General features: G+C 45.4%; 1 protein-coding gene across 1 annotated transcript; it reads right to left on the minus strand.

Moving 5' to 3' along the window:
• Positions 1-21,895: 21,895 nt before the first annotated feature.
• Positions 21,896-51,729, minus strand: LOC101486692 (outer dynein arm-docking complex subunit 3). The gene is made up of 13 exons (XM_024800471.2): positions 51,532-51,729; positions 50,225-50,346; positions 49,894-49,971; positions 46,567-46,752; positions 46,336-46,437; positions 27,816-27,941; positions 27,543-27,665; positions 26,877-27,026; positions 26,635-26,795; positions 26,327-26,483; positions 25,563-25,715; positions 25,210-25,288; positions 21,896-25,124 (listed from the first exon to the last, which is right to left on the minus strand). Exons 1-13 carry the CDS (start codon positions 51,578-51,580, stop codon positions 25,000-25,002), a joined length of 1,611 nt encoding a protein of 536 aa, XP_024656239.2. The 5' UTR covers positions 51,581-51,729; the 3' UTR covers positions 21,896-24,999.
• Positions 51,730-72,089: the final 20,360 nt, after the last annotated feature.

The raw sequence follows: 72,089 nt of genomic DNA on the forward strand, positions 1-72,089 counted from the left end.
TTGTCTGGTCCTGTGGTTGCCACACCGTCATCAGTTCCAGCTCGTCCTGTTCCACCTCGTCTCTGCCGGCCGCTTTCCTGGCTGCTGGTCGGGCGTCATCGCCGTCGTGGGCGGCCCCCAGACCCCATCCATCCATCCATTCGCTTCCGCTTATCCTTTTCAGGGTCGCGGGGGGCGCTGGAGCCTATCCCAGCTGTCATAGGGCGAAAGTCGGGGTACACCCTGGACAGGTCGCCAGTCTGTCACAGGGTTAACACATAGGGAAAGACAACCATTCACACTCACATTTACACCTAGTGGCAATTTGGATTATCCAATTAACCTATCCCCACAAGCTGCATGTCTTTGGACGGTGGGAGGAAGCCGGAGTACCCGGAGAGAACCCACGCAAACACGGGGAGAACATGCAAACTCCACACAGGAAGACCCCGGCCTGATGGTGGAATTGAACTCAGGACCTTCTTGCTGTGCGGCAACAGTGCTAACCACCGTGCCACCATGTTTCTGTTCATTCAAATTCAAAGAGCATCATAACTCTGTCAGACGCTGTGTGATGTCTTACTTGTCTTTCTTGTCCTCAGAGGTAGCACCTGGAGTGGAGATCTTGTCTCCCTCACTCCCGCCTTCCTGGACCTGGGCCGCCTGCTGCTAACACGACGTGGCCTGCCGGCCCACCACTCACTTGCCTGCCTCCCCACGCTTCGACCGCTTCCGGGCTTCCGCCCCACCTGTCACCTCCACCTGAAACCAATGCCCCGGCCCCTGCCTAGTCCTGTTTCTACCTCCCCGCTGCCTCTGCTGTTCAGCCGTCTCCTAGAGGTGTCTAGGTCGCCCTCTTTATCGTAAATAATCCTACGCGCCACGAGTGTGGTGGCGCCGCTTTGCTTTTGCTTTTGTTTGCCTGTGGGCGGAAATAAATCATTTGTTCCCTACCGTCTCGCTTCCGGGTTGGTTTCTGCACCTGTGTCCATCTTTGTTCCCTCGTGCCGCTGGGCCGTGACACAATGTCCAGAATGTCCAGTGTGTGTAAGAACTGTATGTGTGGGTCAGTACTGTGTGGTGGTGTGATTGAGAGACCGTATCGCCTGCGGGAAGAAGCTCCTCCTCAGTCTCTCTGTGTTGGTCTTCAGGGAGCGGAATCGCTTTCCTGACCTCAGCAGAGAGAACAGTCTGTTGTTGGGATGGCTGAGGTCCTTCACGATCTTCCTGGCCTTGGTCCAGCACCGCCTGCTGTAGATTGAGTGCAGGTCAGGGAGCTCGGAGCGGATGGTGCGCTCAGCTGACCGCACAACCCTCTGTAGAGCTCGTCTGTCCTGCATGGTGCTGTTCCCGAACCAGGTTAAGATGTTTCCCGCCAGGATGCTCTCTATGGTGCACGAGTAAAAGTTCCTGAGCACCTTGGAGGGCAGTTGGAAGTCTCTCAAGCGTCTGAGGTGGTAGAGACGCTGACGGGCCTTTTTCACCACGGTGTTGTGACAGGACCATGACAGGTCCTGCGTGATGTGAACTCCGAGGTATTTGAAGCTGTCCACTTTCTCCACTGGGCACTCGTTGATGACAGGGGTCTTACTGACGTTTAGAAGGAGGTTGTTCCTCTGGCACCAGTTCTCCAGATTCCTAATCTCCTTCAGGTAGGCCGTCTCGTTGTTATCAGAGATCAGGCCCACCACGACGGTGTCGTCAGCAAACTTGATGATGGTGGTGGAGCTGGTAGTGGCCACACAGTCATATGTGTACAAAGAGTACAGCAGGGGGCTCAGAACACACCCCTGGGGGGCTCCAGTGCTGAGAGTGGTGTCCGCTTGTGGTGGAATATAAACGGCACTTATAATGACCGATGTAAATTCCCGAGGTAGATAAAAAGGACGACATGTAACGGAGGCGGAAGGCTGGTTTTACTTCCACAGTGGGTTTTGTGCGAAGGAAGAAAATCTTCCTCCAACCGGATTGAGCAGTGGAGCCGCCAAGGGAAAGCACACGATTGAAAAAACTGTATAATTAAAATATAATTTATTATATTTAAATAGTTAAAAATGTAAAATGAATTAAAACAACCCTGGCCAAGGGGTAACACAATAAAAATCAATAAAACACAACATTAAAAGTCCAGTGGCATCCGCCACGGTATAAAAGTCACAAAGAACTAAGAAATCCAGCGAAATGGTGTAAAAGGGAAACCCAGCGGAGTCCTCGCCTTCCTCCCCGCATTCCGTGTCCCGGTATGCCCGGGTGGGCAGAGCTCTCAACTCCGCCCGCCGCTTCTTTAAAACTGCAAATCGGCACAGCCGTCTCGTGCCTTCCGCTGGTGCTGTCTCCGCTCTCCCCGCTGGTGTTGTCAATCCCCGCTGGCGATCTGTGCGCTGGTCCTCTGTGCACTGGTGCCCTTCGCGCTGGTGCTCTCTGCAGTCTCATCCGTCTCGAGCCTCCAGCCCTCAGCCGAGGCCCTCAGCCTCCAGCCTTCAAGCGCAGCCGTCCGTCACAGCTCTATAGCCCAAGCCTTCTCTCCATATCTCTGGCTCAGCTTCTCAGTCACTCCGGTCAATCTCTTTCGTCTCTTCCGCTTCGAGCCTCCAGCCTGAAGCCGAGGCGCTCAGCCTCTAGCCTTCGAGCGCAACTCCTCAAAGCAAAGCTTTCCTTCCTCACTCGTCCTCAAAAAGCGCTCCTTTCTGTCGTCTACCCAGCCCTCTTATTGGCCTCTCTGGTACCTCTCAGGTGAAATCAAGTTAGTAATCAGATAGGGGTGGAGTCTTTACAGGACAGGTGTTCAATTAAATAAGATAAAAACATGCAATAGAATTCATACAAACAAACCCAATATACAAAAATAAAATATTAAACAGATAAAACATCGCAAAACATGCACAGTAAAAACTCTAAGTAACTTGTCCCGTTTCACCCCGTGACAGACACATGATGGACAGTAGTTCCAGATTTGGTGTGCAGGAGCATGTGAGAGCAACAACGTTCGCACTGTTGCACCAGTTTTTGTTCACCATTAAACACACGCCGCCTCCCCTTGACTTCCCCGAGTCCCGTGTCCTGTCCATGCGGTGAACCGAGAAGAACTCGGCCGGCTGGATGGCGTGGTCCGGCACCGCTGGGTTTAGCCATGTCTCGGTGAAGCAGAGGAGATTGCAGTCCCGAATGTCTCTCTGGAACTTTATCCTGGCCCTGAGGTCATCAAGCTTGTTCTCCAGTGACTGGACGTTGGCGAGCAGGATGCTAGGCAGAGGTGTGCGGTGTGCACGAGCTCTCAGCCTGTTCCTGACGCCGGCTCGCTTCCCTCTAGGCCGCCGCCGCTTCCTTTTGTTCTCCCTCAAGATCTCACTCGGCCAGCTCGGATCCGGAGTTAAAAACTTCGAATTGGGAGTACATTTTATACCAATAGAAACAAGAGTGTCACTGTCATACCTAATGTACCCAATGGTGATAGTTTTGCCGATTTAGAAACGCTGAAAACTAACTTAAAAAACAAAGACAAAGAAAAAGTGGTCGGAGCAGTCGTGACAGCAGCCGACTTCACCGGCGCCATCTTCCTTCCATCTTTTCCATTCTTTGTCAGGTTGTCTGTTGTTCACATCAAGTTTCATGCCCAGGTTTTTCATGTTGTTTGTTTTGTTCACCAAGTTTACAGGGAGTGCAGAATTATTAGGCAAATGAGTATTTTGTCCACATCATCCTCTTCATGCATGTTGTCTTACTCCAAGCTGTATAGGCTCGAAAGCCTACTACCAATTAAGCATATTAGGTAATGTGCATCTCTGTAATGAGAAGGGGTGTGGTCTAATGACATCAACACCCTATATCAGGTGTGCATAATTATTAGGCAACGTCCTTTCCGTTGGCAAAATGGGTCAAAAGAAGGACTTGACAGGCTCAGAAAAGTCAAAAATAGTGAGATATCTTGCAGAGGGATGCAGCAGTCTCAAAATTGCAAAGCTTCTGAAGCGTGATCATCGAACAATCAAGCGTTTCATTCAAAATAGTCAACAGGGTCGCAAGAAGCGTGTGGAAAAACCAAGGCGCAAAATAACTGCCCATGAACTAAGAAAAGTCAAGCGTGCAGCTGCCAAGATGCCACTTGCCACCAGTTTGGCCATATTTCAGAGCTGCAACATCACTGGAGTGCCCAAAAGCACAAGGTGTGCAATACTCAGAGACATGGCCAAGGTAAGAAAGGCTGAAAGACGACCACCACTGAACAAGACACACAAGCTGAAACGTCAAGACTGGGCCAAGAAATATCTCAGGACTGGTTTTTCTAAGGTTTTATGGACTGATGAAATGAGAGTGAGTCTTGATGGGCCAGATGGATGGGCCCGTGGCTGGATTGGTAAAGGGCAGAGAGCTCCAGTCCGACTCAGACGCCAGCAAGGTGGAGGTGGAGTACTGGTTTGGGCTGGTATCATCAAAGATGAGCTTGTGGGGCCTTTTCGGGTTGAGGATGGAGTCAAGCTCAACTCCCAGTCCTACTGCCAGTTTCTGGAAGACACCTTCTTCAAGCAGTGGTACAGGAAGAAGTCTGCATCCTTCAAGAAAAACATGATTTTCATGCAGGACAATGCTCCATCACACGCGTCCAAGTACTCCACAGCGTGGCGGGCAAGAAAGGGTATAAAAGAAGAAAAACTAATGACATGGCCTCCTTGTTCACCTGATCTGAACCCCATTGAGAACCTGTGGTCCATCATCAAATGTGAGATTTACAAGGAGGGAAAACAGTACACCTCTCTGAACAGTGTCTGGAAGGCTGTGGTTGCTGCTGCACGCAATGTTGATGGTGAACAGATCAAAACACTGACAGAATCCATGGATGGCAGGCTTTTGAGTGTCCTTGCAAAGAAAGGTGGCTATATTGGTCGCTGATTTGTTTTTGTTTTGTTTTTGAATGTCAGAAATGTATATTTGTGAATGTGGAGATGTTATATTGGTGTCACTGGTAAAAATAAATAATTGAAACCTGGCGGGTCGCGGAGTGTGGGAGTGCCTACTGGGGTCAGCGGGGGAGCTGGCCCCAGGGAGGGGTCACCTGCCCCTCCCTTCCTTCCCTCCCCATCTCCAGCTGCCTCCCTCCTCCTGCTCCACCACAACCACCCACACATGCAGGGCCTTGGAGTAGGGGTATGTCACCAGGATGCAGAGGAGGCTACCCCCCCCCTCTGTCCCCTTCTGGCTGCCTCTGCCTCAATTTTATCCCACAACTTAGACATTCACATTACTCACACCCTCATTACACATACATATAGGATCTTGGGGGTGGGCACGATACACGGAGTCCAAGTTACCATCAGGGTGTACGCCTCACCCCTGGCGTCGTTGCCCACCTCTCAATTTTAAATACACGTAGACATTGAGGGCTAGCAGGAGGGACTATGCGCTTACCTGCTGCTCTCTGGCAGGTAGCTCTATGCCCTCCTGGGTTTTAATTGCACCTTAGAACACACATGCATCAACACTACAATGAGCGGGTGGAGGGAGGTTTGGAGTCTTCTCTCACCCCCATTCTCTGCGGCCTACTGGAGCGGGGGGGCTAGGAGGAGTGGGCCATCCGACTGCGGTCTGGGGCCTCCCTGCTGCTGCGGAGTCGGGGCGGTCTGCCTCTCCCCGCCGCAGGGAAAAGGGTAACACCACCTGGGTCTGGGTGCAGTTCCCCCCTCCAGGGGCAAGGGTACCTAGACCCGGTTAGTAGAGTACGCTTGGGGAGTGTGATCGTGTATACAGCGTCCCTTTATGTCTGTCTCCACGTCGGTTGAGTGTGAAGTACATATGAGAGTATGAGGGTGGGAATGGATGTTTGTGTCTGTGTGTGCCTGTATGTCTGTGTCTATATGTCAGGTTGGGTATCAGACGCCACCTCTCTGGGGACATCTCGGGCCCTCCAAGGTTTGGAGGCCTATTTCCACCCACCACCACTTCCCCTGCCGGTGGCGGACTCCCTCAGGTATCGGTGCGTTGGTGGTTCTTTGTATCTGGGGGTGGGTGTCCGGGTACACACCGGCTCACTCCTTGGCGGCCGCTTATTGGGCCTCGCTCGCTCGGGCCACTTTGGAGGTGGGGTGCCCCCGGCCTCTCGGCCTGGGGCTCGGTCACTCAGGCACAGCTGGCTGCCGGCGGAGCTCACGGGCGCGTCACTGCAACTCCCCCTGGCTTCTGCTCCGCGGCTGCTGAATGAGCTCTCATCTGGGACTCTCCTTAGCTCTTACTGGGACAGTGGCGCGGCTGCCCCTCTGTGGGTCTTCCTTGGTCTCTTGTGTTCTGGGTGCCTCTGGATGTCTGGAGTTTTGATCTCCTCCATACCTGCTTGATACCATAGAGGACAGGGCTGTGGCTCCCCACACTCTCTAGCAGATCATTACATGGAGAAACCTTTGGAATGCAAGCATGCTGATCCACACAGGTATGCACACAGGTGTACACACGGGTATTCACAGATGCGGACTACAGCTTTCTTGGCTGCTGCCTCAAAGCACACTGTGCGCTGTCTATCTTGCGTGCTGCACAATATCGTTTATTATTTAGTAACTATTGATATCTATGACTAGCTAGTTTATTGTGATGGTTCTTTTTTTTTTTTATTATTATTATGTTGCTCTTTGTTGTTTGCTGTCTCCCCTGTTTTTTTTGTTTTTCTTTCTCTCCATACAGGTGACCCAGGAGGTTTGTTTTTTTTTTTTTTTTTTTTTTTCTCTCTTCCCCCCCTTCTCACCGTCTCTTCTCCCCTTTGGTTTTCTTTCTTCCTCTCCCCCTCTTTCTTTCATTCTTTCCCCCTGTCCTATTTAAAAAAAAAAAAAAAAAAAAAAAAAAAAAGGATGAACTGAAGCTCCGCCATCACGTGATGTCACATGCTGCTGTTTCTGATGTCACTTCCAAAAAAAGAAAAAGAAAAGAAAAAAAAAGAAAAAAAAAGAAAAAAAGAAATGGGTATATATTTGTTTTTTGTTAAGTTGCCTAATAATTATGCACAGTAATAGTCACCTGCACACACAGATATCCCCCTAAAATAGCTAAAACTAAAAACAAACTAAAAACTACTTCCAAAAACATTCAGCTTTGATATTAATGAGTTTTTTGGGTTCATTGAGAACATGGTTGTTGTTCAATAATAAAATTATTCCTCAAAAATACAACTTGCCTAATAATTCTGCACTCCCTGTAGGTTAATGTTTTTGTTAATATTCACGTTTTCTTCCACATTCTTTGTCTGCATTTTGGGTGCTCTTTGCAAATTCATACAGTGTGCTGTGATATAACGACCTGACCACATGCAGCAGACACGTGCTGCATTTTCCTTGCTGCAACCGGTGGCTGCTTCCAGCGCCACATTCACCTTAACCATAGCGGCTCCAGCCTCCACAACCAGGTGGAAGTGGGTGCAGGGGCTTTGTTGCCAGTACAACAGCAAAACTGCTTAGAGAGATTGGGATCAGAGGACAGGCGCAATGGCAGGCTCTAAGAGAACTAGCTAACACTGCTGAGAGGACCAGTCACTGGCTATGGCTAAAAAGGGCTGACATCACTTGGGCAGCTAAGGCAGTAAGCTAACCGTGAGAGAAAAGAAAATATTCTGCTCTTCTTCCGTTTTCTGGGAGGCAGTAGGGAGCTAGCATACCATACAGATCTCTAATCCCTAAACCTAACCAAGAAAAAAAAATGGCAGATTAGCTTGTGATAAAAGACCGAAAGTTGAGGCACACAACGAGGCGCCTTGAGGCGCTCTTCAAGAGAGTGGTCACAGTGGAGTGCTGCTTTTTTTAGATCTCAGTCACTCCATGAGTCTTTTACACTCCCTGGAATATTTCTTATATATTTTTAGTTTGAATCTCTTTCCATTTCTAGCCAGAATGTTTATCTTTCCAAATTTAACCAGAAATTTCACAGGGAAACAAACCATTTGGTATACCTGATCTCTATGATTAGGTTTATTGTCCTCTTCTAAAGGTCTGGGGCCTGTGCTTCGTACCGCGCTAAGTGAGTTAGCTGGATTAGATTGTTGACGATTTCGCGTGATCCTGGATCGTTCGGTTCCCCGAAGCCCATCCGGGACTTGCTGTCATAGCAACAGAGCCGTAAGCGTAAACCTGCTGGGGAGCAGGTTTACTTTATGTAAACAGGATTAGATCGCGGCCACGCAGGTATGCCCGCGTCATTCATACGAAAGCAACAGCGATATTCCACCACTGTTTCACCATAAATAAATAACATCACTGTAACCAAAGATAATGCAGCACTTGATCCTTTTATTGATTTCACACAGATACATACAGGTCATTCCCTAAAAAAGGGAAATGTACTATTAACATTCTATTACATGTATGTGATTATTACAGATGTAATTCATATTTCAGAGTAGTAATTGCAAATTACTTCGTGTAATCAAGATGAGAGACCACGGCTATAAAAGCGAAGGTGGATTTGGGAAGTCTGTCGCAGTCATATCCTGTCCGTTTACGCGAGCAACCCATTGCGGAAGGTGCAAGATTGATAAGGAGAGTCCTCAGAATTCAGCGTATATTGCGGGACAGACAGGATCCTTTAGCTCAGCGCGACAGTGTGCTCATAGAGAGCTATCGATTTTCCCGTGAGGGTATTATTCACTTAACCAACTTGTTGACGAGGGGGTGCAGGACCACCACCTGTCTTTTTTTGCTCTGCCCTTTTCTTGGTTGCTGTTATGAACAAACAAACAGAGTATTCCAGGGTCTCTTTCCAAGAGACGACAAGCAATATAAGTGATAAATATTACCATTCTGTAGAATATTCTTATATTTCACTTTTACTTGTTCCCATGTTCTAGTGGGTCCTGTTGTGGCTCTAATGTGAAAGGGGATATAATATAACATATTATAATATAATATAATGTAATATAATATTGGATAATATGGTGTGATATGATAAATCTACCCTACCGCCTACTGGTGTTGGCCAGAGGGGCCGATGGCGCAATATGGCAGCCTGGCTTCTGTCAGTCTGCCCCAGGGCAGCTGTGGCTACAACCGTAGCTGCCTCCACCAGTGTGTGAATGTGAGAGTGAATGAATAGTGGCATTGTAAAGCGCTTTGGGTGCCTTGAAAAGCGCTATATAAATCCACTCCATTATTATTGTTATTATTGAATTACTTACGAGTTTGATTTGTCAGCAACTTTCTGCCAGCCCTCTCTCCTTGCTTTTGCAGCCTTTGCAGTGTTCCCTTGCGTTTTAATTAAACTCTGAAACTCCTGAAATCCCTCACTCAAGAGTTCTTGCTCTGCTGCCGAAAAATACCGAGCGCGCTCCTTCGACATTTTCGCCGACCAATCAAAGGGTTGCCGATCAATGTTTCTACTATCGATGCGCAGCCCCTGTTGGGCCACCCAGTGATCTCACATTACTTCATCCAGCTATACTAATCGTCAACAACAGGTGTGTTCGGGGAACCGGAATAGCGAGCTCAGAGTTAGCGCGATGATTTGGTCTTGGATGTTTCATTTGATCTTGGATGTAGTAAGCGACGTACGAAGCACAGGGCCCTGAAGTGTACACAAGTCTGAAGGCAAATAGTAAATTTTTCTGCACGCATTTCAAATGTCCTTCCATGTTATTCCACTTATCCGGGGTCAGGTCGCAGGGGCAGCAGCCTAAGCAGAGAAGTCCAGACCTCCCTCTCCCCGGCAACCCCCTCCAGTTTGTCCAGGAAACACCAAGGCGTTCCCAGGACACGCTGGAGAGATCTAATCTCTCCAGCGTGTCCTGGGTCTGCCCCAGTGGGACAAACCCAGAATACCTACCCAGAAGGCATCCCTGTTATGGCATCCCTGAACCACCTCAACTGGCTCCTTTCGATATGAAAAAGCAGCGGCTCTAATCTGAGCCCCTCCTGGATGGCTGATGTTATGTCCCTTGGCTATAGAAGGGGCTAACATAAAGTTAAAATAGTGAAGGAGTCAAGATGGTAGCTTTTAAAAGGTTTATCTTCAGCTGTAAAGGTTGAGTTCAGACTGACAATCAGCTTCAGGGAGAGCCAAGGCCAACATAACAAGCAAAACATCCCTAATACGAAAATAAAAGGAACTTGCCTAACTCCAAAGAAAACAAAATATACAACAAATAACCATAACCTACCTAACAATACATAAACAGGAGAAAACAGGATCACAAAACAAAAAGCAGTTTCTCAACAGCTCAATTACTTCTTAAAACAGAATAACTGCTATGATGCCTTCCAGTCAGGTTTTAGACAGAACCACAGCACTGAAACCGCTCTGACCAAAGTGTTCAATGACATATGTCTGAATACAGACAGTGGAAAAATGTCAGTCTTAGTTTTACTGGATCTCAGTGCAGCATTTGATACAGTTGACCACAACATATTACTCAAATGACTGGAGAACTGGGCAGGTCTTTCAGGAACTGTACTAAACTGGTTCAAAACATACTTAGAAAACAGGAAATACTTTGTATCAATAGGTAACTTCACATCTGAGCAGACAAGTATCACATGTGGAGTTCCCCAAGGTTCCATCTTGGGATCCCTTCTGTTTAACATTTACATGCTCCCACTGGCACAGATTATAAAGAACAACAAAATAAACTACCACAGCTATGCAGATGACACACAAATATATATCACAATGTCACCAGGAGACCGAGGCCCTGTACAGGCTCTTGGTAAATGCATTGAGGAAATTAATGACTGGTTGTGCCACAATTTTCTCCAGCTAAACAAAAACAAAACTGAGGTAATAGTCTTTGGTGCCAAAGAAAAACGATTACAGGTCACCAGAGAACTTCAATCTATACACCTAAAAACCACAAACCAGGAGAGAAATTTGGGTGTAGTGATGGATGCAGACCTAAACTTAGAAAAACACATTAAGATATAACAAAATCAGCTTACTATCACCTCAAGAATATATCAATTCAATTTTACTTATATAGCGCCAAATCACAACATAAGTCGCCTCAAGGCGCTTCATAGATACAGAGAAAAACCCAACAATCATATGACCCCCTATGAGCAAGCACTTTGGCAACAGTGGGAAGGAAAAACTCCCTTTTAACAGGAAGAAACCTCCGGCAGAACCAGGCTCAGGGAGGGGCGGCCATCTGCTGCGACCGGTTGGGGTGAGAGAAGGAAGACAGGATAAAAGACATGCTGTGGAAGAGAGACAGAGGTTAATAACAGATATGATTCAATGCAGAGAGGTCTGTTAATACATAGTGAGTGAGAAAGGTGACTGGAAGGAAAAACTCAATGCATCATGGGAATCCCCCGGCAGCCTATGTCTATTGCAGCATAACTAAGGGAGGATTCAGGGTCACCTGATCCAGCCCTAACTATATGCTTTAGCAAAAAGGAAAGTTTTAAGCCTAATCTTAAAAGTAGAGATAGTGTTTGTCTCCTGAATCCAAACTGGAAGCTGGTTCCACAGAAGAGGGGCCTGAAAACTGAAGGCTCTGCCTCCCATTCTACTTTTAAATACTCTAGGAACAACAAGTAGGCCTGCAGAGCGAGAGCGAAGTGCTCTAATAGGGTGATATGGTACTACAAGGTCATTAAGATAAGAAGGGGCCTGATTATTTAAGACCTTGTATGTGAGGAGCAGGATTTTGAATCCTGGATTTAACAGGAAGCCAAAACAGGAGAAATCTGCTCTCTTTCTAGTCCCTGTCAGGACTCTTGCTGCAGCATTTTGGATTAGCTGAAGGCTTTTCAGGGAGTTTTTAGGACTTCCTGATAATAATGAATTACAGTAGTCCAGCCTGGAAGTAATAAATGCATGAACTAGTTTTTCAGCGTCACTCTGAGACAGGATATTTCTAATTTTAGAGATGTTGCGCAAATGGAAGAACGCAGTCTTACATATTTGTTTAATATGTGCATTGAAGGACATGTCCTGGTCAAAAATGACTCCAAGGTTCCTCAAAGTGTTACTGGAGGCCAAGGTAATGCCATCCAGAGTAAGAATCTGCTTAGATACCATATTTCTAAGCTTTTCAGGGCCGAGTACAATAACCTCAGTTTTATCTGAATGAAGAAGCAGAAAGTTAGCGGCCATCCAGGTCTTTATGTCTTTAAGACATTCCTGCAGTTTAACTAATTGGTGTGTGTTATCTGGCTTCATGGACAGATAGAGCTGGGTGTCATCTGCATAGCAGTGAAAATGTATGCTATGTCTTCTAATGATATTGCCTAAGGGAAGCATGTATAATGTAAACAGAATTGGTCCTAGCACTGAACCCTGTGCAACTCCATAATTAACCTCAGTGTGTGAAGAGGACTCTCCATTTACATGCACAAACTGGAGTCTATTAGATAGATATGATACAAACCACTGCAGTGCAGTACCTGTAATACCTACAGCATGTTCTAATCGCTCTAATAGGATATTATGGTCGACAGTATCGAATGCTGCACTAAGGTCTAGCAGGACAAGCACAGAGATGAGTCCACTGTCAGAGGCCATAAGAAGATCATTTGTAACATTCACTAAAGCTGTTTCTGTGTTGTGATGAGCTCTGAAACCTGACTGAAACTCTTCAAATAAACCATTCCTCTGCAGATGATCTGTTAGCTGTTTGACAACTACTCTTTCAAGGATTTTTGATGTGAAAGGAAGGTTGGAGATTGGCCTATAATTAGCTAAGACTGCTGGGTCTAGAGATGGCTTTTTGAGTAAAGGTTTAACTACAGCTAGCTTGAAGGCCTGAGGTACATAGCCGATCATTAGAGATAGGTTGATCATATTTAAGATCGAAGAATTAATTAATGGCAGGACTTCTTTGAGCAGTTTTGTAGGAATGGGGTCTAAAAGACACGTTGATGGCTTGGAGGAAGTAATTATTGAAGTTAACTCAGAAAGATCAATTAGAGAAAAAGAGTCTAACTTAACATCAATGGTACTAAGAGTAGCTGTAGATAATATTACATCTGTGGGATGATTACTGGTAATTTTTTCTCTAATGATAAAAATTTTATTTGTGAAGAAGTTCATGAAGTCATTACTAGTTAACGTTAAAGGGATTGTTGGCTCACAAGAGCTCTGACTTTTTGTCAGCCTGGCTACAGTGCTGAAGAGAAACCTGGGGTTGTTCTTATTTTCTTCAATCAGTGATGAATAGTAAGATGTTCTGGCTTTGCGGAGGGGTTTCTTATAAAGCAGCAAACTATTTCTTCAGGCTAAATGATGATCCTCTAAATTTGTGACAGACCATTTCCTCTCCAGATTACGAGTCATCTGCTTTAGGCTACGTGTTTGAGAATTATACCACGGAGTCAGGTACTTCTGATTAGAGACCTTAGTTTTCACTGGAGCTACAGTATCCAGAGTCGTACGTAGTGAGGAGGTGAAATTATTAACAAGATGATCGACCTCTGTTGGGGTAGCGTTCAGATAGCTGCTCTGCTCTGTGTTGGTACAGGGCATTGGAGATGATAACAGTGGGTGGATTATATTCTTAAACTTAGTTACAGCGCTTTCAGAAAGACATCTACTGTGATAAAGTCTACTCTCCACCGCTGTGTAATCAATTATTGTAAATGTAAATGTTATCAGGAAATGATCAGACAGGAGAGGGTTTTCAGGAAACACTGTTCAAAATGTTCAGTTTCTATGCCATATGTTAAAACAAGATCTAGAGTGTGATTAAAGTGGTGGGTGGGTTCTTTTACATTTTGAGAGAAACCAATTGAGTCTAATAACAGATTAAATGCCATGTTGAGGCTGTCATTTTTAGCATCTACGTGGATGTTAAAATCACCCACAATAATTATTTTATCTGAGCTCAGAACTAAATTAGATATAAAGTCTGAGAAATCAGACAGAAACTCTGTGTAAAGCCCAGGTGGACGATAGATGATAACAAGTAAGACTGGTTTCTGAGTTTCACAGCTGGGGTGGACAATGTTAAGCATCAGGCTTTCAAATGAATTAAAAGTCTGTCTGGGTCTTTGGTTGATTAATAGGTTGGTGTGAAAAATTGCTACCACACCGCCCCCCCGGCCTGTGCTTCGAGGTTTCTGGTAGTTAGAATGACTCGGGGGTGTTGATTCATTTAAACTAACATAATCATCCTGCTGCAACCAGGTTTCTGTAAGGCAGAGTAAATCAATTTGTTGATCAATTATTAAGTCATGTACTAACAGAGACTTGGAGGAGAGAGACCTAATATTTTGGGGGGTTTAATAAATTTGTCCATGTTTCTAGAAATGAGAGCTGCTCCATCCAAAGTGGGATGGATGCCGTCTCTCCTAACAAGACCAGGTTTCCTCCAGAAGGTTTGCCAATGATCTGATCTGATTGGGGAGGGGACCAGAGAAAACTACAGAGTCCGACATTGTTTTGGCAAAGTTGCACACCGATTCAATATTGATTTTAGTGACCTCTGATTGGCGTAACCGGGTGTCATTACTGCCGACGTGAATTATGATCTTACTGAATTTACGTTTACCCTTAGCCAGCAGTTTTAAATTTCCTTCAATGTCGCCTGCTCTGGCCCCTGGAAGACAACTGACTATGGTTGCCGGTGTCTCTAGCTTCACATGTCTGAGAACAGAATCACCAATTACCAGAGTTTGATCCCCGGCGGGTGTGTCGCCGAGTGGGGAAAAACGGTTAGACACATGAATGGGTTGGTGGTGTACCTGGGGCTTCTGTTTAGGACTATGCTTCCTCCTCACCGTCACCCAGCCGCCCTCTTTCCCCAGCTGCTTGGGGTCTGCCAGGGAACAGCTAGTGGGGCCTACGCTATCTTCGGCTGCACCAGCTACAGGGGGCTGGCTAGCTATGGGTGAATGAAGGGTGCGAAGCCGAGTCTCCAATTCAGTAATCCTGGCCTCCAGAGCTGCAAATATGCTACATTTGTTACAGATATCATTACTGCTAAAGGAGGCCGAGGAGTAACTAAACATCTGACACAATGAGCAAGAAAGTGCAGGAGGGACAGGTGAAGTAGCCGTGGTGCTAACGAGTCGGCTACGAGCTAAGCTAAGCTAGCGAAACAGTACAGAGACAGTGAGTGAATACTTTGGCTCTAAATTAGGTAGTGAGTACACAGAAAGTGTGCTTCGGATGAAGCACGTGAAGATTATACTATGAAAGAGAATGTATTTAAAACCTAGAAACTACAATATTCTCTTTAGATGCAGAAAAAGCATTTGACAGAGTTAACTGGAAATTTCTATTTGCAACTTTACACAAATTTGGTTTTGGATCCTCTTTCATAAACTGGTTAAAAATATTATATAATTCCCCAACAGCTTGTGTCAGAACAAATGACCAGACATCCTCCAGCTTCTGTCTCTTGAGGGGCACCAGGCAAGGATGCCCACTCTCCCCTTCACTGTTTGCAATTTTTATTGAACCACTAGCAGCAGCAATTAGACAGAATTCAGTAATTAAGGGCATAAAATGCAAGAACGTGGAACATAAAATCAGCCTTTATGCGGATGATGTGTTACTCTTTCTCCAAAATTCACAAACCAATATCTCTGGGGTGATTGAATTGATAAACTCTTTTGCAAGAATATCAGATTACTCAATTAACTGGTCAAAATCTACAGTTCTACCGATTAATTGCTCCTTCCATAATTCCTCTTCTACACCACTGCAATCGGGGAAATATAAAATATTTAGGTATTAATGTTTGTCCCAAGCTTGCAGATCTAACTAAATTAAACCATATCCCACTTTTAAAGACAGTAGGCGGCGATCTGGCTAGATGGAAATGTCTACCCTTATCACTCATGGGAAGGGTTGCCGCTATAAAAATGATGGTCTTACCAAAAATAAATTATTTATTCTCAATGATCCCAACTAAACCGCCACAAGATTGGTTCAGATCTCTAGATTCATGTATGTCCAAATTCCTTTGGAAAAATAAACCCCCACGTATAAGCTTAAAAACACTACAAAAGACCAAGGATAAAGGAGGACTAGAACTGCCTAACTTTCAGCACTACTTCTTAACCAACAGGCTTCAGTTTATCTCAGGATGGCTAAAACATACCCTCTTAGATGAACCTTGGCTAGATGTAGAACAAGCACTTTGCAATAATCTAGAGATCTCAGACCTACCATTTATCAGCTCAAACATCCAACGACATGAATGCTTTAAAAGCATCAACATCAGCTCTTCTCTGACAGCATGGTGGGAGTTTCTAAAATTGACGGAGTCTTCATTGATCCCATGCAAACGTACACCTATCTGGAACAACCCTGACATATTACAAAACAATAATATGATAAACTTTTCAGATTGGAGTGGTAAAGGAATCAAATATTTAGAACATATACTAGAAGGAACAGAATTTATTTCATTTGACGGACTAGTTACACAATATGGGATCAACAAGAAAAGATTTTTAGAATATCAACAAATTAAATCCATAGTAAAAAAGAAATTTAAACCGGGTCAAGTTGAACTACAAACACCACCAAGTGTGGTTCAATTTCTTACTCTTAAAACCCCCAAATTACTATCCAAAATATACAGAATGCTTTCTAAAACAGATGAATCAATATCACTTCCTATTGCAAAATGGGAAGCGGATTTATCAGTTAACTTAGACCTAAACTTCTGGTCTCAGATTTGCTTAAAAACCTTTCATCTAATTAGAAATCCCAGTCTTCAATTAATTCAATGCAAAATATTACATAGAGTGCACTATACAGGTCATCGGATGTTCAAGATGGGCTTTACGTCTACCAACAACTGCTCACACTGCCAAACCAATTCACCGGACAATTACATCCACGCTCTTTGGTTCTGTCCACCAGTTCAGAAGTTTTGGCGCGAGATATGTGAAGACTTATCAAAGTGTCTGAAATGTAACATTCCAACTTCCCCCTTAGTGTGTTTGTTGGGCAGCTTAGATAATGTCACTTCAGAAAAGAATATCGCCCATATGGTTTTCACTGCCCTATGCATAGCCAAGAAAACAGTCCTCATGAACTGGAAAAATAAAAATAATCTTAATTCTAACCAATATAGAAATTATCTATTAGATTACATTAGTCTTGATACAGCCTCTGCCACCACATCAGATCAATTGCTCTGGGCTCCTTTGATCAGCTCCATCACCTAGTGGGGGTGGGGGGTCATAGTTTGGTCCCGCCTTCACTGTTGTGATTGGTGTGGGGGTAGGGACAGGCTTAGGGCGTCGGGGGGTTCCCCGGAGGCATCTTCCTTGGGGGGCTCAACCCGGGGTAGCGGTCATGTCCGGTTAGGGGCTCTGTTGGCTCTCCGGTGACTGTTTCCTCGCGGCTGCGTGCAGCGGGGCTAGGGGAGGGTCTGTGCTGACGGACGTGGGTTACTGACCTGGTAGCCTGGCTGCCCCTGGGTGGGTCCGGGATGGGCGTGAGGTTCTGGGGGCGCTCCGTCTCTGGGCTGGGGCCCGGGCCGGGCCTCGGGGGCTCGGGTCCTGGTTGGTGTGTTGCCGGGGTTGTGGGCGGGTGGGTGCATGGGGGCCCAGCCCTGGAGCAGGGTGCCACCGGTGCATCGAGCCACCTGGGGGGCTCTTCAACTGGTGGGGGAGATTGTCACATCTTGCAGGAGCTTTCCTCTCCTCAGGAGCTGCCTCTGCAGGAGGGGGAGATACAGGAGAGGTGGAGGAAGATCTCAGCCTGGGTGTTTATTGTCTTATGTAGTCTGGAAGAAGAGTGGATGGTGGGGTGGGTGCAGTTTTCTCCGTGGTGGGGTTGGGTGGACTGTCCCGGGCTCTGTGGGGCCGGGAGGCGCTGCTGCGCTGGGCCCCGGTCTGGATGGGCCTGGGCCCCCTTTCCCTGGCGGGTCGCGGAGTATGGGGGTGCCTACTGGGGTCAGCGGGGGAGCTGGCCCCAGGGAGGGGTCACTTGCCCCTCCCTTCCTTCCCTCCCCATCTCCAGCTGCCTCCCTCTTCCCGCTCCACCACAACCACCCACACATGTCACCAGGGTGCAGAGGAGGCCACCCCCCCCGTCCCCTTCTGGCTGCCTCTGCCTCAATTTTATCCCACAACTTAGACATTCACATTACTCACACTCTCATTACACATACATATAGGATCTTGGGGGTGGGCACGATACACGGAATCCAAAGTACCATCAGGGTGTACACCCCACCCCTGGCGTCGTTGCCCACCTCTCAATGTTAAATACACGTAGACATTGAGGGCTAGCAGGAGGGACCATGCGCTTACCTGCTGCTCTCTGGCAGGTAGCTCCATGCCCTCCTGGGTTTTAAATGCACCTTAGAACACACATGCATCAACACTAAAATGAGCGGGTGGAGGGAGGTTTGGAGTCTTCTCTCACCCCCATTCTCTGCGACCTGCTGGAGCGGGGGGGCTAGGAGGAGTTGGCCGTCAGACTGCGGTCTGGAGTGTGGAGCCTTCCTGCTGCTGCGGAGTCGGGGCGGTCTGCCTCCCCCCACCGCAGGGAAAAGGGTAACACCACCTGGGTCTGGGTGCAGTTCCCCCCTCCAGGGGCAAGGGTACCTAGACCCGGGGCTTAGAGTACGCTTGGGGAGTGTGATCGTGTGTACAGCGTCTCTTTATGTCTGTCTCCACGTTGGTTGAGTGTGGAGTAAGTGTATATGAGAGCATGAGGGTGGGAATGGATGTTTGTGTCTGTGTGTGCCTGTATGTCTGTGTCTATATGTCAGGTTGGGTGTCAGACACCACCTCTCTGGGGACATCTTAGGCCCTCCAAGGTTTGGAGGCCTATCTCCCCCTACCACCACTTCCCCTGCCAGTGGCGGACTCCCTCAGACATCGGTGCGTTGGTGGTTCTTTGTGTCCGGGGATGGGCGTCCAGGTACACACCGGCTCACTCCTTGGCGGCCGCATATCGGGGCCTGGAGCCTGGGGCTCACTCGGGCCACTTCGGAGGTGGGGTGCCCCCGGCCTCTCGGCCTGGGGCTCGGTCACTCAGGCACAGCTGGCTGCCGGCAGAGCTCACGGGCGCGTCACTGCAACTCCCCCTGGCTTCTGCTCCGCGGCTGCTGAGTGAGCCCTCATCTGGGACTCTCCTCAGCTCTTTCTGGGACAGTGGCGCGGCTGCCCCTCTGTTGGTCTTCCTTGGTCTCTTGTGTTCTGGGGGCCTCTGGATGTCTGGAGTTTTGATCTCCTCCATACCTGCTTCATGCCCTGGAGGACGGGGCTGTGGCCAATCCCACACCCTCTAGCAGATCATTACATGAAGGAACCTTTTAAAAAAAAAAAACCAAGCGTGTCCATGCTCACAGGTGTACACACGGGTGATCACACCCACAAACTACACCCTTTTTGGCTCCTACCTCAAAGCACACTGTGTTCTGTTGATCTTATGTGCTGCACAATAATGTTTAATATTTAGTATTTACTGTCATATTCCCATATATCATTGTGATGTTGTTTATTCTATTACTCTTGTTCTCTTCTGCTTGTTTTCTTTTTTCTTTCTCAGCAGGTGATCCAGGTGATTGATGGATGCATTTTTTTTTCTTCTTTTTTTTTTCTGCTCATTCTGTTGGTTTTTGTCTTTTGCCCTTCTCCCCCGTCCCTCTTCTCAGCTGTTTCTCTTTCCCTCTTTCTTTCTCCCCTTCTTTCCCCCAGTCAAGTCTGTCCCGTATTCAGTAAGTGAAAATAAAATGAACAATAAAAGGTGAATCAAATGGACCATTACGGCAAGGCTGGGATGGTCAATTTGGTAAAGTAAATCCGTTGGGCATCTTTCTTTGCCTTTAGACAACAATTCTGATGCAAAAGAACCAAACGGGACAGGCAAAGAAAAAAAGAAAAAAAAAAAGAAAAAAAGAATGTATTTAAAAGTTGTTAATTAAATTGCTAAGCAAATAAGCTACTCAGAAACACCACTGTGATCAAAGATCTGATGTCTCAACAGGACCTGGAAAAACTAGTCCATGCATTCATCTTTAGTAGGCTTGATTACTGTAACAGCATCTTTACAGGTCTGCCTAAAAAATCAGTCAGACAACTACAGCTCATTCAGAACTCTGCTGCTCGAGTCCTCACTAAGAACAAAAAAGTGGACCACATCAGTCCAGCTCTGAGGTCTTTACACTGGATGCCTGTCCGTCAGAAGATAGACTTTAAAGTCCTGATGCTGGTCTATAAAGCTCTGAATGGTTTAGGACCAAAATACATCAGTGACCTCCTGACCCAGTATGAACCTTCCAGATCCCTCAGGTCATCTGGATCCGGTCTTTTATCAGTTCCCAGAGTCAGAACCAGAGACGGAGAAGCTGCATTCAGCTTTTATGCTCCTTATATCTGGAACAAACTCCCAGAAAGCCTCAGATCAGCTGAAACACTCAGTTTATTTAAATCCAGGTTGAAGACTCACCTGTTCTCAGCTGCATTTGAATAAAGCACCAAATCCACACTTAAGCTTAAATTTCAAAACTTACATTTAACTACTGATTTTATCGGTTTTGATTTTTATTTTATATACGGTTTTGTTTGTTTGTTTGTTAGTTTGTTAATTAGTTTGTTTGTTTGCTTGTTTTAATCAATTTTAAATCATGCTTTTTATTTGTTTTTGTTTCTAATGTCTCTGTAAAGCACTTTGAATCACCTTTTTGTTGAATTGTGCTATACAAATATATTTGCCTTGCCTTATGTTTTAAGGTAAATTCCATATGATAATATAAAGAAAACAAAGAAAAAAAACAACAGATTTGAAGCCTAGGAGCGAGCGCTTTGGCTACTGTGGGAAGGAAAACCTTTTCAACAGAAAGAAACCTTCAGCCGGACCAAGCTCAGAGAGGGGCGGCCATCTGCCATGACCAGTTGTGGGCAAGAAAAAGCGTTCGACAGAGTTAACTGGAAATTTTTATTTGCAACTTTACACAAATTTGGTTTTGGATCCTCTTTCATTAACTGGTTAAAAATATTATATAATTCCCCAACAGCTTGTGTCAGAACAAATGACCAAACATCCTCCAGCTTCTGTCTCCTGAGGGGCACCAGGCAGGGATGCCCACTCTCCCCTTCACTGTTTGCAATTTTTATTGAACCACTAGCAGCAGCATTTAGACAGAATTCAGTAATTAAGGGCATAAAATGCAAGAATGTAGAATATAAAATCAGCCTTTATCCGGATGACGTGTAACTTTTTCTCCAAATTCACAAACCAATATCTCTGTGATTGAATTGATAAACTCTTTCTCAAGAGTCTAAGATTATTCAATTAACTGGTCAAAATCTACAGCTCTTCCAATTAATTGCTCCTTCCATAATTCTTCATCTACCTGACTGCAATCTGGAAATATAAAATATTTAGGTATCAATATTTTTCCTAAGCTTGCAGATTTAACTACATTAAACCATATCCCACTTTTAAAGACAGTAGGCGGCGATCTGGCTAGATGGAAATGTCTACCCATATCACTCATGGGACGGATTTCCGCTATAAAAATGATGGTCTTACCAAAGATAAACTATTTATTTTCAATGATCCCAAGTAAGTCATCATAAGATTGGTTTAGATCTCTAGACTCGTATATTTCTAAATTCCTTTGGAAAGATAAACCCCTACGTATAAGCTTAAAAACATTACAAAGGACCAAAGATAAAGGAGGACTAGATCTGCCAAACTTTAATCACTACTTTTCATCCAACAGGCTTCAGTTTATCTCTAGATGGTTAAAACATACCTTCTTAGATGAACCTTGGCTAGATGTAGAACAGGCACTGTGTAATAATCTAGAAATTTCGGACCATTTATCAGCTCAAACATCCAACGACATGAATGCTTTAAAAGCATCAACATCAGCTCTTCTCTGACAGCATGGTGGGAGTTTCTAAAAATAACAGAGTCTTCATTAATCCCATGCAAACGTAAACCTATCTTGAACAATTCGGACATCTTACAAAACAATAATATGATCAACTTGCCAGATTGGAGTTATAAAGGAATTAAATACTTGGAACATATATCAGAAGGAACAGACTTTATTTCGTTTGACAGACTAATTACACAATATGGGATCAACAAGAAAAGATTTTTAGAATATCAAAAGATTAAATCCATAGTAAAAAATAAATTTAAGCCCAGTCAAGCTGAATTACAAACACCACCAAGTGTGGTACAATTCTTTACTCTAAAACCCCCAAATTATTGTCTAAAACATACAGAACACTTTCTAAAATAGATGAATCAATATCCCTTCCTATTGCAAAATGGGAAGCGGATTTATGGATCAGCTTAGACCAAAACTTTTGGTATCAGATATGCTTGCAAACCTTTCAATGTATCAGAAATCCCAGTTTGCGATTAATACAATACAAAATATTACATAGAGCCCACTATACAGGTAATAGGATGTTCCAGATGGGCTGTTTTCTAACAACTGCTCACACTGTCAAGCAAATACACCGGACAATTACATCCACGCTCTTTGGTTCTGTCCACCAGTTCAGAGGTTTTGGGGCGAGATATGTGAAGACTTATCAAAGTGTCTGAAATGTAACATTCCAGCCTCCCCTTTAGTGTGCTTGCTGGGCAGCTTGGATGAGGTCACTGCAGAAATAAACACAGCCCACGTTGTTTTTACGGCCCTATGCATTGCCAAGAAAATGGTCCTCATTAACTGGAAAAATAAAAAATAATCTTAATTCTAACCAATATAAAAACCACCTAATAGATCACATTAGTCTTGATACAGCATCTGCCACCACATTTGATCAATCCCTCTGGGCTCCCTCCGGGCGCCCCCCGGAAGGGGGGATTTTTCTTTCTTCCCCCTTTCTCACTATCTCTTCTCCCCTGTGTTTTTCTTTCTCTCCCTCTTTCTTTCATTCTTTCTTTCTCCCTGTCCTATCCCCTAGTCCAGGGGTGTCAAACTCAAATACACAGTGGGCCAAAATTCAAAACTGGAACAAAGTCGTGGGCTAACGTTAATATTTATTGAAATATATTTATTCCTTCAGATATAAGAATGAATCTTTTCTTGCTAATATATATTGTAATATATCTATATCACTAAAGCACTTCTGGATGGATGCAAACTGCATTTCGTTGCCCTGTACCTGTGCATGTGCAATGACAATAAAGTTGAATTCTATTCTATTCTATTCTATTCTTATGGACTCAAATACGTTTTGCTGAAAAACTGAATATGGAACAAGCAAAGCTTAATACTAAACAATATATATATATTAGCTGTATAATACCAGTAGGCCAGCTCTAAAAGTAATTTGGTATGGCGGGCCAAATGTAATTAGTCTGCAGGCCAAATTTGGCCCGCGGGCCAGAGTTTGACACCTATGCACTAGTCTATCCCGTCTGTAACAACCAAAAATAAAATAAAATAAATACATAATAATAATAAAGGTCAATCAAATGGACCAATATGGCAAGGCCATGATGATCCACTTGGTGAAGTAAACTGTAAACTGTTTGGCATCTTTCTTGGCCTTCAGACAACAATTCTGATGGCTGAAGATCCAAACGGGACACACAAAAAAAAAGAAATCCTCTGCCAAAACCTCTGCACAGGCACACAACACCATATAGCATGCATGTAGTGCTCAACAAAATTGCCTGTACAGTGGATGCATATATTTGAGTCTGCAAGACCTATTTAGAGCACCCTCTTTCCTGTATAGTGTATTCTGTGGAGACAGGCAGAGAGTGAAATATGAGTAAAACAACCAAAAATGATGTGGAGTAAAGTGTTGACAGCTGACTGTTGCCGAGGGCGACCGTGGCTCAGGGGGTTGGGAAGCGTATCTGTAACCGGAAGGTTGCCGGTTCGATCCCCGGGCTCTCTGTCCTGGTCGTTGTGTCCTTGGGCAAGACACTTCACCCTACTGGTGTTGGCCAGAGGGGCCGATGGCGCGATATGGCAGCCTCGCTTCTGTCAGTCTGCCCCAGGGCAGCTGTGGCTACAACCGTAGCTGCCTCCACCAGTGTGTGAATGTGAGAGTGAATGAATAGTGGCATTGTAAAGCGCTTTGGGTGCCTTGAAAAGCACTGTATAAATCCAATCCATTATTATTATTATTAAATGAAACCTACTTACACAACAAGTACAGACATAAGGTATCAATTCATGACAGTCATGTAAGACTGTTAAAACTTAAATCTTCATTTGTTGTTTACTACATATCCTTATAGCAGCAGCTAAGAGGAGAAACTTGATAGCAATGGTGTCTTGGTCCGGGTGAGTACGGGGTTTTTCCACTCCGCTGGGCTCCACCTTCAGGCAGAGACTCCAATCAGCTTCCACACCTGGTTCCAATCAAGTCACCAGCATATAAGACCAGCATTCACAACAGACCTCTGCCAGATCTTCTGCTAACTCATGTTAGTGCTAGGCTGCCAAGCCCTTAACTACTGCTTTTCTCCTCACCGTGTTTTCTTTGTCATAAGACCCACCTGGCAGTCGCGTTTTCCAACCTAAACTACTCACATCTCTGCCTGGACGCTGGTTCTGTCATCTGGTTGCTTCCTTTCCATCATCGGACAACACCTGCCTGCCTCCCTGCCAAGCCCCTCACTCCAAGCATATTCTGGATCCTCTCTGGACACTCCTCACCCGGAACCCCTTGGACACCTCCTCCTCGCATGACACTTTAACCTGCAACGTGTAAGCCCTAACCACCATAGTCTAATTGTTCAGCTGTGATTCACTAGATTGCCACTGACTACTTGTCTCCTCTTATTATAGTGACTGCGTACCTCCATCCAAGCCGCTGCCCCTTTTTTCCATTCCCAGGATCCATCCGTGAAATCTAGCACCTAGTCATAGCACTCAGAGTTTCATGTTCACAGTTTGGCCTCACAGTTCACAGTTCATAGCATTCTCCGTTCATAGCATTCATAGTTTCCTGCTTTGTAAGTTCACTAGGCACTGTAAATAAAGCACTGTGTTCACGCCCGTTTTGCCTCCCTCTGTGTCTGCATTTGAGTCCACACCCACAGCCTGGCCCTCTCGGCCCTAACAAATGGCAAATCACAGTCTGTTCACTCGGCTTAAAATCATCCCGTTTTACACATCACTGCTTTATTGTGGGAGAGTTTGGAGATGCCGTCGGATTAAAACTTGCCCTTCCTCTTCTTCTGGGCCTTTCTTTTTGAGTTGGAGTCGACGATTAGCTGAGATTGACGCTTCAGTGCCTCACGAGAGATGACGTGAGCCCAGTCCTTGTCACTCTTGTCCTCTGGAACACAATTAAGTAATCAGCAATTTCAATGTAATTTAGTCTTTAGTCGTAGCTGGTAGTGTGTAGAAGAACACCAAATTACCATCACTGTAGGGATCTTCTGCTTGATCCTCAGGTGGCTTGACTTGGGTGCTGTGTTTCCCCTCAATCCTGACGTAGAACTCATAGCAGAAAAAACAGGAAGGGTTAGGCTTAGTGTTAATCAGTGTCATTGGCAGACTGTGTGTTTGTATGCTCTGTGTTATATTCTCAAACAGAGAAGGTGTTGCTGAGTGTTAATGATCATCTACACACATGTTTTACTGCCTTTCTCTTAATGGGGAGCCCATGGACAAACTTAAACAAAAGCCTTGACTGAATTTCCAAATGTCAAACATGTTGTTTCAGACTCAGATGATCCATTTCAAGTTTTGAGTTTGTAGGCTTTTGTCTTACCTCCTTTTCTTCCATCTCCTTCATTATAGCTGCCACATCCATCCCCTCAAGCTCTTTCTGCAGGGACTCCAATTTCTGCTCACACTGGGCCATCAGCTTCAGCACCACAAAGTCCTCTGAGTCTGGATGCATGTTGGGAACTGTGTGCTCATCCTGGGAGATGATGCGTGAAAAAAGGAACAAAAGCACATGAAGACTGTGGAGCTCCAGCAGGGCAGTTCTCTCTCTGGGGGGCATTTCCTTTGAAGGTAACACTCTTAAAAAACGTACCTTGAGATGGAGGTTTACCTTGATTACACACGCATTATATAGGGAGCAGGTAATGATGATACAAACTGATTTGTAAATAAGGGGACATGAATGACTTGAGCTTAGTATTTAATAATATACTACGGTATACTTCGAACTAACTCGGCAGCTCACTCTCCTGACAACACATCCTTTAAAGATATTTCAACATGAGAGACAGGCTAATGTGAAAGGTAAAAGTGAGGTCACAGGTCAAATGCAAACTATAATGTGATATCCCTATATATCATTGTTGTCAATACAATCAGTGGCCATAGCATTAGTATCACTTTATCTCTTGACCTTCAAGGACAGGTCAGATGTGACATTTTTACCTTCTCTATATGGTGACAACACACAGCACACCTGTAAGAATCCGTTTCTATGTTCAATCAATGTTGCCCCAGTAAATGGAGAAGTTTACGTTGAAGACCTCATCAACATCAGGAATCCTAATAGACTATGGTTGTTTGTACCAGTGAGATGTGCTGAAGATGGTCTGCCAGGTGCTCAACTCCGTGACGGACGGGACCGAGGGTTTTCACAAGCCGATCCAGTCGCTCTTCGGCTTCATCGCACCTCTGCTGCTCAGCCTGCAGCTGCTGCTCACGCTCCTGCAGCATCTGCTGGTGGCTAGAAAAAGCACACAGAAAGAGCAGAGGCTTCAGAATAAGAATTAGACACTCGTGTGATCCTCTGAGTCCCATTCACACCAACAGAGAGTCCATGTGATTCACAAACACTGTGACAGCTGCTGCATGACAGAGTTAAATATGTGTCTGACCTGGAGAGTTTAGCCTCCCCAGAATATTTAATCTCTTCAGACTGTTGCTCCAGAAGCTCCTTCTGCTCCTTCAGCTGCAGCAGGACCTCCTCGTTCTCCTCCCGCCGCCTCTCCAGATGTCGACGTGTCTCCTTCTGAGAAGTAAAGTGCTCCTCTAATTCCTACAAACACAAAATGCATGAAAGGAAAACGCATATCAGGAAGCACGCTGTGTGTAGCAGAATGAGCGGAAACCTTTGCACCTGTATATCGGTGATCCCTGTGGCCTCTTTGATGCGTCTGAAGGCCTCCTCAGCAGTCGAAATGTCTTTCTCCTCTTCAGCCAGCATCCTGGTGGTGCTGTGCTGGACCTCACTGCTTAGTTCATCCAGCTGCACAGCTGCTCGCTGTACCTGCACGATGCAACAGCAACCACTGCACATGTCAGGGACCTGGTTTCACTTTACTCCTCCACTTGGGGCAGGAACTCGTCCCTGACCCAGAGCGGGCATTCCACGTTTTTCCGTTCAGCACTGTAGCAATCACAATTATTACCAAGAAAAATGCCCGACACATTTATTTTCCCAAGTGGATCATTACGGCTTTGCCATGCTGGTCCACTTGATTGATCTTTGTTATTTGTTTATTTTTATTACTTTTTTTACTCTTAAGTTATTACAATCGGTACAGACATGACTGGGGGACAGGAAAGACAAAGATGTGGACAAGAGAAGTCTGTCTTTGCCCTCACCTCACATCGTTCTACCATTGGAGAGACTGATGATGTCACCAAACATCTGTGTCACTAACATCAATGTGATTGGCCTGCTGTGCTGGAGTGAGCAGGAAGGTACTTCTTTATATCTTTGCTCTTTTATTTGTTACTCAACATTCATCTACAAAAACTGAGTACATTAAATGTCTCTCACCCTTCTCTCAACTTTTGCAGCCTGGGCCTTGTGCTCATCAACCTTTTTCCTGTAGCTTGCTATCACTTGGTCCCTCTCCTTACACTCCTTGTGAAGCAGCTCCTCCTGCTGCTGCAACTCAGCCTGGGAAGCAGAAGAAGATGTAGGCTGATGGTGGCGAGTTGTGAGATACAGTGACTCCTTCATTTATGACTCTGGCAAATCAGCTGGATAATGTGAGCGATGCTGAGTGTTTCTTAATCTGAAGTCACAGCAAAGGAAATTACAGGTCACCTTAGCAGCTTCTTTGGAGAGCTGGCTGTCAGTATTCACGACCTGCAGACTGCGAAGCTCCTCTCTGTGCTTCAGGATTTCTGCTTGCAGAGTGTCGAGCTGGCTCTGATACGCCAGACTCTCATCCTGAAGGTGGTAAAGTGAGAGAAATGCAGGCAGAAGCACAAATAATGCAAAGCGATCAACAAATTAACATCACATCAATGCATATGTTGCGCTCTAAAAGTACTTATAAAACTTCAATTTTTCTGAATTGTGGGGAAAATCTTTAAAGACCATTCTTATTTAATTGTGTTTTGTTTTTGGACACATTTCTAGTTAATTTTTGTAGTTTACTGGCTCCAGGAGGTCAGAGTTCAGATGTGTGATGTCATCAGTAAGCGCAGAAAAAAAAAAAACAGTGTCTGAGACGTGAGGGAGCGATGTTTTGCTGATGATACGCTATTCTGCCTGTAAACTCCAAACCTGAACTGAGGAGAATAAAGTTGCAAGAAAAAGGAGAACGGAGTCATGTCTCTCTGAGGGTGCAACATAATCTTGGTGTTTCCGCCCGGTTTGGAGTTTATACCGCAAAGAAGGACGAGCTACATGTGACTAGCCTCGCTCACTACCCCCCCACCTGAACTCATACGGCAGTGCCATCCCTCCAAGAAAAGGCAGTGAAGGTAAAAGTTTTTCGTCATGTCTAAAGTACAGCAGATGTCTCCTGATTGGGAGCAACTTCTTGAGGAGACAGAGGAAAAGTTACTTACACTGCTAGCACCGGATTTGAATGAGATTTGTGCTGCCCTCAGTTTAGCCGTGGATGAAAGTGAAAAAGACTTACCTCGTAAACTGAGGCGGCGTATTCTCCAGTACTTAGAGGGAGAGGATGTTACTGCACGAGAAGATGAAGGAATGTCTCTGTTGTTGGAATTAGATGACAAAATTTATGAAGTGAAGCAAAAGAGATGCGAAAGTAATGCCCCGTTGCCTCAACAAGTGGTACAAGAGCACCACCCTGTGGCTGAAAATGTGATAGCACCCAGTAATTCAGACGAGCAGAGAGAAAGTGTTTCTCATCTGAATGCTACACGAGTCACCCCTGTCGCCACTCAAAGTGTCCCTTTTGAACACCCACTGTACCGACGGGATCTGAAAATAATGGGACAAATTGGAGAACCAAACCAAAAGGACAAATTAACATGCACTAGCTTGGAAAGACAAATCCAGAGGGCATTGAAGAGGGGATATGATGAAGGAGACATTGTTGAAGCCATCATTCAAGCTATAGCCCCAGGAACAAAACTGAAAAGCTACCTTGAGAGTAGAGTAGATTTGACTTTGCAAGCTCTCAGGCAAATATTACGGACTCATTACATTGAGAAAGATGCCACAGAGTTGTATCACTCGCTCACACGTGCTGTACAGGAGCCAAAAGAAACTCCAATCCAGTTTTTGATGCGAGCAATGGATTTGAGACAACAACTTGTTCTTGCTTCAGAGAGAGTTAAGTCTGGTTTAAAGTACAGTTCGGAGCTCATCCAAAATCAGTTTCTCCAGACAGTACTCACTGGCCTCCATGATGACACCATCCGAGCTGATGTGAAGCTATACCTGCAAAATCCTAAAATCACAGATGAGGTTCTTCTGGAAAAAATGACTGCGGCATACAGTCTGGAAATGGAAAGAAAGAATAAGCTGTCAGCTGCATCAAGAGCAAAGATGATCAAAGTTGCAGCAGTAAGTGGGGAAGATCAAGAGGTGGAAAAAGAAAGCAGTATGCACACATCAGACAGTAAGAACAAGCAAGGTGGAGCGGTCAAACGAGACACATTAATGGATAAAGTTGATCAAAGCAACAAGGCTATATGTGAGGCTCTGCAGAACCTCACCACTCACATTGCCAGCCTCCAGCAGACCGTTAAGCCTCAGCACATGAGAATGGTCGAACCACCTGACCGGAAATACCAGTCACAGCCTAGGAGCACAAACGTTAGACAGTGCCAGCAGTGTCAATCATCTAATACAGGAAACAAATGTGACCACTGTTACAAATGTGGCAGTACGGAACACTGGGCAGCAGGTTGTCGTAGGAAAAAGTGCTCAGCTAATTCAAGTAAGATCGAAATCATACTTAACCCTGAAGGGGAGAAGCACCAAACCGACCCATTCAGCCTCAAAGCACCCCTCACTGGTAAACAACAACAAATGGCGAAGCTGGTAGGCAAAAGATGCCAGGTCCGTGGCTTCTTAGGAGGTGTGGACACCACAATATTGTGGGACACCGGCTCACAAGTATCGATAGTGGGGACGAACTGGAGAAAGAAACACCTGCCTGATGCTGAAATGAGGTCAGTGGAAGAGCTGCTCGAAGAGGGAGCTTTAGAGCTCTCAGCTGCTAATGGGACCAGTATTCCATATGAAGGATGGATAGAGACTGAGTTCAGCCTGTCCAAAAATGCTGTTGCTGGGATGAGCAACAGGCCCGTCCAAGTTCCAATCCTAGTCGCCAGCGGTGACATTGAATGCCCCATCATCGGCTTTAATGTGATAGAAGAATTAGCTTTGAGAAATGACACCAGCAAAGACTGTATCCCCCCAGGGCATATGCTGGACAGATTGTGCTCAGCATTCGAGGTGGGGCGCAAAACTGCAAGAGCTGTCCTGTCTGTCCTAAAGAAACAAACGCCTGACAGCCATCCCCACATAGCCCGAGTAGGAAGGCGACCTGTGACCATCCCGAAGCGTAACATGATGACAGTGCAATGTGGTTGGCTAAATAAGAGTGTGTTGAGTGGGTCACATGCAGTGTTGGAGCCGAACTGTGAGACACCATGGCCAGCAGGCCTAGTTGTTGCAGTGACTGTGGAAAACATGACTGACCATGATATCACCCTCTGTAGTCGCACTACACTGGGGTGGCTGCACAATGTTGATGCTATCTACATGCCACATGTAAAATGTATGGAGGGTGAGCTTTCTAAGACATCAGACGGAAGTACTTCCTTACCCACAGTGCAGTCCAGTCAGACAACAAAAACTGAGCCCTGGGACCCACCAGTGGATTTGAGCCATCTGACAAGTGACCAACAGCAGCAGGTAAAACAGATGCTGAGGGAGGAATGCAATGTTTTTGCAAAAGATGACTGGGACACGGGATGCATTAAAGATCTAGAGCTGGAGATACAGCTAAAAGACAAAGTGCCTGTGCAAAAGACATATACCGTATTTTCACGACCATAAGACGCACTGTACTAAAAGGCGCAGTCTCAGTTATGTGTGCCATTACTGTATTTAACACACACATAAGGCGCACTGGATTATAGGGCGCATACAAGTACCGTATGCGTATTTAAAAATAAAGCGGGAGCAAACCCGAGTTCGGTACCTTACTCACATTTCTATTACCGGTAATCGTCATCATCAACAACACACAAGCATACAAGTGTGCGTATTTAAAAATGAAGCAGGAGCAAAACAAAGTTTGGTACTCACATTTTTATCATCAATCAAACCCATGGAAGTCCTCATCCTCTGTGTCTGAATTGAACAGCTGCGCTAAATCTCCATCAAACATGCCAAGTTCACTTTCTTCACTGTCAGAGTCACTTTCCGTGCCGTGCGGCTCCTCGGAAATGATGCCGGCTTTTGCGAAAGCTCGAACAACAGTGCCAGCAGACATGTTAGCCCAAGCATCTACAATCCATTGGCAAATTGTGGCGTAACTCGCCCGGCGCTGCCTTCCACTCTTGGTGAAACTGTGGTCTCCACCGGTCATCCATCGCTCCCACGCCGCTCGCAGCCTTACTTTGAACGGGCGGTTCACACCGATGTCCAGCGGTTGGAGTTCCTTTGTCAGGCCTCCCGGAATGACAGCAAGCTCACAGTTCATTTGTTTCACTAGTTTTTTCACATCAGCTGTGAGATGGGCACGCATAGAGTCACAGATCAACAGCGATGGTGATGCGTGGAAAAAACCACCTGGTCTCCTTACATACACCTCCCTCAGCCACTCTTTCATCATTTCCTCATCCATCCAGCCCTTTTCATTTGCCTTAATGATGATTTCTGCTGGAAACTTCTCTTTAGGCAAAGTCTTTCGCTTAAAAATCACCATAGGCGGCAGTTTCTGTCCATTAGCATGGCAGCCAAGCACAACAGTAAAAGAAGACTTTTCATACCCCGTTGTGCGTATCGCTACCGTGCTGGTCCCCTTCTTCTCCACAGTGTGACTCACCGGGATGTCAAAAGTGAGCGGGACCTCGTCCATGTTTGTGATGTGGCTGGGCTGGATGTTTTTGTCGCCGATGTGTTTGCTGCAGTAGGAGCGGAAGATGGCCAGCTTTTCCTTATAATCTGCTGGAAGTTGCTGCGCTACCGTAGTCCTGGTCCGGATGGAAAAATGGCACCGTTTCATAAAATGAAAGCACCAAGACGGACCTCCTTGGAAATGTTCAATGTTCATCTCTTCAGCTAGTGAAACTGCTTTTAGCCGAATGGTGACCGTCGAAACGCTTCTCCCGCTCCTTCTTTGCTCGATGATCCACCGCTCGAGTCTCGGGCCACCTCGCCTTATGTCCGCGGAAACTCAGCTGCGTTTTCTTGACCTGCCGGAGCTTGTTTTCTAGCTTCCTCCATTTGCGAACCATCGATTCATTAATCTTAAATTCTCTCACCACTGCTCGATTTCCATGTTCCTCCGCATAGCTGATGGCCTTCAGTTTAAACTGTGCTTCATAAGCGTGTCTCTTTGCCATTTTCAGGGTTGTTAAAACAACGATGTTCCACATAATGCACATACCTGTCCTTTTAGACAGGTATGTGCGATTGTCCGGTATATACGATCAACGCCCACACTTCACCCTTTAGCGTTCTCATGGTGTTCTCTACTACTTTACTTCTCTACTACTTTTGTGATTATCTGTTTCATGCGCCTCATTTTACTGTGTACAGTGACAATAACCCGCTGACATACGTCATGAAGTCAGCGAAACTTAATGCAGCTGGACACCGCTGGGTGGCGGAGTTGGCAGATTATCGGTTCACTCTTAAGTACAGGCCAGGGGCAGCGAATCGAGATGCAGATTTCTTATCAAGAAGAGGAAAGCCCATTGAAGACATCATGCACGAATGCACAGAGGAATGTCAGCAAGATGACATTGAATGTATTGGGAAAGCCCTAGAGAGAGAGAAAACAGGAGAAATGAACTGGATCTCAGCTGTCACCTGTAATGTCAACGCGCTGCCAGAGGGATGCATCGTCTCAGAACCAATTCAGCCGTTTGCAGTTGACAACATCAGAGACACCCAGGATGCAGACATAGCCATCCCTGAAAAGAACACACACCTACCTGAAGCATAAAGAAAAGATGGCGGAGAGTGAGGCAGTTAGGTACCTTCTTCGGCAGTGGCCCCATTTGCAGATTGATGGAGATGGCATTCTGAGGCGTGAGACCACCAGGAGAAAACAGTTTGTTGTTCCTGATTCATTAAAGCCCATGGTCTATAAACATCTACATGAGGAGATGGGACATTTAGGAGCAGACAGGATGGTTGCTCTCGCCAGGCAGCGCTTCTTCTGGCCTAAAATGAGGCAGGAAATGGAGCACTATGTCACTCAGGTGTGTCGCTGTATAAAGAAGAAGAAGCCTAACAGAATAACCAGAACACCAATTCAGAGCATTGAAACCTCTGCGCCGTTTGAGATGATATCCATTGACTATCTGCATTTGGACAAGTGCACAGGAGGTGAAGAATACATACTCGTAGTTGTGGATCATTTCACCAAATATGCCCAGGCATATGCGACAAGGGACAAGTCTGGGAAGACTGCGGCAAGAAAGCTCTTTGATGACTTTATCATGCGCTTTGGTTTCCCATCCAAAATACACCGTGACCAGGGGAAAGAATTTGAGAACAATCTTTTCCGCAAGCTTCAAGGCTACTGCGTATCAACCATTCTCGTACCTCCCCGTACCACCCACAGACCAATCCTGCAGAGCGCTTCAATAGGACCCTCCTAGGTATGCTCCGGGCACTTGATGAATCTCAGAAGTCAAGATGGAAAGACCATTTGAACAAAGTAGTTCATGCCTACAACCCGACTGTGCACGAAGCAACAGGATTTTCTCCATTCTTCCTTCTCTTTGGCGTGAACCAACCTTGCCTATCGACCTGCTCTTCCCAAAAAGAGAAGAAGAGAAGAGTCAGTCACGCAGTGGCTATGCAGAGAAATGGAGAGGAGTTATGCAAGAGGCCTATGCAATTGCAAGGCAGAACATGAGAAAGAGTGCAAGAAGGGGACAGAAAAACTACAATAAACGTGCATGGAGCTCTGTGCTTCAGCCAGGTGACCATGTCTTGGTGAGAAATCTCACACCCAGAGGAGGTCCTGGGAAACTGCGCAGCTATTGGGAGGATATGATTCATGTCATCACCGAGAGGAAAGGTCCTGATAGTCCAGTGTATGTGGTTGAGCCATTGCAGGGGACAGGAAGAAGACGAGTGTTACACCGTAACCTACTGTTGCCGTGTCCTTACCTGGTTGACGAGTCTGTGGTGTGTGAAAGCAGCCTGAAAGAGAAAAGCCGTGGAAACAAACAGAGACAGTCAGCAAGAAGACATCATCAGACCAAGCCCGATACTGACCAAACAGACACAGGCAGTTCTAGTGAAGATGACTGTCACATGTGGACAGCACTCAGATATGCTGATCCACCCCTCGACCCAGAAACAGAGGATTTCTGCCCCCAGAGTGACGCACTCGGAGAGAAGTCTGAGCCTGCTTTCAGAGCACAGGGGCATCCTGAAGAGGAACAGGTGGAGGAGAGACGCAGTTTGGAGGAGGAGGTTGAAGCTCCAGCTGTTGGACCCGAGGGTGAGCAGAGCGATGCTGAGACATGGAGGCACAAGCCAAAGAGAATGAGACAGCCCCGGCGTGTCTACACATATGAAAAACTAGGCCAGCCAACAGTCCAGCAATGGAGCACATGCCCTGTCAGTGTGAACAGCCCTTCAAGTGCCATCCATCATTCCTCTGTCCCACCATCATTCATGTATCCTTTACAGTATCAATAGATATAACAGAAAAACACAGTCAACTTCACAAGAGAGTTTAATCTAAGCGTAACATTACAGTTGCAGTTCATGTTGATGTAGTATTGACACATGTTACAGTTAAAAGAGAAACAGGTACTCTGAGCATTATTACTATAATAAATAGAGGGAAGGTTTATCATTCTAGCGTCAAAGAGTTAAGACAGTAGTGAGTACAATATGGGTTTACTGAACTCATGGTTTTGAAGTGTGTAATCACATGATGTTGGGGTGTAAATGGTATTTTCCTTGTCCCACTGCGAAGATTTGGCAGGCCCACCAATACTTCGAGGGATAACCCACCCTTCAGTACAAAAGGACTATGAACATTTAGTTTTGTATCGTGACCATGAGAGACTTGTCCTGAGATACCAAGAGATGGTATAGCCTCTCACCCAGTAACGTGTAATATGTGTGGAAATACTTGTTTGCTCACTCATCTTTGGTTAAATGTTCTATTTTTGGTAAATTGTCAAAGATTAGAAAGAAAATGTGTGGCAACATTTTTCTTTTGTGGGGGAGGGTGTTGCGCTCTAAAAGTACTTATAAAACTTCAATTTTTCTGAATTGTGGGGAAAATCTTTAAAGACTATTCTTATTTAATTGCGTTTTGTTTTTGGACACATTTCTAGTTAATTTTTGTAGTTTACTGGCTCCAGGAGGTCAGAGTTCAGATGTGTGATGTCATCAGTAAGTGCAGAAAAAAAAAACAGTGTCTGAGACGTGAGGGAGTGATGTTTTGCTGATGATACGCTATTCTGCCTGTAAACTCCAAACCTGAACTGAGGAGAATAAAGTTGCAAGAAAAAGGAGAACGGAGTCATGTCTCTCTGAGGGTGCAACACATAAAATATACAATATTCTGATTTCACTAATACAACATTTATAAAAAATAAACTTTTAATTATACTACCCTCAGACTTCCTATAATCAGACCCCATCTGGTCTTTAAGTGATGATGTGATGAATCCTTCCGGGTCCAAACTATGCGTTATTAAGGCTGTTGTGTTTTTAACATGTTTTGTATCTCTATCCCATAAAAACAGTCGGTGATCACTGTCGGCCTCTCTCGGTTTTTATTACCGTTGTTCATTTTGTGTGTGAATGGGTGGATGACTGGATATGTAAAGCGCTTTGGGGTCCTTAGGGACTAGTAAAAGCGCTATATAAATACAGGCCATTTACCATTTTAAAGCACAGTTATCAAAACCTTACGGTGTAACTACAGCCCAGCCCATGCAGCAGTATATTAATGACTAACCTCGTATTGTGGATGGATTATCTCAGTTGTTCTCCTGACTGAAGTTTGGTCCGTTTACAGCATCCTGCCATGCGACTGCATTTGTCTCTAACCATCAAGAACCTTCACATTAACGTTTATCGAGTGGAAAAAAGTTAGCGTTCATCCTCCAGCTTCACTGTGTTTATGTTATGCAAACATAGCTGTGTAGCTAGCGATTACGTAGCACATCATTATATACCAGCTAGCCCAACTTCAGTAACCTTACAAACGTCACTGCTGTTTAGTTTCCTGTCTTCATTTATGTTGGAAGTGATAGCAGTGTTAACTTGTTATTTTCTGTTATATCGCGAGAGTACTATTGCCCGCGGTGAGTTGTTACAGAGATTGAAAATGTGACGTCATTCAGGGGTAAAACCGCAAAGAATTCTGGGAACTCGTGGCAAGAGGTACTAGCGCACGCAGGCTTTCAATTGAAATCAGTTACACAGCGATAAAAAGAAACAAAAAATGGCAAGAAGCTGTTTTATTATTAACTGCACAAGCCGGGTGAGCGACAGCCGCGTGAAGCCGACGGGTAAAGCGAATGGTTTTTATTGGATTCCGGCGTGGAAGAGAAATTGTCCAAGCCATGTTTCCAAAGTCAAGTCAAGTCAAGTTTATTTATAAAGCACATTTAAAAACAACCAAGGCTGACCAAAGTGCTGTACAATAAAATACAAATATAAAATACAATAAAACGCAAGTACATAAAACACCTCACTGATAAAAAAAATAAGTTAAAAAAGTAAGTTAAACCTTGCTAAAAGCCAATGAGAAGAGGTGAGTTTTAAGAGCAGTTTTAAAAGTTCCTAGGCTTGTGGAGAATCTGATGTGAGGAGGTAAACTGTTCCACAGTCTGGGTGCAGCCACAGCAAAAGCCCTCTCTCCCCTAGTCTTTAGTCTGTACCTGGGAACATCTAAAAGCATCAGGTCTGCTGACCTCAAAGATCTCCTGGGGCGGTAAATGCTAAGAAGCTCTGCCAGGTAAGGAGGTGCAGTACCGTTAAGAACCTTAAAAACCAGCAGTAAAATTTTAAAATCAATCCTAAAAGCAACTGGGAGCCAGTGGAGAGAGCAGAGGACCGGAGCTATGTGGTCTCTCTTTTTGGAACCGGTCAGCATGCAAGCAGTAGCGTTCTGCACCAGTTGGAGGCGATGCAGACAGGAACGATCTAAACCAGCATAAAGGAAGTTACAGTAGTCCAGCCGTGATGTAATAAAAGCATGGACCACCCTTTCTAGATCGTTCCTGCACAGGTAGGACTTGACTTTAGCTAAAATCTGTAGATTGATAAAAAGATCCCTTGACTACGGAGCTGATTTGTTTATCAAATTTAAAAGCACTGTCAAAAGTAACACCGAGGCTCTTAATGGAGGAAGTACATTTGGAAGTTAGGGGTCCCTAAGTCAAGAAGAGGTGATGGATGGCCTAATATAACGTTCGAAAACACTCCACCTCACATGTTAGTCTGCTCCAAGCATTTCCACAAAGGTAAGTGTTTTGTAGTAGTTAATACGTCTTATATGGCGCTGAACAGAAATCATCGCGCTATGCTCCTTTGTTTATTGTGGCTGTGTGTAATGTTTGCTGTGTTTTGTAGGCAAACCAGCCTACAAAATGCTGGAATGCGATCCAGACTGGGCACCCTCTCTCAAACAGTGAGATTTGATCAGTTAAGACAGAGATCGAAATCAAAACAGCCACGAAAAGGCCCGCGTTCCTGTGGGGCAGAGACAGCTCATCCAGGCGAAATCCATGCAGGTAACATTGTTAATGTACATAAATAAATTCCACTTTTTCCACATTAAGTACTGTGTCTTGTTTTTGCACATAAAATGAACTTGTCTTTGTCTGTATGCATGTGTATCTTTCAGCACCAGTCACTACGAAAACTACAGCTGAGATCCAACCACAGCAGATAGCTTAAACATCTGGCTTTCTACAGAAGCTTTCACCTGGGGACATAGTGCTCGCTGACCGGGGTATTGATATCAAGGAAAGTGTTGCCTTAATGGGTGTCACTTTAAAAATTCCAGCATTTACACGGGGTCGTAGTCAGCTACAAGCAAAAGATGTGGAGGACACACGAAAACTGGCACATGTCTGGATCCACGTAGAACGCGTTATAGGCTGTCTACGGTCCAAGTACACTGTCCTAAATGACACCATCCATTTAGGTTTTGTGGTGCCATGTGAAGGTGAGAACATGACTTTGCTGGATAAGATAGTCGCTGTATCATGTGCGCTCACAAATATGTGCCCAAGTGTTGTTGTGAAGCAAGCAAGTGATGAATAACTGTTTTCCAATTTGTTGTATCAATTTTTTGTGGTTGTTGTTTTTGTTTTGTTGTGCAGCTGTGTTTTTATACAAATCAACTAATAATGCACAACGGTATACTATTTTGCCTTTGTCCTGTAAGCTTCAATAGTAACATGTAACACTGTTGTCAGTTATAAATAAAGACAGTCCTGATGAAAGACTTGTGCAACACTTACTTTATTTGTATCTAGTACAAACTGAAAAGAAAAATAGATTGCGTTGGCCCATTCTGGACAAAGAGATAATTTACAGCACAGCTGTAAAGTGCAGTAGTGCAAATCGGCAAATATTTACAACAAAGTATAACTGTTGTGACAGACATTTATAGCAATTTAAACACGTTCTAATAATTCACTGTGAGTGACAGAACAACAGGTAACACAAGCCATAAAGTGCAGAGTACAGGAAGATGGGTCCACCCAAATGTGACACTAAACATGAAATCACAATAAAGTCCTTCAATATAAGAGTTGTCTGCAAGCTTTTTCCTTCCTTTTTTTTTTGTCACGGTAACATCCATGGAATGTGGCCCTTGTGAAACACTGGTTTCTGGATCAGTGTAGTGATTGGCCAAGAGCTCTGGCATCACGACTGCTGCTTGTGGGGTCTCGATTTAAGGCTTCGTAGGTATTGTTGTCACAAGCCGGCTTCGGCATCCTCAGCGTCGCCTGGTCCAGCCTCTGCTTCTGCCCCGTCTGGTCCAGCCTCCTCCTCGCCTGGTGCTGCGGGGGCCACGCCACCTTCAGGTCCCAAACTGCCGCCTCGACATCGGCGGTCATCTGCCAGGCCGCTCGTTGGGCGTCATCGTCGATATGGACGACCTCCCAAATGCCGCCGCTACCTTCCGTGCGGCCGGCCTCCGGACTTGTGTCGCCGCCGCCGTTGCTGTCCGCACGGTCGGCCCCCTGAACTGTTTCCCCGTCGCCGCCGCTGCCGTGTGCACGGTCGGCACCTTGAACTGTTTCCACTTCGCCACCGCTGCCTTCCGCGCGGTTGGCTTTTGGATCTGTGTCGCCAACGTGGCCGGCCTCAGAAGATGAATTGTCCTGGACTTCTGAGTTGTCAGCCTCCGGGCCGGCCTCCTGAACTGTGTTTTGTTCTTGAACTCCAGCATGTGTGTTTGTTTTGGACAATTCACTTGGTTCGCTGGAGCTTGTTTTTGTTCGGTGTTGGTCCCTCCGTCCTGGACCCAAACTGGACACAAACTTGTAAACCTCTTCTAGGATTGGAGGGTAGAAGGGTTTCCAGTTCCTGCAGAGTCTGGCTAATCTTGCTCTAGAGGGCATCTATAGTGAAATAGACCTGTCTTATCTTTTCACCTAGAAGCTGATTTTGTGCTCCCTGTAGAATCAAGTCTGCTCTGTATCCCCTGACAGTGGATTTAAGGCGCAAGCTCTTAGGAACAACTCTGCTTTCTCTGCATCTCAGGTTGAAACGGAGATGGTTCCTATAAGCCGCTAGTTTTCTTGATTCCCTTTCATACTCCCACACCAGTTGAAGGGTGCTCCTCCCAAAATGTACGGCAATATGTCTGTGAAGGTTCTCAGTCATCCAGGTCATCATAGACCTGGGTGACTGAAAACCCTCACAGACATTAGAGATGAAAATACTACAGAAAGCTGCAATGAAAATGAAGTTCTCATTGTAACTGCTGAAATGTCTACAAAAGAGAAACAAAGTTCTTGTGAAGCTTCATAAACAGTTTGGCCATGCATCTGCAGAGAGGTTATTGAGACTCATCTAAAGCTCTGTCAATACAGACCAACAATGTGCATTTATTCTGCAAGAGGTAGATCATGACTGTGACATTTATCAGAGATATTGCAAAACCAAGCCGAGAGCTGCTGTTGGTCTACCTCTGGTTTCTGAGTATAATGAGACAGTAGCGATGGCTCTACATGAGCTGGAGCCTTCACATCATCGACCACTTCACACGCTTCAGTGACGGCAGCATCGTAAAGACAAAGAAAGCTGCAGAGATCGTCAACTCCTTCATTCACACCTGGATAAGCATTCACGGTGCCCCCAGACAGCTCTACACAGATAACGGCGGAGAGTTCAACAACACGGAGCTTCGGGACATGGCTGAAAACTTCAACATTGAGGTAAAGATAACGGCGGGGTATAGTCCCTGGAGCAACGGACTACTGGAAAGACATAACGTGACACTTACAGAAATCCTCCTGAAGGTAAAAAAGGAACAAGGATGTGACTGGCACACTGCGTTAGACTGGGCCCTCATGGCCAAAAACAGTATGCTGTACATGGTTATAGTCCACATCAACTTGTGTTTGGCCAAAACCCCAACCTTCCTTCTGTGTTGATGGATAAGCCACCTGCCTTAGAAAGCACAACTGTAAGCGCAAGAGTAGCTGAACACACATCAGCATTACATGCTTCCAGGAAAGCATTTACTGAGGCAGAGTGTTCAGAAGGGATCATGAGAGCACTACACAAGCAACTTGGGCCTACAGATGACAAATATGAGGCAGGAGATAAAGTATACTACAAACGAGTCGACTGTACAGAGTGTAAGGGTCGAGGTGTAGTTATTGGGCAAGATGGAGCTGTTGTATTTGTAAGACATGGGGGGACTCTTGTAAGAGTACAGCAGTCAAGGTTGAGTAAAGTGGATGCACAGAGTGGAGATAAACAAATACCACAGAGTACTACTGATGATGACACTGACAACAAAGACACAGTTGAAAATGATGAGACAGAAGCACCCGATGGTGAACAGAGTATTAGTGAGGAAGAAGAGATCACTAGTGACAGGGAAACTAACACTACAGTAACATGTCTATGACACAGTCTTCTACATACACTGATCCTGTCTCCTCTGCAGATGTAAAGTTAAGGGCAGGACAGCTGATCACTTTTACGAACAGAGACAACGGTGTTCAACATACAGCCAGAGTGCTAGGCAGACCGGGAAAAGCAAAAGGGCAATACAAAAACTGGTACAATGTGCAATATCTTAAGCCTGATGGTAGTGAAGGTGAAAAGAAAGCTTTAGACATGTCACTTGTTGATGGTCTTTGCACTGAAGCTGAAAACAGAGATGTAGATGTACTAATAACAAAAGATATCTCCTTTGATGCTGCCAAAAAGGAGATTGAGAACTGGCAAAGTAATGGCGTGTTTGATGAAGTGAAAGACCTGGGTCAAAAATGTGTGTCTACTAGACGGTTCTGTACACTCAAAGAAACTAATAATGGTATCGTCCCAAAGGCCCGACTTGTTGCGGGTTTGAAAGACTCTCCAACATGTGCATCTGAGTCCCTCAGACTGGTGCTAGCTGTGATATATCAAAACAAGTGGAAAATGAATTAAATGGACATTACATCTGCCTTTTTGCAGGGAATGGAACTGTCAAGAGACATTATCTTCATCCCCCACCTGAAGCTGGCAAGGACAATGTTCTATGGAAACTAAAAAAGTGTGTGTATGGACTTGCAGATGCTTCACTTTATTGGTACAATAAGGTCAAAGACATTATGGTCAAAACTGGTGGTAAAATATCACAGGTTGATCGCGCAGAATGAACTGGGACTCAACAGCCGTCTGTGTGCATGGGTGTTGGACTTCCTCACTGGCAGAACTCAGGTGGTGAGGATGGGTAGATGCGTCTCTAGAAGCATCACCATCAACACAGGAGCACCACAGGGGTGTGTCCTCTCGCCACTGCTCTACTCCCTCTACACTTCAGACTGTGTGGCCACCCATGGCTCCAACACCATTGTGAAGTTCGCTGACGACACAGTGGTGTTGAGCGCCATCTCCAACAACGATGAGGCGGCCTACATGGCTGAAGTGAAGAATCTGGCATCACGGTGCCATGATAACCACCTCCAGCTGAACGTTGGCGAGACCAAGGAGCTGGTGGTGGACTTCAGAAGGAGTCAGCACAAAGACTACAAGCCCATTATCATCAATGGAGCAAAAGGCTAGGCAGCGCCTGTACCACCTACGACAACTGAGGAAGTTCAGGGTCTCTCCTGAGATCCTCAGGACTTTCTAGCAGGCGCTGTGGAGAGAATCCTTACACAGAACATCACATCCTGGTTTGGGAACAGCTGTGTTGAGGACCAAAAAGCTCTCCAGAGAGTGATCCATACAGCAGAACACTGCTGCAGGATTGCTCTCCCCCTGCTTCAGGACACCTACACCAGGAGATGCCGGACAAGAGCAGCGCAGATATTGAAGCACCCGTCCCATCCTGTAAACAAACTGTTCCAACTTCTGCAATCGGGTAGAAGGTTCCGCATCATCCGGGCAAGGACAGAGAGGCTCAAGAGGGTATGGACATTTGTACAGTTAATGATGTAATAGAGGCACATCAACAACTTTACATTGATAACCTACAGCCGGTTCAGTTACAAGCAGCATGGGCTGTACAGAGGGATGCTTCCTTAAGTGAAACAGAACGGGAGCAACTCAGGTCAAAAATAGGACAGATTTTGTGGGTTGCCAAACAAACGAGGCCAGATGTGATGTTTGACACATGCAGCCTTGGATCTAATATCAAAGGTGCAACTGTGCAGTCCATTCATGAAGTGAACAAAGTTATCTGTAAACTTAAGGCAGAGAAAGTGACTCTTAAGTTTCAGAGCTTGGCTAACAGTGAGGATTTGGCACTGGTTGTTTTCAGTGACGCTTCTTTTGGTAACCTTCCTGATGGTGGTACTCAAGGAGGGACATTAATCGTCCTTATGGGTAAAGGAGGAAAGTTTTGTCCTCTCTTTTGGCAGCCTAAGAAAATCAGGCGTGTGGTCAGAAGTACACTGGCAGGAGAAACTCTTGCCATGTCAGATGGAATAGACACTGCGGTATTCCTGGCAACACTTTTTTCAGAGCTTACAACTGGTAACACTGGTCTGAACGCTCTTCCTTTGATCTGTGTGACTGACAATCATTCCTTGTTTGATGCACTCAAGTCCGCTAAGCAGGTTACAGAGAAGAGACTGAGGCTAGAAATGAGTAGCATTAAAAAGCTCATACAAGCCAAGAAAATCAGACAGGTTTGTTGGTCAGATTCCAAATCCCAACTTGCTGATTGTCTGACAAAAAAGGGAGTTTCACCTTTAACCCTTCTAAAAGCATGAGATGAAGGACTCTGGATACTGTGAAGTTTTCTTTGCATTAAAATGCACTATTGTTTATTGTGTGCAGTGATAGTATGCTTTAAGCAAAGCAAAGCACATTGAAGTGTTTCTGTCACGGCTGGCAGGGTGAGCCGTGTAGTGTTGGAGGAAAAGGAGGACCCAAAATGCAGGCAGCCGACTGATGATATGAGTGAGGGTTTATTTACAGGTGACAGTGGCAGAACAGACAACGAATCATGAGAAAACAACTGAAGAAACCTAAACTAGGAGAACTAAATGACAAACCTGAGAGCATACAAAAGGGGTGTGGGGCAGAGAGATGCAGAGACAGGAACGGAACACCATAGAACGCAGATGAGCCGACAACGAACACAGACTGACACCCACTATACACACACACACACACACACACACACACACACACACACACACACACACACACGGTAATCGGGTAATCGCACACAGGAGGGAAGAACAGCTGATCTGGATACACATGATGACTGGAGGACACAAGCTGAACACAATGACAAAAGACACAGACCTTCAGAATAGAACAGGAAATCCAGAACACGAGCCTTCAAAGTAAAGCAGGAAACACACAGACTGATTTACAACACAACACGGGGACATGAACAGAGCACCAAGGACAGACACAGGTAGGGCTGAATATACACCAAACTTCAGGTTGAACCCTAAACTAGTACAAAATCAGAATAAACACAAGGCACAAAAATGAACTTCAAGGAAACACAAAACGCTGGGTCAAAATGACCCAGGACCCTGACAGTTTCCTGGATGTTCAACAAAGTTGACAAGTTTTTTTTTTGTTTTGTTTACTCACACATATATGTATACAAATGTTTAAAAGGGGTGTTTATATTTTTATTTTTAAAAAAAGAAAGAGGGAGATTGTTAACTTGTTATTTTCTGTTATATCACGGCCCACGGTGAGTTGTTGTTATTGTGTGTGAGCAGTAAAACATGGAGTAACGAATAAAGCGCTTGGAGTGAGACCACGACGTCATGTCTTTTGACTTAACAAGCAGAGCTGTACGTTTGAATTTTTTTTAGAAATCTCTCAGTCAGAACATGCTATATCATGTTTAGGTGGAAACTACCGAGCTAACTTCCTGCTAACGTCTAACTCCGTTAAATGTAATAAATCCTGTTTTCATGGATGCCTGGATGTTAAACTTAATTTAAACCTTATAAAGCAGCAACGCTGATCATTGTATTATGCAGGTGTCTGCTAACGCCTAAAACAGAATTAATGCTGAGAGCAAAGACCAAAATAACCATTTTCAGAGACCAGCTTTGCAGTGAGTGTTTCAAAAGTACACTGAACAAAAATATAAACGCAACACTTTTGTTTTTGCTCCCATTCCCCATGGGATGGACGTAGAGACCTAAAATTCATTCCAGATACACAATATAACCATCCCTCCCAAACAGTGGTCACAAATCAGTCCAAATGTGTGGTAGTGGGCACATCTGCTATATTGAGATAATCCATCCCACCTCACAGGTGTGCCACATCAGGATGCTGATCTGACATCATGAGTAGTGCACAGGTGTACCTCAGACTGCCCACAACAAAAGGCCACCCTGGAATGTGCAGTTTTTTGCGCTATTGGGGGTCTGGGGACCCAGAACCGGTCAGTATCTGGTGTGACCACCATTTGCCTCATGCAGTGCAACACATCGTCGCATGGAGTCTATCAGATTGTCACTCCACTTCAATGGCTGTGCGAGGTTGTTGGATATTCGTGGGAACTGGTACACGCTGTCGTATACGCCGGTCAAGCACATCCCGAACATGCTCAATGGGTGACATGTCCGGTGAGTATGCTGGCCATGCAAGAACTGGGACATTCTCAGCTGCCATCTGCCCTGAACAATGTGAACCATGATTCATCCGTGAAGCGCACACCTCTCCAACGTGCCAGACGCCATCGAATGTGAGCATTTGCCCACACAAGTCTGTTACGGCGACGAGCTGGAGTCAGGTCAAGACCCCGATGAGGACGACGGGCATGCAGTTGAGCGTCCCTGAGACGGTTTCTGACAGTTTGTGCAGAAATTGTTTGGTTGTGCAAACCAATTGTTCCAGCAGCTGTCTGGGTGGCTGGTCTCAGACGATCTTGGAGGTGAACCTGCTGGATGTGGAGGTCCTGGGCTGGTGTGGTTACACGAGGTCTGCGGTTGTGAGGCCGGTTGGATGTGCTGCCATATTCTCGGAAACGCCTGTGGAGACGGCTTATGGTTGAGAAATGAACATTCAATGCACGGGCGACAGATCTGGTTGACATTCCTGCTGTCAGCATGCCAATTGCACGCTCCCTCATTGCTTGTGGCATCTGTGGCATTTTGCTGTGAGACAAAACTGCACATTCCAGGGTGGCCTTTTGTTGTGGGCAGTCTGAGGTACACCTGTGCACTACTCATGATGTCAGATCAGCATCCTGATGTGGCACACCTGTGAGGTGGGATGGATTATCTCAATATAGCAGATGTGCCCACTACCACACATTTGGACTGATTTGTGACCACTGTTTGGGAGGGATGGTTATATTGTGTATCTGGAATGAATTTTAGGTCTCTACGTCCATCCCATGGGGAATGGGAGCAAAAACAAAAGTGTTGCGTTTATATTTTTGTTCAGTGTATATAACACAAACCGTTACAGGAGACGGTGCCGACAAAGTCTTGCGTTTTACGAGGAACGCTGGACTGACCTGTAAGTGACTCTTTAATTTCAGGTAGTCAATCATGATGTTCTCGGCCTCCTTGCACTTAAACTGGCTTTTTTCCAGACTGTTCTCCAGGACCCGCAAGTTCTGAAGACAAACACGAATCATTGCTCATTGTGACCTTTGACCTGCACATCTTATAACAAATGAGAACCATATAAAAAGAAACTCAGAGGCAATGACACTTTTTTGTTTTTGAATCAGAGAGGTAACTACCATGGCATTCTCCTCTTTTTTCAAAGTGCGAACACCAGGGGGCGCTACACTGTGCTCTGGTTTCATTCTCCGGTACTCCATCTTCAGCTCTTCACGGCGCCTCTCATAGATCTCAGTGCCATGTTTTAGGGCATTAAGACGCTTCCTGTTGGATAGCACGCAGTCGTCTAGTGTTCCAATGATCTCCTGTGAGACATGCAGAGGAGGAATGCAGTGCAGTCATGCATGCGGACCATGACAACAGATTTAGTGTGCAGTCCCATGAAGAACTAAGAACACCCTTAATTGATTGATCATCATCGGTGTGAGCAGGTCTACAGAATTCAGGTATGTTAACACAATCTTCACAGAAGAGGACGTTCCAGTGAACTCACAACAAGCTCAGAGAAACTGCAAAAGCCCTTCATGATCCTTTTTCTCAGTCAGTCTTTTTCCTTTTGTAGTTTTTTGCTTATTATTGCTGTCATTGTTAGATATCTTCAGTTTGTTAGCCTTTGGTTTGGATTTTCACCTGTGTGTCTTTCTGCTTAGCACTCCAGTTTTGTGCACCCCCTCCCAGTCTGTTTTATCAGCTCTTAAATTAGAATAACAAACATTTTTCACCAAAATTCAGGTGAAATTCCTATGGTGGTCACTTTTTACCGGGAACTGCACAGATTCAAGGTTGATTAAAACACTCAAAATTCACTGAAAGAAGTGCTCATCACGTTTAGATGTTCAAGTGCATAGTGTGGAGGATGTCATAAGGCCTGGAGGCAATCACATGTAAAACACAATATTTATGAGTGTTTTAAGTCGTAAATCGGGGCGATTTGACCCGATCACGACAGGAAGGTTAGTTTGCTCTTTTTTTCTTGCCTTTTTCAGTTTGGTATTCTAGCTCATTTTCTCTTTTATTCTCAGCCCTGATTCTGTCCTTTGTAATTCCCTGAGTTTGTTTTCCTGCCTCCTGCACTCTCTGTGTCAAGTCTGTTTATTTCCTGAGATCTGTTACTTGTTTTACCTTGTTGGGTTTTTTGTCTTTTGTGCTCTGTATTTAGTTTTACATTCCTTGTCTTGTTTTCTCACTTAGGTTTAGCTGCCCTCCCTGGCATGCCTATTTGTTCCTTCAGTTTGTCTCAGTTCTTTGTTGTGTCCTCTCTCATGGTTGCATGTCTTCTAACTGTTGGCTCTTTAGTTTTGGACCCTTGTTCCTGGCCAGCCTTTGTTTTGTATTTTGAGTTTATTTCCTTTCCTGTCCTGCATTTGGGTCCAAATCTTGTGTGCCACGCAGCTGGACGTGACAAACCCAAAACAGCTTTAGCAGATAGTCTGCACACCTTAGTGAGCATGTTAAAGGTTAAGGGCCGTGGAGGACTGATGATTTAGGGACCTACGAGTCACTGAGTGGACCGTGGACACCTCTACATACCCAAGTATTCCAGAGTCAGTGTGAGGCCATCTGTCCCACAGCTAAAGCTTGGACCAAACTGGGTTATCAACGCGATAATGTTGATGACCCAGTTTGATCGGGATGAGCACCATTTCCAATAGAACGACTGGAAAACCAAAGAATCAAGGTGCTGCAGAGCTCAGAGAGGTGTGCAGAAATGAATGGTGCAAACCGCAGTACCTATCCCTACAACTAAAACTTCAAATGATTTCACGTTGCGCTTACATGACTCTGGTAATTAAAACCTTGGAAAAGATCTTTAAAGTGTTATTTGATCCCCCATTAATGGTAAACTTGATCCTTCGTAATTTGTTCATCAGCAGAGTGAATGCTTTGATGATGCTAAACCCTTTATATTAAAGTCTGTCTAAGAGCACCTCAAAAAATCCAGTCCTCACGTTAGACTTCTGTTTGCTGACCTCTCTGCTTTTAATAAGAAGCAGCCTCACGTTCCAAACTCCCAGAACAGCTCCTGATGCTGACTTTAAACTTCCTACTGACGAGTCGACAAGTCCTCATTAACAAATGTCCGGCAGGACTGTGTCATGCTCTGGTTCCCCTCAGGGATGTGTTCTCGTTATTATGTATGCCGACAGCTGCAGGACTTCTTCTGAGGACAGATTTATAATTGCCTGATATCACTGTCCTCTGAGTCTGTCCACGGCCCTGTTTCGCCTGAATTTGTGAAGTAGTGTGATGATAACTATCTGGAGCTAAATGTGTGTCAAAAACAAAAGAAATGATCATTGATTTCAGACGCGTAACCCCGAGTATAAAGCCAGTGTTATTTGTGAAATAGTGCAGTCTTATAAATATCTCGGCACAGCCTTTGTCAAATATCTCCATCATAAAACAGGATCAACAGAGAATGTGTTAGTGGGGACGTTTTATGGCATTTTTATTGTTCATTTATTGAAAGTCTTTGAAGATTTTCTTTTATCTGCTGGCTCAGTATGTATCAAGGATAGAAACTCGCTCGGCAGTGTTGTTAATAAGTTGGTCGCCGTGACCTTGGACCCGGCCCAGTGTAGAATAAACTAAACTTAAAGTCCTTCATTAAAATTCAGAAACCTAAAATCCTCGTTTCTCAGCTCTTAGATTACTTACTGCTGACAGATGATGAATATTTCTGTGAATTTCTGTGAAAATATTTCTTCATTTCCAGTTAATACTTGCACAGCTGCTGTTATTGTGTATATATTTATTTATATTTCTCATACATTCTTATATAGTTCTATATTGTGTATTTTGTTGTACAGTTATTTTATTTTCAACTTTAATTTATATATTTATCTTTATCTTATTCTTCCCAGTTAAATTTACCCTTCATTCTAATTTGTGTTGTACAGTTATTTCATTTTTAACCTTAATTTATATTTTATTCCTTCCTAGTTAAATTTACCCTTTTAAATTTTTCATATTTATTTCCTATCTTATTCATAGCCTTTTCCTTTTTTGTTTTCTTTAGGTCACGAGCAGTTGTCCAAGCATTTCACTACATATCGTACTGTGTATGACTGTGTACGTGACAAATAAAATTTGAATTTGAATGTTTATTCTTATACATTTCTCCTTGTTATTCTATTTATTTATTTCATCCTTATGTTATTTTTCTTGATCTCAGCTTTACTGTGCATCAAAGCTGGTTTAAAGACTGTGTGTTATGTGTAAGCTGCAAGCAAAAAGCTCTTTTGGGGATTAATGAAGTCGAATCTGAATTAGTGCTGTCAAGAAGAGTGGACCAAAATTGCCCCACAGTGATGTGACAGATTGATAAAGTCAGAAAAACAATGCTGCAGCTTATTGCTGCTCAGTCACTGGCGGACTTATTTCTTCACAGTACTGCATTTCAAGTAAAATCGGAGTTCAGGGTGCGTGCACAGGCTTCCTCTCACCTTCACAGACTTGTTGCGGTAGGATTCCCTCTCCCTTGCTCTGTTTTGAAAGGCCGCTCTGATCACCTGCTCATCACGCTAAGAGGCAGACACCAGTGTCACCAAAAATGAATTCTAAAACACATTTTTTGCGTGAGATAAACGTGGTTAAAAAAGAGGAAAAGAAGGAGGATTGTTGTCTCCAGCTTCATAAGGACCATAAATGGCTTCCAGCTAGGTAGGCCAGGTTTCTCAGTCTGTGTGTGACTGCACTATTATCTTCTTTATTTTAAATTAAATAAAGTTCAGATCAGCATTCAAACATCTTTAGCTTGTGTTGTGACCATCTTACAGCATGAGCTCCCGCCAGCTTCCTGTGCAGCCTCCTGTTGTCCTCCCTCAGCTGATGGATCAGCTCCTGGTTCTTCATGATGGCAGCTTCATGTCTGTCATAGCACGCTTTTCTCTCCACCTCTATGGACACGTTTCATCACCACCACAATAATACAGAGAAACAGGTGACCCACAGTCACCTGCTGAATTTATCGGCTCTAAGTCAATTATAAGTGTTAAAGTTCATTTAAGAACCTAAATGGCAGTTTGCTGTTTTTCACTAAGCTGCTTCGTCTCGACTCTTTGTGTTCTAGGTGTTGCACTTTCTGCAGTTTATCACAGATGTGAGTAATGAAAGAGCTGTGTGAGATAACTGCGTAAATCATGCTGATTGTAAAATGCTTCATAAAGTTAAAATGAAATATCCTCAAGCTGGATGCCTACCTGTGCTTTTCTGTGCCATCGTTTTTTTCTTCTGATGAAAGAAAGATGGAACTCAGCAGGACCCTGAGTGTACCTGTCAGATGGTCACAGCTGTTGCTCGATATAACCAAAATAAGGTTGCACTGTTTTATATAAAATTAAAGTACACCTTCCTCAGACAGACAGACCACTGTTGCTTGTGTTTACCTCACAGCGACTGTATGATTTACATTCATTAGAGGGGATTTCAGATGAGGAGTAGCGATCATTCAGGATGGAAGTAGAACCTCCATAATACAGATCTGATTGTCACGAGAATCAAGCTATGGCTCATGTGTAAAACAAATCATTATCTTCAGTAATCAGTCCCAGGTGTTTTGGAGACTATACAAACAATAACATTGTTGTTTAAATTTTATTTTATTTAATAACTGTACAGTACTCTCTGTTTATAGTAACCATTGTCCTTAATGTAAATATGTAAGAAAAATTGTGTATGTTTCTGTCCTGTGTACTGTTTGTTTGTATATTTGTCTTTTTGGCTGCTGTTACAACCAAATTTCCCCTTGTGGGACAATTAAAGGATTATTCTATTCTATTCTATTATTTATTTTACAGCTGAAAATATCAATCACAGTTTAGGGCACTGAGAATTTTAGAAGACAAGTCGTTTTATTCATTCTCTGCAGCTCATTTAAAGACACTGATCAGCTGCAAGTGTCGAAACTTTGTCGTAATCGACACGAACTGGAGACAGCAAGCGTCTTTATCCGTGAGCTCTTTCATCGCTCAAATCTGTGATTAACTGCAGAAAATGCAACACCTGGAACACGAAGAGCGGAACAAGCCGCTAAGGTGCACCGGCTGCCTCCAGCTGAGCTGAAACCCGCCGAACAAACTTACCGAGCAGTCTGATTTTCCGCTTCAGCCCCGTGATGTGTTCAGCTGCCATCGCTGTGACTTCCTTCAGTCAGTGGCGGAAAACGAAGCCTTTGTTTCTGTTGGAGTTGGTCGCAGTGTTGCCTAGCAACGTGTACACCTAAAGCCAAACCAGGGCTCGTTGAATGAATAGTCGCGTCATTCTCCATTCAATCCAGTAAGGATCGCTGAGTCTCGCGATAGTTCAGGTGTTGTGCCAGAAAGTGATTGCCGTCCGCGGGAGCGCGCAGCTGCTTAAAGCTGTAGGGCCCAGATCCGTTACATAGACGGGATCAAACTGAGATAACGTGCTGTTACGTTTCGGTGTTGTCAGTGTTTTGTTTTTGCGTGACTGTCATGTGTTTCCTGTTTTATTTTGAAGGTCTGTTGTTATCTTAGTGTGTTCAGTTTACGTTTCCTTGTCTCGTCAGGTCTAATTTGCCCCAGCTGTGTTTCCCTCCTGTGGTCCATTCCCTGATTGCTCCTTCTATGTATTTAAGCCCTGTGTGTCAGTTGGTCATGGTCGCGATCTCCCCCGTGTTGTAAATAGTTTGGTGTTTTGTTGTAAATAAATAGTCTGTTGTAAATAGCTGTGAATGGGTTTGTTAATATTTTCGTTTGAGACACCTTCGTTTTGGGATTTTGGTGGAGAGCTTTAGTTTTTTTCTCGTGTGTTTTTTTTCTTATTTCTATTTTCATACGTTGCACGCCGGTTGCCTAGGCCGGGGTGTAACAGTGCAAAAAACACATTCATGCCTCTGTTATTATGGAGGGACAGGAGTGACTTGAATGAATGAATTAAATTGGCCATTAATTAATTCATTAAATGTTTCATTAATTATTTAATCAGAATCAGAATACTGAGAAATAGCTCTAATATATACAGATCACTCAATTATAAATATCAAGAATGGACAGAGGTGATTATAAATAAATATCAAGAATACTGACAAAGAAAATTACAGATTAGTAAAGAGTGTGCGCAAAAGACTGCAACTATTGTAGTGTTTACAGCGTGTTAGAGGAGGAGTTGTACAGGGGGATGGCCACTTCCTGTGCCATTCAGTGGTGCTTTTTGGTTATCTCAGTCTGATTAAGTGTGCTCCTGTGACTGACCAGCACGTCATGGAGTGGGTGGGAGGTATTATCCAGCACTCTTTAGTTTGGACAACATTCGCCTGTCAGACACCACCCTAAGGGAGTCCAGCTCCATCCCCACAACATTACTGGCCTGGTAAATCAGTTTATTTACACTTAGACTTAGAGCTTTTATTGTCATTGTGCGGTTTCTTGCACAGCAAAATTGGGTAGCTGGACCACAAAGGCGCACAAGTAAAGAAAAGAAAACAATATGCAACGAGGGAAAAAAAATAAACGGCAATATATATGCACCCATATATGTGAGTGAACTATATCATGGTGTATGCGTAGAAATATTGAAACAGAAATATCATGCGGATGTAAACAAGGGCAGGTATATAATATAATATAATAAATAAATAAGGGTGGAGGGGCTATCATTTAGCGTGGGGATGGTAATTCCACTGAGACCAAAATATTGCTCATACCAAAGATGTTGCACATGAGCCAAAAATATTGCACAGAACATGGAAAGAATGAGATACTGCAAATTGTTGATCAACAGCGGTGTCAGAGGGGTTTAATCTGTTGGCATCTGCGAATGATGTATTTAATTAATTCATTTTGTCACTCCGGGCCCCTGCATGTATTTGTTTTGTTTTGTTTGTTTCTTTGTTGTTCCCTTTGCACTTATCTCCACCCCCTGCCTAGAGACAGCCAGTTTGGCCCCAAGATGGCAGTGTCAGTGAGTGTGCATGAGTTTCTCTCCAAGCCATGTATGTTTTAATGTGATTATATCACAGATTCAGACATTGGTCTTAGTAAGCTGGAGTTATCTGAACCTTTTTTTACTACAATCAACTAAACCTGGCCTGCTCTGCTTGCCTTCTCTTTTGGCCGAGCCTGCATCTCCAGCCAGGCCTGCTCTGCTAATCCAGCTTGCTCCTCCAGCTAACCCTCTTCTGCTAAGATTGCTCCTCTGGCTGAGCCTGCTCTGCTAACTTGGCCTGCTCCTGCTTTTCAATCTGTTTTCAGGGTGTGACATAGTACAATTATAGCTTCTCTGAAATGGTAAATGGCCTGTATTTATATAGCGCTTTACTAGTCCCTAAGGACCCCAAAGTGCTTTACATATTGTTAGATTATAATATTATTTTATGCCATGTTATACCCCTAACTAAAGATTGTGAATTATTATGTAGTTTTAGTTTGCATTATTCTCCTGAATTAGAAGAAGCTGATAACTATTGCATTCGTTAAACTGATTTGCATTACATTAGACTGCTGATTTATTGTGGATGAATGATATTGTTTTATGATGCATTATACTGCTGAGTTATAAGAAATACTGTTTGCAGAAAGTCATCGCCTTATTTGTCTGATTAGAAGAGAACAGAGCATACTGGAGTTTTCTGCCCCATCTCAGCAGGAGCAGATAAACGGGGAGCCAAGGTCGTAGCTTAGGCGCCGTGTGAGAGAAAAGCATGTGAATGTTTAGGCTTTTATGATAAGGTGGGAGAACCAGAGGCTATAAGAGTTTGAGCAATGCTCCACCATTTTGAGATCTGAGGCTGTCTGCATACGGTGTCCATCTCCCACGTGTGTGATCATTAAAATCATCGTTTGACTTGACCCGGCCGGACCAAATTCAAATTCAAATTCAAATTTTATTTGTCACGTACACAGTCATACACAGTACGATATGTAGTGAAATGCTTGGACAACTACTCGTGACCTAAAGAAAACAAAAAAGGAAAAGGCTATGAATAAGATAGGAAATAAATATGAAAAATTAAAAAGGGTAAATTTAACTAGGAAGGAATAAAATATAAATTAAGGTTAAAAATGAAATAACTGTACAACACAAATTAGAATGAAGGGTAAATTTAACTGGGAGAATAGGATAAAATATATAAATTAAAGTTGAAAATAAAATAACTGTACAACAAAATACACAATATAGAACTATATAAGAATGTATGAAGAAATCTAAATATAAATAAATATATACACAATAACAGCAGCTGTACAAGTATTAACCGGAAATGAAGAATATAGTGACCAGTGTTGTGCAAAAACAATGTCCAGAAAGTCCAGTGTGTGTGTAAGAACCATATGTGTGGGTCAGTACTGTGTGGTGGTGTGATTGAGAGACCGTATCGCCTGCGGGAAGAAGCTCCTCCTCAGTCTCTCTGTGTTGGTCTTCAGGGAGCGGAATCGCTTTCCTGACCTCAGCAGAGAGAACAGTCTGTTGTTGGGATGGCTGAGGTCCTTCACGATCTTCCTGGCCTTGGTCCAGCACCGCCTGCTGTAGATTGAGTGCAGGTCAGGGAGCTCGGAGCGGATGGTGCGCTCAGCTGACCGCACAACCCTCTGTAGAGCTCGTCTGTCCTGCATGGTGCTGTTCCCGAACCAGGTTGAGATGTTTCCCGTCAGGATGCTCTCTATGGTGCACGAGTAAAAGTTCCTGAGCACCTTGGAGGGCAGTTGGAAGTCTCTCAAGCGTCTGAGGTGGTAGAGACGCTGTCGGGCCTTTTTCACCACGGTGTTGATGTGACAGGACCATGACAGGTCCTGCGTGATGTGAACTCCGAGGTATTTGAAGCTGTCCACTCTCTCCACTGAGCACTCGTTGATGACGGGGGTCTGGTAGTTCCTCTCCTGCTTAGTGCTGAAGTCCACTATCAGCTCCTTTGTCTTACTGACTGTTACGTGCCAAGGGGTGTGGCTTTGCTTTTGTACTCTGTTTTGTGTTCTATTCATCTTTCAGGCGTCAGGCCTCCTCTGATTGGCCAGTTCGAAGTTGATTGGCAGGTGTCTATTGGCTGGACTGGGCTCAGTTGGCCAATCACACTCCAAGGAACACTACAAATGAGCCGCTCCCTGGCCAGCTGGTGGCTGCTGGCTTCTGCTTTGACAAACATTTGCGAACAGGCATCTTTATGTTGTGTGTGGTGGGAGGCTGGACAGGTAAGCCGGGGTACCCTATACACTGGTTGTAGATTTTACTCTGTTAGTCACACTAGGTTATGCGGTTGATGCCACCCTTGTATGTTTTCACTGACTTTTATCGTGTAGCTAGGTAGGCCTTTTGTTTTGCATTTTTCTTTCAGTTAGGCTAGGCCCTGGAAGCTACTGACCTCTTTTTGTTTTATTACTTTCTTTGATTTGGATCAACCGCCCAGTCCTCCTCCCCCACCTCTTTACTGTTGTTAAATTTGACTATCCAGGCAAGCACCCAATAAATCCTGCCTGATACTTAACTGTTCTGTGGTCTTCCTCCTTCATTGATTGTGGTTGTCCAGTGTTGCTGTCTCCTTCCTACCTTTGCCTCCGCCATGGTGGGGGGGACGTAACACTGACGTTTAGAAGGAGGTTGTTCCTCTGGCACCAGTTCTCCAGATTCCTAATCTCCTTCAGGTAGGCCGTCTCGTTGTTATCAGAGATCAGGCCCACCACGACGGTGTCGTCAGCAAACTTGATGATGGTGGTGGAGCTGGTAGTGGCCACACAGTCATATGTGTACAAAGAGTACAGCAGGGGGCTCAGAACACACCCCTGGGGGGCTCCAGTGCTGAGAGTGGTGGAGGCTGAGACATGTCCGCCCATCCTTACTGCCTGTGGTCTGCCAGTTAGGAAGTTGGAGATCCACTGACACATAGATGAGCTGAGTCCCAGATGCTCCAGCTTGGTGGTGAGTGTGGAGGGAATTATGGTGTTAAATGCAGAGCTGTAGTCTATGAAGAGCATTTTAACATAATTCCTCCTTCTAGTGTCCAAGTGAGTGAGTGATGTGTGGAGGAGATGAGAGATGGCATCGTCTGTGGAACGATTTGGACGGTAAGCGAACTGTAGTGGGTCCAGTGTGTCTGGTAGTGAAGAAATGATGAAGTCTCTGACCAGGCGTTCAAAGCACTTCATCACTACTGAGGTGAGGGCTACAGGGCGATAGTCATTGAGAGAAGCAGGGTGGGGTTTCTTCGGGACAGGAACAATGATGGACTCTTTGAAGCATGTGGGGATCACCGACTGAGATAAAGAGATGTTGAATATCTCAGTGAACACAGGAGCTAGCTGGTATGCGCAGTCTCTGAGGATACGACCTGGGATGCCGTCTGGTCCTGCTGCTTTCCTGGTGTTCACTCTCTTGAAGGCTCTCCTTACTTCATGCTCGGAGATGACGAGCACGTTTCCGGTGCTGGCAGTATCTTCCTGTCTGCAGCCGTTAGCGCCGCTAACACTAGCATTGTTGGAGACCTTAGCTGCAGCCTCGAAGCGAGCATAGAAAGTGTTCAGCTCGTCTGCCAGAGTCACGGCCGCGTTCGTCATACCGGTTGTTGGTGCTTTATAGTCCGTTATTGTCCTTAGTCCCCGCCACAGGCTCCTAGAGTCACTCTGTTGGAGTTGTGACTCTAGTTTCCTCCCGTAGCGCTGCTTCGCCTCTTTCACCGCCCTCCGCACGTTATATGACGCGGCTTTGTACGGGTCCATGTCCCCCGTTGTGAGTCCCGTGTTGTAGGCAGCGGTGCGGGATCTCAGAGCGTTGCGGATGGTTTTATCCACCCACGGCTTCTGGTTGGGAAACGTTGTGATAGTCTTTGTCTCCACGGTATCATCCGCTAGTTTCCCGATGAATCCCACAACCGCTTCCGTAAACACGTTGACGTCATCGTCGGAGCTGTTTCTGAACATGCCCCAGTCTGCGTCATCGAGTGCGTCCTGTAACGCGGCCACCGATTGATCCGTCCAGCGCGCGACCTTCCTCTGAACCGGAACTTCCTGTTTCAGCCTTTGTTTGTATTTTGGCATGAGGAAGATGGCGGCGTGATCAGATTTGCCAAACGGGGGGCGGGATTGTGCCTTGTAGCCGTCCTTGACCGTAGTGTAGCAGTGGTCCAGTGTCCTTTCACCCCTGGTGGGGCAGGTGATGTGTTGATAAAAGTTCGGCGCTGCGCGTTTGAGGTTGGCGCTATTAAAGTCCCCCGTCACAATAAGCGCAGCGTCCCGGTGTTGTGTCTGGTGCTGTGTGAGTGCCTCATGCAGCTCGCATAAGGCGGTGACCGTGTCCGCTTGTGGTGGAATATAAACGGCACTTACAATGACCGATGTAAATTCCCGAGGTAGATAAAAAGGACGACACATGATGGACAGTAGTTCCAGATTTGGTGTGCAGGAGCGTGTGAGAGGAACAACGTTCGCACTGTTGCACCAGTTGTTGTTCACCATTAAACACACGCCGCCTCCCCTTGACTTCCCCGAGTCCCGTGTCCTGTCCATGCGGTGAACCGAGAAGAACTCGGCCGGCTGGATGGCGTGGTCCGGCACCGCTGGGTTCAGCCATGTCTCGGTGAAGCAGAGGAGATTGCAGTCCCGAATGTCTCTCTGGAACTTTATCCTGGCCCTGAGGTCGTCAAGCTTGTTCTCCAGTGACTGGACGTTGGCGAGCAGGATGCTAGGCAGAGGTGTGCGGTGTGCACAAGCTCTCAGCCTGTTCCTGACGCCGGCTCGCTTCCCTCTAGGCCGCCGCCGCTTCCCTTTGTTCTCCCTCGAGATCTCACTCGGCCAGCTCGGATCCGGAGTTAAAAACTTCGAATTGTGAGTACATTGTATACCAATAGAAACAAGAGTGTCACTGTCATACCTAATGTACCCAATGGTGGTGATTTTGCCGATTTAGAAACGCTGAAAACTAACTTAAAAAACAAAGAAAAAGTGGTCAGAGCAGTCGTGACGGCAGCCGACCTCACCGGCGCCATCTTCATTGTGTTGTTATTGTGGTTTTTCTCTTGTCTCCATCCCCAATATTTTGAACCATAACATCTTGGGGGCTCGTCCTGTGGTATTGGGGTGGAATTTAAAGGTTTGGACGGTCCGAGGTTGTCGAACGGACAGGCACAAGCCAGTGGTCTGACGTGAGTGGGCATAAGCCGGCTTATCTAAAGGTAAGGCACTACCTGTTGAATTATTTCCAAAGTGTGCCAAATTGGATATGACTAAATTAAAGTCTACTCACTGAAATTACTGGCAGAGGGTCTGTTTTGATTTTGATTAGGAGCCCGCGTGTGTGTGTTATGCAGTAAAAGTCGGTTAAGAGTATTTAATGAAGTTGAAAAAGTATGAAAGAAATGCTGGGTTAGAGTCCCAAGGAATTGAGTTAAAGGCTCAAGTAGTTTGGTAGGGAATTGGTCATGTTGTTGGTTAAAGTCCAAATTGGTTATAAGTGTGGTCCTGAGTGATTATAAGTGAGGGTTGGCTCCATTGACCTCTAGGTGGCACTTGCCTTAGTCAGACTCTTGTTTTAGGGTGTTGACTGTTGTTTCAAATTGTTACAAATTATTATAGGACGGCACTGGAAGATGCTAAGAAGCACATAGCCCGGAGGTTACGCTCCCTCCTGGCCATGGACGCGTGGCCTTGACCTGTCGGCGAACAGGGATAGTTCTGTTTGGCTTAACTGTGGGGTACAGGGCATCCCGGAATTAAGCTAGGAGTTAGAGTCTCCTCACCGTTTGAAACGGTGTGATGTGCTTTTTTGGACACAGTTAAATTGAGTTAGGGATTTTAGAAATCAGGCCATAGGCTGTTCTGGAGGAAACAGATACTGGTTAATTGATTACAAAAAAGTTATCTTTCTTCGGTTAGACCCGTTATGGTAAAATTTGTCGAAATTGTTTAGGTTCTTTAGAAATCAGGCCATAGGCTGTTCTGGAGGAAACAGATACTGGTTAATTGATTACAAAAAAGTTAGACTTTCTTCGGTGAGACCCGTTATTTTAAATTTGTCGAAATTTGTTAGGTGCTGAATCTGTCAGGCCTGTCAGTGGTTGTAAATATAAGATGTCTTTGTAATATAAAATAATAGAGTCTTGCCTGAGTTTTGTCTGACCCTGTGTGTGACGACAGCGCACTGCAGCGCTGCGAGCTATTTTTAGACTGTGTGTGAACATGCAAATGAGCTGTGAGGCGCACAGAGGATTTTTGCTTCCTGTTTAGTGTGTTTTTGAGTTTTATAATTATTATTTGCAAACAATGATACACGCCTGTAACTGAAACGCTGATTTTGCTGATTATAATATTACAAATAAGGTTTTGAATGACTATGCTGAATGTTTGATGTTTGGCTGGGTTTTGATATAGAAGAGACAAATTGTGCTTGATTAAGACCGGCACTTCAGTCGGCAGAGTAAGATTGTGATGAAAATGATATTAAATAAATCTCTTAGTGTGTTGATACAGGTGGCTACGGGCCTGGACCAACTGCCCCCCACGAGCATACAAAAGGTTAAATTAACCCACCTACAAACTGTCATGATACGGCTGTGTGGCAGGCAGGATGAGGACCCAATCGCAAAAACTCACGGACTCAAGGGATAAATTCAAAATGCAGCTTTATTGCTGACAAAAGATAATAGGAAAACTAAACTGGGAAAAAATAACATAAAGTTCACCAGGAAACACAGGGGGAATCACACACAGCATGAGGGAGAACGCGACGCCGAACAGAGGGAGACGCAGACAGAAATACACAGAGGGTTAACGAGGAAAGTGGGAACACACGGGGAACACAGCTGAAACAGATAACCATAACGAGACAGGGCGGGGTGAACATAACACTGACGGGAGACGGGCAGAGTCAAACAGGAAGTACACAGAGGTTCAGACAGGAGGAGAGAGCACGGGGAGAACACAGACATAACAGGCTGGGGAAAACATGGAATAACACACGAAAGGGGACAAGGGCTCATGAATACATAGAGGGGCACACAGGGGGTGAGAGTCACAAAGGGAAAGCACTCAGGGAACAACACAACAGGGCAACTCAGGAAACAGAGCCTAAACAGGGAACTGAATACAAAGAATCAGAATCAGAATCAGAATACTTTATTGATCCCTGGGGGAAATTATTTTTTGTTACAGTGCTCCATTTTAAACCAACATTAAGACAAGACAGACAATACGCTAACTAAGAATAGTACAATATATACATATATATACATACATAAGTCACTTATAAATAAATAGTTGGAAAAGAAACATGTGTAGCTATAGCAGCAAACAGTGTGTTAAGTGGATGCGTTGTACAGGGAGATGGCCACAGGCAGGAATGATTTCCTGTGTCGTTCAGTGGTGCTTTTCGGTAATCTCAGTCTCTCACTGAACGAGCTCCTGTGACTGACCAACATGTCATGGAGTGGGTGGGAGGTGTTATCCAACATTGTCTTTATCTTGGACAGCATCCGCCTCTCCGACACCACCTTGAGGGAGTCCAGCTCCATCCCCACAACATTGCTGGCCTTACGGATCAGTTTATTAAGTCTGTTGGCATCTGTGACCCTCAGCCTGCTCCCCCAGCATGCAACAGCATAGAGGATCGCACTGGCCACAACAGACTCATAGAAAATCCTCAGCATTTTCTGGCAGATGTTGAAGGACCTCAGTCGCCTCAAAAAATAGAGACGACTCTGGCCCTTCCTGTAAAGTGCTGTGGTGTTTTTAGCCCAGTCCGGTTTATTGTCAATGTGTACTCCAAGGTATTTATAGTCCTCCACAATGTCAACACTGACCCCCTGGATTGAAACAGGGGTCAAGTGTTTCCTGGTCTTCCTGAAGTCCACGATCAGTTCCTTGGTCTTTGCCACGTTGAGCTGCAGATGATTCTGCTCACACCACGTGACAAAGGAGTCGACCACAGCCCGGTACTCTGTCTCATCATCCCTGCTGATGCATCCAACCACCGCAGAGTCATCAGGAAACTTCTGAAGATGGCAGGTCTCTGTGCAGTGGCTGAAGTCTGTGGTGTAGAGGGTGAAGAGGAAGGGGGAGAGGACAGTCCCCTGTGGTGCCCCTGTGTTGCTGATCACCTTGTCAGACACACACTGTGGGAGACGTACATATTGTGGTCTTCCTGTCAGGTAATCAACAATCCAGGACACCAGAGAAGCATCCACCTGCATCGCTGCTAACTTATCACCCAGGAGGGTCGGCCTGATGGTGTTGAAAGCACTGGAAAAGTCAAAAAACATGACCCTCACAGTGCTCGCCGGCTGGTCCAGATGGGTGTAGACACGATTGAGCAGGTAGATGATGGCGTCCTCTGTTCCGAGACGAGGCTGATAAGCGAACTGAAGGGGATCCAGATGTGGTCTTACTATGGGTCGCAGCTGGTCCAGGATGAGCCTTTCCAGGGTCTTCATGATGTGGGAGGTCAGTGCCACGGGCCTGTAATCCTGGGGGCCACTGGGACGAGGCGTCTTTGGTACAGGGACGAGGCATGATGTCTTCCACATCACCGGGACCCTCTGCAGACTCAGACTCAGCATAAACAGTTTATGAAAGACTCCACACAGCTGGGGGGCACAGGTCTTGAGGACAAGGGGACTCACTCCGTCTGGTCCAGCAGACTTGCCTGAGTGAAGTCTCCTCATTTGCATCTCAACCTGGTATTGAGTGAAGGTGATGGGTGGGGGAGGGGTGTCAGGAATCTCACAGGAGGCAACATGTGAAGAGAGAGGCTGGCACAGTGGTGTGGCTCTGGATTCCAGGCTGACTGCAGGTGAGGTTGTGGGGGTGGGAGCAGACACTGTGGTGTTGAATCTATTGAAAAACAGATTCAACTCGTCGGCTCTATTCTCACCTCCCTCAGCTCCCCTGCTGTTGTTTGGCCTGAATCCAGTGATGGTCTTCATGCCCCTCCACACCTCTCTCATGCTGTTCTGCTGGAGTTTCCACTCCAGCTTCCTCCTGTAATTGTCCTTAGCCTCTCTGATCTTGTCCTTTAGTAACACCTGGATCTTCCTCACCTCCTCTTTGTTGCCCCCTCTGAAAGCCCTCTTCTTGTTGTTGAGGAGGGCTTTGATGTCCTTAGTCACCCACGGCTTGTTATTTGGGTAACAATGAACAGTCTGAGCTGGAACAATGGAGTCGGTGCAGAAAGTTATGTAGTCTGTGATAGATTCAGTAAGCTCATTGATGTCCTCGGCGTGAGGCTCACAGAGTGTTTCCCAGTCGGTCACCTCGAAACAGCCCTGTAGTTCTGCTAAGGCCTCCTCTGACCACCTCCTAACAGTCCTGGTGGTCACAGGTTCCCTCCTCACAATTGGCACATAGTGGGGGGTGAGGTGAATCAGGTTATGATCTGACCTACCAAGTGGGGGGAGGGAGGAGGAGCTGTATGCATCCTTGACGTTAGCATACAGTAAGTCTAAAGTTTTCTCTCCCCTGGTGGGACAGTCCACATATTGTTTGAATGTTGGTAGTGTATTGTCCAGTGATACATGGTCGAAGTCACCCGAGATCACAATAAAGGCACTCGGGTGCTGAGTCTGTAGCCGAGCTATGGCAGAGTGGATAGTGTCACATGCAGCTGTGGGGTTAGCAGAGGGAGGAACATAAACAGCCACCAAGATGACGTGAGAGAATTCCCTGGGTAAATAATACGGCCTGAGTCCAACAGCACACAGTTCAATGTCCGGGCAACAAATCCTTTCTTTGATTGTTATGTTGGCAGGGTTACACCACCGGTTGTTAACTAAAACAGCAAGCCCACCTCCTTTCCGCTTACCGCTAGCGATGCTGTCCCTGCCCGCCCAAACAGTGTGGAAGCCTTCCACGGAAGCATTCTCATCGGGAATGTCCTGGTGCAGCCATGATTCGGTGAAACACATCAGGCTACACTCTCGGTATTCCCTCTGACTCCGTACCAGTGCTGAGAGCTCGTCGATTTTACTTGCCAACGATCGCACATTTCCCATCATGATAGACTGCAGACATGGTTTATACCTCCTCCTCGCTTCGAGCCTCCGCTGTCTCACCGTCTCCTTCTTTCTTCTCTTCTGTCCTTGACCTCTGCATCCCCGATGTGTTTTCCTCCAAATTTCAGCTGGTACTTCTGCGGGCCTGGCCAGCGAACCGGCCGGCATCAGGGCGATCAGCTGATCTCTGGAGTAAACAGTCCGTGAGTGTAAGAGATGTGCCGCGGTCCCGTTCCTTGATAAAAGTAACAGTTCCACGGCCACCAGAAGAACAAAAACTCTCTCAATCCACATGATTGAGTAAGAGATAGAAAACGGAGGAAAATACAAGTCAGGAAAAAAAAAGAATACGTAAGAAAAAAGAGCTAAACTAAGAGAAAAGCAGGAGCGACTGTAACAGGCTGCACGCTGGTTGGCGCATACTTCAGTTTCTCATAAAATAAGACGAACAACAAAATTTCATCAGACTGTCAGGCTTTAACCAGACACCAGACAATGTTGAGGATGCCCGTGGTTTAAGCCTTCATTTGAGACTTGTAACAAACCTACTTCATATTGTTGTCTCAAGCATGTAGCTCTGGCTGTGAGCACAGAGGTCCCACCCGCTATCTCAGTCTTTTATTTTAGAGGGACAGACAATCAGAAGAAAGCTGGTTTAAAGTGAAGGGGGAAGGGAGTGAAATCTGCATGTTTCTGACAGAAGGTCACCTGGGGAGCTCCACAAATGCCCAGCAGAGAATCAACATCACCCTCAGCTGTAGATATTCACACCTTAGCCTGTGAAACCTGTTCACAGCAGTCTCTTATCTCCTTCCTCATCATGCACTCCTGTGCTTACATCTACCTCTCCCTTGTTGTTGTTATCAGAATCAGAAAACTTTATTAATCCCTAAGGAAATTATGCAATTATGTCAGCACCATTAGTTACATTGCTGGTAACAGTGTTAGTGTTGGAAGAGGTCACAATACAAAGTGGAAGATAATAGTTTCAGTAATTATTTTCTAAAAGCTTCAAAACAGCAATGCAGTGCATGCTTTAGGGGATAACCTTCAAAAACCAGTGTTTCACCAGCTGTAAAGCATGCAAAAATGCTCTAAAAGAGTACATATAAATCCATATAAACAGGAAACAAAAACGAACAACAGAAAACACAGGAGCACAAGACCACAGTCCAAATAAAGTTCAGGGGGCCGACCCAGAGCCCACCGGCACAAAAGTTCACGGGCCACATGGTCGGGGGGCCGACCAGGCGGGTGGCACAGGTGACAGAGCTGGTCCGGAGGCCGGCCGTGCGCAAGGCAACGGCGGCGACGAAGGAGCAGTTCAGGGGGCCGACCGCGCGGAAGGCAGCGGCGGCGGCGAAGGAGGCGGAGCAGTTCAGGGGGCCGGCCGCGCGGAAGGCAGCGGCGGCTCTCCAGTGTCAGGCGTACTGGCCGAGGCCCGGTGGGCACAGGACCAGACGAGGCAGGACCAGACGAGGCAGGACCAGACTGTGGCGATGCGGGGGCCGGACCAGGCGTCGCTGCAGAGGCCGAGGCTGGACCGGGCGAAGCACAGGCCGAAGCAGGACCAGGCGACGCAGAAGCAGATGGTGCCTGGACGGGCTCCCCGGGCCCTCCAGCATAGGCTTGAGGCTGAACGGGCCCCTCGGGCCCACCAGCGGGGACAGGAGGCTGAACGGGCCCCTCGGACCCTCCAGCGGAGACAGGAGGCTGAACGGGCCCCTCGGACCCTCCAGCGGAGACAGGAGGCTGAACGGGCCCCTCGGGCCCTCCAGCTGAGACGAGGAGGTGCTGGCCGGGCTGACCAGAGCCGCCAGCGGAGACAAGGAGGCGCTGGCCGGGCTGACCAGAGCCGCCAGCGGAGACGAGGAGGTGCTGGCCGGGCTGACCAGAGCCGCCAGCGGAGACGAAGAGAGGCTGGAGAGGTTCCCCTGAACCCCCAGCGGAGACGGATGCAGAGCCAGCGGGTGCGGGGACCTCTGGCACCGCGGGCGCTGACTGTAGCGGCACAGGGCACACAGCCGGCTTAGGATGCAACGGCTGGGGCTGTGTAGGGCAAACAGTCAGTTTAAAGTGTGTCAGCACCGCGTAATCCTCAGCTGGCGAAGAAGGCTCACAAAGGCTTCCAGCTGAGGTGGGCAGTGACTGAACGGGTTGCTGGGCTAAGCACTGAGCTGGTGACAGAGACAATAACTGAGCTGACAAACTAACAGGCAATGAGGCAAAGGACTGAGGCGGTAACGGAGCGGATGACTGAGCAGACTGTGGAGCTGATGGCTGCGCTAAAGACAGGGGTGCATGTCACAGTGATGGCGAAACAGCAGGTAGTGGAACCGATGACTGAACAGGAGATGGAGCTGCTAACTGTGCTAAAGCCTGGACTGGTGACAAAACAAGAAACTGCGTAAACAACTGAGCTACAGACTGTGTTATGGATAGTAAAGCCAGTTGAAGTGGTAGTTGCGTTTGTGGTTGAGCAGGTGTCTGACTCTGGGTTGCTCTCCTTCTGGGAACAGGAACAGGTGCTAGGCCTGGCCGAACACCAGCCATCCCCACCCGAGAAACAGATACGGGTGCAGGGACGAGCTGGGCTCTGGCTGCCTTTACCCTGGGGGCCGGTGTAGGTGCAGGAGCTAGCTGGACCTCTGTCGCTCCCACCCGAGGAACTGAGACGGGTGCAGGAGTCGGCAGGGTCACGGCTGACCTCACCCGGGGAACCGGAACAGGAGCAGGCAAAGGCAGGGTGTCCATCAACCCCACCCGAGGAACAGGTACGGGTGCCGGGATGAACGGAGCCTCTGCCAGGCTGGGGACAGAAGCAGGAACCAGCTGGACCTCAGCCACCCTCACCCGAGGAGCTGATACGGGTGCAAGGGAGAGCTGGGCCCGCGCTGCCCTGGTTACAGGAACTGGAGGCGGAGAGCGGAGTTCGGGAGCAGTAACAGACAGTGAAATGTTGATCATGTTGATTATGTTTATTCCAGTGTGCGGAGCAAGGTTATTATTATTAAAGACAACAAATGAAATAACGAAAACTAGAAGTGGAAAAACATTTGCGTTAACGGAAATAAAATCAAAAAAAGAGAGGAAAACTAACTAAAACTGTAATGAAGGTTCACAAAACTAACTAAAATCAACTGGATTTATAGCAAAATGTGTTTAGTATCATTGATGTGTGCGTGCCCTGCAATAGTCAAGTCAAGGCAGTACGTAAGTCGAGTCGTCTGTGTCGCTGCTCCATCCACGCGCAGAATCATGTCAGGAAAAGTCGGGAGAAAGCGCCAGAGTCCAATTTAGGATTACTTTGAATATGACTGTTTTTTAGATATAGCAAGAATCTGGTAGTGGAAAGAGACACAATGTCCTCTTGAGACCCAGGGAGGAAGGAAGAAGAAAAAAGGAAAAGTAGTTTCAGTTTTTCCTTTTCTTTTTTCTTTTTAAGATAAATCAAGTGTTGGGACGGTAAAAAAAACACATTACAAAAACAAAATTGTTTTAAACTAATTTTATTTAAATTTTACAACAGGTGCACTACAGTGCACAAGGGGAGTTCATTGATCACGACTGTGAAACTAACAACATTCAAGAGCTATTTAAGAAAATTAAATGCTCCACTGAAATTTTTGTAAGCAGGAGATTAAAACGTATTTATATAATAATATCAAAAAATGTAGATCAGTGATTGCACTGGGCTTTCTATTTCACAAAAGCCAATTCATTTATGATATCTGAGGAAGCATTGTGATTTTTTATTGGGAGACACAAAGGAACATTTGGCACTTCCCACATCTCACATATGTTTTACTGTTGCACCTAATTATTCTACAACTGAAATGCCTTGGACTGTAAATCATCTCAGGCAAGTGGAGTGAACCATATTTTGCTACACTCTCATCTGATTGGGGTCTCCTTTTCTTGGTTTTCGGAGAGAACTTTTCATTACTGGTATTATTCAGGTCTTGTTCACATGTTTGTCCCAGGTTTCTCAGCCAAGAGGAGCTTGAACTCCAGATACGGGGAGTTCTTTTCGCACATTGAGATCACTGATAACTTTTAACAACGACGTGATCTTGTAGAAACAATTAGGCGTCATGGATTCATTTATAAATGCGACTCTTATTTTTACTTTACTGGAAAACATTTCTGCACTTTACCCATATTTTATTTTTTAACTTAAAATCAAAAATTCCAGATTCTCCTACATATCGGTTTCGGACCAGCTAGGACGACAGATTTCAGGTGGCCCTGTGTCTTTCTCTATTACATCTGCCACTGCATCTTGATAATCTTTGTGTGGCTCCTCCTGGGTTCTCACCCTCTCCTATCTGGCTCACATGACTCTCATCTTCTGAAAAATCTATGTTTGAATTTCGCTCAATTATTCTGTTAAGAATTCTCTCTGCCTTCGTTAAAGAGTTGTCTACTAGGAAAAAGTGAAATAAATATAAGTACAAAGTCCCGACATGCACTAGAGTACACATTAATAAATTAGTCATGTTCTCTGTGAAACTCAATAAGCCTAATTCTTAAAGACCCCTCAAATTATTTACTAGATGTTTATTTTTGAAAATTAATCAAAATCTGATTTTAAAAAAACATTTTAATTGTAAATATCATGCTTACCTTTCTTTCTTCCATAAAATGTGCTGGTGGGTACGCCAGCCATTTTGAAAAGGTGGGAAAAAACAATTGGCAAGGCCATACCCCCACGCATGTGATATAAGGTTAAAGGTACTGTTGTCCTCTCTAAGAAACATCAGGACTTAGAGGAGTGGCAAGTAGAGTATGAGAGCTATAAGCAAAAACGAAATGTGTACTACAGTGCGCAAAAATGAATTACTGGGTCATCAGGGGGTTATGAGGGACATTTGTAAAACTAAAAATCCCACAAACCTTGAAGTGCACTTGAAAAGCTCACACAAGAAGGCTAACCTAGCTTATCTTGAAGAGCTCATCCTTGAAGAGCTCCCCCACCCAACCCGCATCCCCAGAAAGCAGCTAACCCCAGATAAGGCAGCGTGATGCATCCCGAGACAAAAGGACTGGGACATCTAAATAAATGTGTGAAACAATCGCCTTTAAAAGGTTATCAATTAACTTGAACCAAAATTAGGAACACCTGGTGCAGCAAGAGTTAATAATCTTAATACCCAAGGATAAGCATAAGAGCATGATTGATATAATGGAGCTGGGATTTGGTGACACTTAATTTTTGCAAAACAAAACTGAAACTATAACTGGCACTAATCTAAACTAAGCTGAAAACTAAGGATTTTCAGAAAATAAAAACTAGACTAAACTAGCAAAGAATTGGTAAAAACTAATTACAACTGGTAAAAATTGAAAATCTGGAGTGGAAACTAAATAAAAATAAAAACTAATGAAAATGGCAAAACGATTAAAACCCTGGTGCAGAGATTCGCAAAATCTGACCAGGAAACGTTATAAAATGGATTGTCGGAACAGTCAGCGTTAAAGTCACCTTTGACAGTCCAGACTAAGATGGCGTTGAACATCTACAGGGCGGAAAAGGGTTGGTGTGACCAAGGTGTGGTTTGGCTTGTTGTATGTATATTTTGAGATCATGTGGCTCTGGATGGACCAGTTACCAGGCCATGGAAGGAGGACAGACTCATTGACTGAGGAGAAGGAATTTTCTGGGATTGGAGATCCTCTGGGTGAGTGGTTGACTGAAAGCATTCATAAAATAAAAGCTATCTGTTGATATTGATTGGTAATAGATTGATAATTGGCCACATTTACAGCTGTATTGACTTGTTGTGGACGTAGTCGACTTCAGGTTTAAGCACTCTAATCAACAGGTTGAAAATAGACATATTAAAGGAAGAGTATGCAGCGCCACCCTGTCAGACGCCAGTGACGGTGGGGCTCAGTGATGAATTAGGTGAGTTGCATTCATGGCTGACTCATAGCAGAGTTTCCCCTGCTGTGGTCAGTGAAGGAAAAACCAGGGGAAAGTCAAATTTAAGAGAGCCATCTATGAACGTTTATCTGTCAAGTTAAACGGGACGAAAGGGGGTGTTTTATTGTTATTTTAACATGAGGATTATTATTGCATGAGAATCATGCAACAAGCATTGCATTGATCATCATTTATTGAAGTTTTTGATATTATACTAACATTTGTGTTCCAGTGATTGTTATAACCTCAGATTAATCTTCTATTTACAAGTGTTAGGATAATCGTATAATCTTTCTTTGCAGGTGTAACCATGCTCATTTTTATACATATTGCAACTTGTTGCTCATTGTAGAGTTGTGCTCAAGTTAATGAGGGTTAAAAGCTACAGTCAGCGCGAATGTCTGACTGATCTATTGAGGGAAAAGGCTTCGAGCATAGAGGGCCGCACGCACTTACATAACATTGATATCATGTTATTCTTTGTGATTTTTATTCAATTATGTCTTTAAGCTAAGTTTTAAATAGTGGCAGTTGATTAAACGACATTTATTAAAATATTAAATACCTGAGTCAGAACATCACACGCAGATCAACTTATCAATCTGGGAAACCTTGTAGCTGCCTAACCTTTTCTTTTAATGTTCTAGCTCCGTTGATTTGACACATGGGAATGTGTCAAATAAGGGGGGGAAGTTGAGCTTTAACATCAAACAAGGATTATTTGAACATTTTTATAACTTCATTTGTGTCTTTAATAACTTAGGAATGGTAAAGCTTAAGCTAATAGTGGCCCGAGAAGTTTCCGGACTTTTGTAGAGAATCAGTGAGAAGCATAGATCATTATTTCCATGTTTAAGCATTAATCATTGAAATGAACTGAATTAATTAGACAAAATTAATAAGTTTCAGATACATCTTGCAATTGTGCTTATGATGAGTTGGCACTTGGTCTTTTGAAGGTCATAAGCTTCGTTCGGCGTGATGGTCCGGACTGATATTGTTATGATCCGGAGTATGCGACTCCGTGTTTGTTTAGTTTATTAGTATTCTGTGGTTTTGGTTACCTTGGGTGTTTATACTCTTCTGTTTCATGGTTCATGTTCCTATGTTCTGTGTCCCCCAGTCTGTGTTAAGTTGGTGTGTTATGTCATTGCGTGTATGTGTTTCCTGTTTTATTGTGAAGGTCTGCGTCTTATGTGAGTGTTTCAGTTTGTCTCCCTACTCTCGTCACGTGATCACTCCCAGCTGTGTTCCCACCTGTATGTAATCTCCCTGTGTTCTCTGAGTGTATTTAAGTTGTGTCTTCTGTCATAGTAATTGCTGGTTCGTCTGTGTTGTTTCCCCTCGGTCTCCCTGCGTCTTCCCGTATGTATTTCTCCGAACCTCCCTGCATCTTCGTTTCTGGTTTGTCTTATTAGTTTACCCAGTTTAGGTTTCCAGTTTCATGTTTTGTCGCCACCGTTGTTTGTACTTACCCACCTCTGTGAATAAACACTCACCTGCACCAGAGCTGCCGCCTTTTTGGTCCCTTTCTACAATTCCACACGGCTTGCCCCGGCAATCCGTGACAGTACGAACCAGCCACCATGGACCCAGCGGCAGTAAATCCGTCCGAGGAGCTCCGGGATGACGTTACATATAACGTGGAGACTCTCCTCGGGCTGTGGCTTGAGGACCCTCCAGAGGAGCTTCGCCGCGCCGTGGAAAGTCGGCTACAACGGCTCTTTTCCGGCCTTCCATGGCTTCTAACTTCACTTCCTCCGACCGTGCAGGCTTTTCTCCGGCACACACCCCACCTTCTCTCAGCCGCTCCTGCCTCGCTGCCCGACTCGCCGGATGTGATCTTGCCCGGCCCGTCGGAGCTGTCTGCGGGGAGGAAACGCAGATCGCGCCGCTGGCGCGCCACCCCACAGCCGGATGTTCGGACTTCTAATTCCCCGGCTGTGGTGAGTGAGGACTCTGTGTCTTTTCCAGACTTTTTGACTGTTCATTCAGAGGCTGTGTTTTGTGTGGCGGATGTCAACGCGAGCTGCTTATCGCCTGTGCAGCTACCAGCAGCTCAGTTAGCTCCCCCGCAGCCATTCTCAGCTCAGTTAGCTCCCCCGCAGCCATTCTCAGCTCAGTTAGCTCCCCCGCAGCCAGTGCTCCTCTCAGCTCAGTCTCCGGTGCCACCTTCAGTTCGGTCTCCGGTGCCACCCTCAGTTCGGTCTCCGGTGCCACCCTCAGTTCGGTCTCCGGTGCCACCCTCAGTTCGGTCTCCGGTGCCACCCTCAGTTCAGTCTCCAGTGCCTCCTTCAGTTCAGTCTCCAGTGCCGCCTGTAGCGCAGGCCCCAGTAGCTCCAGTGCCGCCTGTAGCGCAGGCCCCAGTAGCTCCAGTGCCGCCTGTAGCGCAGGCCCCAGTAGCTCCAGTGCCGCCTGTAGCGCAGGCCCCAGTAGCTCCAGTGCCCCCGCTACCCGTAGCTCTGGCTCCAGCATTACCGGTTCCACTCATTCACTCCATGCAGGGAGAAAATTTAAGGTCCAGTCAGGGAGTTTCTCGCGCTTTAGCTGCTTCAGGCACCGTTCTGCACTCCAGGGCTTCCCCAGAGGCTAGGTCTCGGTTCCCAGCTGATTCTGGACCCCTGAAGATTGAGCAGCCCTCAGAGACCAACTCCGTGTCTGTGCTGTCTGAGCAGGGCCAGTGCTCAGTACAGCACCCATTGCCTTCGTGTCTGCCAGAGGACTCCATGCCTGCTGGCTTTGTGATGGCTTCTGCTGGAGGGTCCAAGGGGCCCGTCCAGCCTTCA

The sequence above is a fragment of the Maylandia zebra genome, linkage group LG6 (genome assembly GCF_041146795.1).
Source record: "Maylandia zebra isolate NMK-2024a linkage group LG6, Mzebra_GT3a, whole genome shotgun sequence".
NCBI classification, from domain to species: domain Eukaryota; kingdom Metazoa; phylum Chordata; class Actinopteri; order Cichliformes; family Cichlidae; genus Maylandia; species Maylandia zebra.

What these genes read in the sequence shown, in the direction of transcription:
- LOC101486692 (XM_024800471.2), bottom strand. Translation starts at nt 51,580, where the DNA reads ATGGCAGCTGAACACATCACGGGGCTGAAGCGGAAAATCAGACTGCTC. An exon ending in AATTAAAGAGTCACTTACAG is followed by an intron (nt 27,942 to 46,335) that starts GTCAGTCCAGCG and finishes TACCACCTTCAG; the next exon opens with GATGAGAGTCTGGCGTATCA. An exon ending in CAGGGATCACCGATATACAG is followed by an intron (nt 26,796 to 26,876) that starts GTGCAAAGGTTT and finishes TTGTGTTTGTAG; the next exon opens with GAATTAGAGGAGCACTTTAC.